The 72089-nt window shown below is 37.0% G+C and overlaps 2 protein-coding genes across 3 annotated transcripts; both read left to right on the top strand.

Annotated features, from left to right (window-relative positions):
• The first annotated feature begins 12970 nt into the window (after positions 1 to 12970).
• On the top strand, positions 12971 to 26662 carry NUDT12 (nudix hydrolase 12). 2 transcript variants are annotated; one of them, XM_048931525.1, is made up of 7 exons: positions 12971 to 13177; positions 13728 to 13963; positions 16835 to 17430; positions 18345 to 18512; positions 19999 to 20112; positions 22039 to 22238; positions 23557 to 26662. In XM_048931525.1, exons 2-7 carry the CDS (start codon positions 13758 to 13760, stop codon positions 23665 to 23667), a joined length of 1395 nt encoding a protein of 464 aa, XP_048787482.1. In that variant the 5' UTR covers positions 12971 to 13177; positions 13728 to 13757; the 3' UTR covers positions 23668 to 26662. The 2 variants fall into 2 exon arrangements, with proteins under 2 accessions (XP_048787482.1, XP_048787481.1); XM_048931524.1 differs by having other exon boundaries at positions 12971 to 13163; positions 23557 to 26632.
• A 710-nt stretch (positions 26663 to 27372) lies between these two features.
• On the top strand, positions 27373 to 71867 carry LOC125686925 (uncharacterized). Its single transcript, XM_048931523.1, has 13 exons — positions 27373 to 27458; positions 33137 to 33228; positions 34260 to 36743; positions 39328 to 39510; positions 43511 to 43678; positions 45797 to 45898; positions 48730 to 48840; positions 50290 to 50468; positions 64051 to 64208; positions 65493 to 65535; positions 68651 to 68837; positions 70885 to 71020; positions 71752 to 71867. The coding sequence occupies exons 2-13, from the start codon at positions 33171 to 33173 to the stop codon at positions 71849 to 71851; spliced, it is 3909 nt and encodes a 1302-aa protein (XP_048787480.1). The 5' UTR covers positions 27373 to 27458; positions 33137 to 33170; the 3' UTR covers positions 71852 to 71867.
• Positions 71868 to 72089: the final 222 nt, after the last annotated feature.

Here is a 72089-nt window from a genome sequence, read left to right as displayed (position 1 = left end):
TATTTAATTTGGTTTTGTCTTGATGTTTTTCCACCCTGCCTTTTGTGAATGTTGCCTCCATAACACTAAGAGCTTGGGAAATTCTGTTTTCTATCAGTTTTCAGTCAAACACCTGAACTGACATTCTAAAAGCACCTAATTTAGCTTTCACGGAACAAATTAATTTATATGCAAGCTAAAGCAGTATACAAATTCTGTACATGTTTAAGATACCAACTTTAAACTGCAAATGAAAAATTCAGAACTCGTATCCATATCCATATCCACTTTAGTAAATGCATACTCTATTTTACTTGCTTTGCTGGGACAGAAAAGCAGTATATGCTCTATATTGTGCATCATACCCGTGTTCTTCTTACTACCTTACATACTGTTAGGTAAAAACAGACCCTCTAGCTTTTATGTTATTTTAAAACTGAAATATCACACACATAATGTCAAAACTCTATTTGCTTACACATCAAATTCTTTTGTCCAGGATGTGACTTTTAAAACTTTGAAAAACTGGACTGGTTCCTCCATTGGTTCTATCATCTCTAGTATAAAGAATGACCTCTCCTGACCAGGGCTCTCAGACTTTGCTGGTAGTTTCCCATACGTAACAATTCTCCATGCTCGTAACACCTCCCCTAACTTTTCCACACTCAGACAAAACTGAGTGTTGTGGGTGCCCCATCCCTGGATGTGTTCAAGGCCAGATTGGATGGAGCCTTGGACAGCCTGGTCTAGTATTAAATGGAGAGGTTGGTGGCTCCGCTTGTGGCAGGGGGGTTGGAGATTCATGATCCTTGATATCCCTTCCAACCCAGGACATTCTATGATTCTGTGTAATTCTGTGAAACTGCCCTAATTTTTAATTAAACCATTAATTTTTCCACTGTTTTATGTAGACAACATGTTGCTCTGATTTCTTTACTGCAAATTGGCACTAATATCCAAATCTTTCATATTCCTGAAGGATCACTCCTTTGCATAATGCAACGTGCATACCATCAGACTAGCATCAGGTTACACTACTAGCTTCACATCAGCTCATTCAGGTAGTAACTGGAGACATACTTAGGGCTGGTTAAAGGCAGTTTAACTTTGCTTTTAGGTGGGTTTTGCTGTTGCAGTTAAGAATTTAATAGACACAGATACTTTGAAAGTGGAGGTATACCTAGAAGTTACCTAGAAGGCAGTACACAATTTGCCTTCTCTGAAATACCACTAACAAAATATGTAAAAACTAAGAGGTGCTGACTGAAATTAACTGGTTCTATGAAAACTTTAAAACTTTAAAGGCAGCATCAACTTTTTCAAGCTATTCAGTCAAAACAATTGAAATAGCTTAAATCAAAACACAGCATACCCTGCTTTCTCATTTTTTATATTTCATGTGAAGTGTATCTCAGTATCTTATTTCTTAAAAAGTAATAAATTTGCATTTTTTTTATTTTAGCTTACATTGCTGCCTTTTAAACTCAGTGAAGAAGCCAACAGATATAGATTTAATTATACAGAAAAGATGCCTTAACTGCATTGCAAATTCAATACGAAAAATCCAAAGAAAGCAGTCCTCCTTGAACTGCGTACAAATCAATTCATTATATTGATTTGAAAAGAGTTGTGCTTTAATTTAAAACATAGATTACCAAACACCAGAGTTGATAAAGTCCTGTTTTTCAAGGTACAGTAAGTTTTACTGAAAGACAAATCATCTGTAAGACACTGACCTACTTAATATTTTTGCTTCTCTAAAAGATGCAACCTCTACAAGCCTCTTAAATTCTACTTACTGCTAATGATGTTAATCTGCCGTCTACTAAAAACTGGTAATGATTTGAATTCAAAGTGGAGTATTAAAGATCTGCTGAAACTTTACAGAAACCTTGATAGATTGCAACCTAGATGCGAAATTTTTATATCATGTTTTCTCTGTTTCCTCCCATACAAAATAAAGCAGGATCAAGGCAGACCTGATGGTAGTTCACAGTGGGAAGTTAGATAATTAAACACAACAGAAACAAAATGGTAGCAGGACTTCATCCACTTCTAACCATGAGATTATACTTTAAAAATCCATTAACATGTATCTACTTTGCATCTGTGTTCCATGAGAAGCAAAGAAGTCCTTGGCTCTATCCAGACACTGCTCAGCAACCACTAAAGTGTTGATGTGTTATAAACACTGTTCTCATCCCAACTATAAAACACACCATCGTAGAGAGAAAACTAACTCTATCCCAGATAAAACTAGGACATCAAGAAGTCTGATGTTCCCTGTACTTAGGATCCTGCCATTCTTTACAGGAATGATTTTTAGGTGAGCCACGACAACAAGAAACTTAACACAGAACCTCAGCAGTATCATCTAAAACTCTGCAGCTCCTCCAGAGATACTAACAGTGGGTAGAAGTTAAAGTGGCCATAAATAGCTGTAAATTGCAGCAGAGGACAATTAAAGTTAAAAACAAATAAACGAGCTTAGCAATTAGTCCTTTAATTAAATGTATAAAGGCAATTTAGTACAACAAAATGAGGGGAAGTCAAAACATTTTCTTTAAGACAAACTGTTTCAGTTATATTTTTAAATACTTATTAAAATTTCAATTGCTTCTTGGGCTTTGACAATAACCATTGCATTAGCAGAGATATGACAAATCTGAAATAATGGCATCAAAATTACAATGAGCTGTTGTGGTATTTGAGTTTCTGACATTTTAAAGCCATATTTATTGCACACTTTTTTCTTTTAATTTCATTTACTTTCTCCTATCTGTTCTTCTATAAACCATGTATAATCATTCACAATTCCGTCTCAAAGCAAGCAGAAAATAAGCTTGCTATCCTATATAACAAAATAGAACTTTATGCAGGAAAATAAGCTCTTAAAGCCTATTCCACATTTTCAGTAGGAGAAACCACTTGAAACAATGCTGTGACCAAAATCTCTTTATTATTATAAAAAAAAAAAAAAAGTCACAAGACTGCTTATTCTGTGACATTTAACTTTTTGCAGAAGAGCTGACTGTACAAACATTGGATGATTGCACACTTCAAAAATCCTGATCTTGCTAGCACTGCCACCTGCTGATGAACCTAAATTTGTTTCCTGCTCAGTAGTTTTGAAACACAAGTTTGTTCAGCTTACTTCACTTAGTCTGTAAGAAAGACACATCATCAACACTGATTTTTTTTAGAACATTTTAAACACCACTCCTTGCTACTACTTCTGTTGGCAGCAGATGCATAATTTACCTTCTCACGATTTTTTAAGTGTACAGAATAATCACGGGGAAGATTGTCTACTTAGTACGTGGTGTCTTATGAACTGTCATGCATTTCTTAATAGATTTCAACAATAAAAATGAAAGTGCAAACCAAATTAAAGAAATAGAGTGTTGAGTAATTCTTTTTCTATTGTGCAGAAAGGAGAACTATAAAATGTGCTATGGTATTTGATTTTTTTTTTTAACCTAGGCCTTCAGCTTTATAGTATCAGTAGACTGCTGAGAATTTCATCTGGGAGGGCCATTATCCAGCAAAAAGAAGACTGTTACAAGTTTTCCTCTCAATAGTCTTTGGAACTATCCCAATTTCCTGTATCAACAAAAATGCAAGCAATGAAAGAACAATTTTATTTCTGAAATTTAAACTTGTCACACATACATTCCTCAGTTTTATATAAGTATTGTCTGCTCATAATAACTAATAACATAATAATGTCTATGAATTCTTCAGACTACACAGCTCTGATTGTGAAATAAAGCAGATGTTAAAAAAGAGTTCTTACTTCTTCCCTTAAAAATCTAAAAGGATAGTATCCTAAGTACAATTTAAAATACATAAATTACAACAGAGCCATCAGATCCATTTTAAAAAGAAATTTCCCTATGTACAGTCTAGGGGCTTTTCAAGTATTACTATACAAGATCCGCATTTTTTTACAGTTTTGTAATAAAATTGAACAGCAACACCCTCAACTCCATTTACTGTACTAATTCTAAAGCTTTTTACTGATTAGCCTAGAGGAAAATTTACAGAGCAGGATCTTCAATTCTTTCATCAGCCGTGTTACCCAGGGGTAGAAGCTGCTCTCTTACACAACTCACCTCTTAGAATCCTCATAGGAAATATCCTTGCAGTGGGGTTAGAGTCAAACCAGCTAAGATACTAGAATGCAATAACAGTCATGCTCTTCCCAAAGGTCAAGACATCCTAAGAACATTACTCATAGAGCAATTTCAGGAACTTGTGTAGAATGGGAGCATTTGAATACCAGTAGCAACGGAACACTTCAGACAATCATGCCACAGCATGAAATCAAATAAGCTAACGATCAGGAACAAAAGGCCAGCAAATAGCTTTCTTTTCAAAGTAAGTACAGAAAGGAAAGAAATCAATTTTTTTTTTTTTTTCCAGGAAAGGCGCACTAAAAAACACTAAAAGCAGTAATAAGACAACTTCGACTGTTTATGAGGAACAAGCAAGCACTCAGAACATTCATGAAAGAATACTATAATTATTTTCCACATATTATTATTCTGCAACCATGTGCTTCTAGCAGTTTTAAATCCACTTCTATAAACAGTACAATTTTTTAACCCTTAATTTGTACAAGTGAGTTTCACCTCACAATTCACTCACATACGCTGATGTTTTTTGTTTTCAAGTTTGCATTGTATGTTCTGGCAAACACAACAGAGGAGTTTATTTTTACAATTTTTTTTTTACACATTTAGCCTATCATATATGTAAAAACGTATTTAAACGCATATTGTGGTCCTAAAGTGCCACTTAATGCTTGTAAGTGGATGGGTGACCAGACTCTAAATTTCAGATTGCTAAATTTTAGGAGGTAGTAGCTGAGCTACTCCATCCCTCAGATCGCCTATATCGCCCTTCAGGATATTTGGCTGGGAAGAGAAATCTTCATTTTCCAGTGCCTGTTTTAAGGCTGCATAATTCTAGTGAGTTCATTACTAATATTACTAATATTACTAATATTAGTACTAATACTAGTACTAATTAGTACTAGTAATAATATATTACTAATATTGCTAAAATGATTCTTGGGTAGACATGAGGAATCATATTAAGAATGTGTTTCTACTCTCCCCTCCTCCCTGCGCTGCCCCCCCCCCCCCCCCCCCCCCCACATACACATACAAACTTCTTTCTTAAAATCATTATGGTTACCTTTACAGGTAACATGTACTTTAGGTACACTCTCTCCCAGTTCCCTACTACATTCCCTACACAGACCAAGAATTGTACAAAGACAGCAAAGGGGACCAGACTGACAGATTAAGGAAACTGACACAGTGAAGACACTACGGAAACATAAATGATGTTTAAGAGTAGCACAAATAGCATGGTGACAATGAAGTTCACATATTTCTTTTGTAAAAGAGACAGGGAAAATGATAGTTGTGCTGTGCACCACATAAAAAACATAAATGAGAAATGATTGTTCTTTTTCTTCCAATCTAAAGAAAAAATCTAAAGATAGTAGTAGGTGGTGCGCCCAAAGCAAAAACAGAACTGAATAAATCCTGCACAAACATGGAGGTAAGCTGCAAGTTTCCTTGCTGGAGAATAATGTGGGTGCTAGAATGAAAAATAAAAATTAAACAACCCTTTTTGAAAAATTAAATATTTTTGAATATCAAATACACAAAAAAGATATTCTGCAAAGGACTGGAAGCAGGTCTGGGTTCTCACATTCTTTGACATCATGAAATATGCTATTAATCACTGCCAGAGAAGTCACAGACACCTTACACTAGACAAAATGTGCATGTACCAGACTGAAACAAAACAGCCCAACTATCTGGGAAAGGTACTGAGAACAAGCAATTGTAACAAGATCAGCTAGCAGGGAGTAGCAATTTGCAAAACCACGCTTAACTCTTCAAAGCTGTTATCTGTCTGTAGGAGAGAACTGTGCAAAGAAGCTGGAGTAAGTTGAAAAATAGAGAGAAAGTGAAAAGGAGTATAACGAACATGAAACATGCAGCTGAAATCAAGACTGCAAATATAAGTAGATTCAAAAGACGGGGAAATGCATCAAGCTGGCAGATAGAAAATGAAGTTACCTCATGGCTACACCAGACTGCTTTCTGAAAACTGAGTTAAACTATTTCATTTTTTTACAGGGAGCACACAGTGACAAAACTGTGTTTCTTCAGATGTTGGTCCATATGATGATTATCTCCACCTGTGTCATTAGTTGCACCAGCAGAAATCTCTATAATAGATCTTAACATTCCAACTCTACCTGAAAATACAGATTTTAATTATATACTACCCTAAAGAAAGAATAAGCTGAACCTGTTGAGTTGCACATACAGATACGAGAACCTCAAACAAGAGACACAAGAAACCTCTAATAAGTTTATGAAGACTGTAGATTAAAACATTAAGATTAGAAAATGGCATACTTCACACCACTTTAATTCATTATATTCAATGACAATAGAACACCCACTACACAGTCATGTGTTGTTTTTGTGGTGGAATCCTTGTTACATATTTTGTTTGTTCTGAGAATTAAATAAGTGGCATTTTTGAAAAAAATATTACATGCTTCCTCTAATATTTTGGAAATAGAAAGTGTAGAAGATCAAGGCGGAAAATTAAAGCAGAGCAAGTGAAGATCAATGAAGGCTGCTTTAGGAAGTCAATATTTATCCTAGTTTTATTTCCACCATTTCCTGGAAAATCTATTGTCCCCACAAAAATTAGTTTTATCTCAAACTAGTTTTGTTGTTCAAACTCCCCATTAACTTAGGAGCAGACATGCTATAAATTCAAACAAACTCTATGGCAGTAACCATCATGAATAAATGAATAAATAAAAACCAGCAGGTATCAGTTAATTCATTTTTAAATAAAGAGAAAGATGTTTCTATCCCTGGGCCTTGGCTACCACTCTACAGAATGGAGAAAATAAAGAGTTCTTGCAACTCAAGATTGCTGCAAAAATGATTTCACTAACATTGAGAAAGCACCTTTAAGCCAGACACCAACAATTAGAACTACTCATTTTTAACATCATTATCTCATATCTCATCATTAAAAAAATAAAAATAATACAAAACATAAACAAACAAAAAGAAATACTAACTTAGCCACTACCTGGCTTAATTTCTGGAGTTTCTCCAGAAATTAAAATGCTCTAATAACTTCCACATACACAGTCTGTTAAATACCAGTTCCAAAACCAAATCAGAGTAGTGAAAAAACTACTGAGTAGTACTGAGTAGTGAAATAACTTGGTGAGAGCTAAATTATCTACAGTTTCAGCCACAAAGTACATGCAATAATTTTACCCATGCCCTCTCTCCCATCACAGCTCTCGAAACAGAAGCAGTTAGGGACGGTCACAAGTCATATATATGCTCATTGATGTTATTTTCCTTAAATGTACCCCATCCACCTCAGACAGAGGAATTTCAAAGAATTCTTCAAGATCCCCCATTTCAGGGTTTATTTTAGACACTGAGGATGGGGAATTACTGAACCATTACATGCTCTGGTACAATCTAAACTTATGCTAGTTTCTGCTTCAGAGGGGCCTCTTCTGCATTTTCTCCATAGTAACATTAAGATCTTGTTTCTCTAATAAAAGGTTATGAAGCAACTGAGAACCAGCAGTTCTCTTCAGAGTCTTTCACTCCCATTTGTACTATCACTTTGCCATCTTTCAGGCTAGCAGGAGCAGCATGGTCTGGCTTCTTGCAGACGCTTCAATTCTATTTTGCTCAAGCAGTGCTCCCAGTGCCAATTTGTTACATTCTTTACAGCATGGGCTTTTTTGTTTGTTTGTTTGTTTTTTCCGCCCCCACAGGCTGCAGTGCAAAAGGAATAGGGCATCACAACTTCCAGATGTTATTCCCTACACTCAGGGAATAGCTCAACTTAGCTCTAATTGGATGCTAAAACTATCAAAGGAATCAACTTTTTAAAGTGACAGTTACCTCTGCATATTTTTCCAAAGAATCATTAAATTGCTTTCCACATAATCACTGGAAGTCATAATATTTTATCCAGCATGATAACTGAATTTCCTAGCAGAACTAAAACGTATAGAAACTCCTGTGTTAGCATGTTTTTATCAATTTAAATTCTCATTCAGATCTTTATAATAGTCACTGATACTGAAAACAAATGGCATTACATTACTTTTATAATCATATCTTCAGAGATGCCCCAACTTTCTCTTGAGCTACTTACAGTCACAAGAGCTGGGTAATACTGACAGCATGTTAAGACACCTAGACTGTAACCTTCCATCAACAAGAAAAATGAAACTCTTTATTTCTAACCACATATTCCCAAGTTTCTGCAATAATCCTCATGATTCAAAAACACCACTGACTACAACAGATCGGTTAGTACTACAAACAGCACAGGAACAACACAACAAATCCCTGATACATTAAATACAAAGTGTAAAGAATACTAATTTGTAAAAGGCATATGGTGGGTGCTGGGGAGCAGAAAGTACACAAAACAAACAGAATTCTTTGCTACCAGGCCCTAAAGTATGTGTTCTGCATAACATACACTTTTGGAGGGCTTCCAGGAAGAGTCTGGCCATATTAGTACATCATACAGATGATGTTGCTCCGGTCAGAAACAACACTGTGGATATTCAGATGAGTAAACTATATAGAAATTATAAAAAAAAAAAATAAAAAAAATCAGTACACAGAGAACTGGGTAAGACATAGTTTGGCTCTGAGGATTTATGGCTCAGGAACATCAGAATCACAAATTGCTTCCATATGATTTCAATCACGGATGGAGAAAAGAGGGCCTTTCTACCCACAGTTCTAACTAGCATTAAAAGCAATATACATCTCTCATTAAAGTTATGTTTATAGAATGAAAACTTTATGAGTGGGCACATTAAATCTTCTATCTGAGATCCAGATGTGAAAGAAAAAAAAAAAAAAAAAAAAAAAAAAAAAAAAGAATTAAAACATTATTTAAAACAATTTAAATGAATCTAAAATATAGATCCATACAAACTCATATTATTGTTTAATACATGAAGTGAGGAATCTGGAAACGGAACACATGTGGAAGAACTGTATACAGTTTAATCTGCGTGCCTCAGCTGGAGCAACAAGAATCAGTTTAGCGGTTTTATGTAGCGTTATCATCAGCATTGTATTCTGACCCCTCAACAACTACTTATTCTATGTAGGAAAAACAGCACGAGGAAGAAGCAAAAAGCAACCCGTGCAACTCATTACATAAATTATTTTACGAAGAACATGACCCTTGCCCTATTTCAAGCTTTTTCTTCCAAAGTGGAAGAACTGCACTACACTGCACTTCAGGAACAGGAACAAGATTCTTGGAACAAAAACTTGTGTCTAAATAATTTATTGTTCAAGAATAAAGCCATGCTTCCCATTTTGCAAACTGAGGAAGTCTTCAACGGTATTAAAATTGATAGAAGACTTTCATGTCTGTAGAATTTTGGGGGAAGAAACTTAGAAGGAAATTCCCAGGAGAACTCCTTCAAAGTGATTCTTTATGGAGACAGAGCTAGTTTTTGTAGGATCTAACACATGCATGGCTGCTATGGTCATAATTTCTGAAGGAAAATTCTTGAATGGAGAAAAAAAAAAGTGGAAGCAGAAGCATTCGGATGTCACTAAAAAAAATCTGCCTCACAGATACAATACATGATCTATATATTTCTATCTAGGAGCTTAAAGGAAAGAATCTTTCATGTATCTTGCTGCTTCATGTTAAAAGAGACACCCAAGTATACATAAAAAGAATTCTAAGGTAGAAAAAAAAGTTCTGGCAACACAGAACTGTACCACTTTTTTTTTTCTTAATCTCTGAAAAACACAAGAATACTGAAAAAGGAGAAAGAGCCTAATAAATTCATTGAAAACTGAAATATGAAAACAATCTAGTCAAATGGTCCTCTAAAACTGTTTCATATTGTATCTGCCATAGATAAAAGGACTGCCAGAAGTAGCACTGAAGATAATGGAAGTCTCCTTGAAAGGTATCTGACATTTCTGTCTATAGCATTTGCTGCATACATAGCTTGTACCAGTGTTACAGTAAGATTTCCACGTGTAAGTATGTGAGTATACACAGATTATATATAATCAACTTAAATATATCACATTAACCTGAATGCGAACATTAAAGAGACTGCATATATTTAATCTCGTAGAACTTTGAGCAATACACTTCTTTCACAATCCCAACACACCCAGTCTCCGTCTCCTATCTCATCTTCTGTCTTGGATTTAGGATACTTTCTCATTTTTGAGTTGTTTCCTTGTAAAAACAAGCAAAGCAAATTTCTAAGTCTTCAACAGAGTAAGACAAGTCATTCAAATAAATAAATTTCTATGCTGTGCTCCAAGAAAAGCTTTGGTTGCCTGAACAAAGAATGCTTCAGCCCACCTAAGAGATCAGTAACTTTATTACACAGATCACGACACAAGTCTGCATTGTTATAATTTCATAAATGGCAGATTTAAAACACTACTAAGAAGTAATTTGTGCTTTTGAATGCCTATTACAATGTGAAAAGCTATTTCCTTCTTCAGTCATTAATCATCACAGGAAGAAAGAATGCCTGTGGGACTCAGCTATTGAGGGGCTGGTGGCAGCTCTTCACCAGGTGGAAACAATTATTTATGGGTACATGACCCACATCGTATTGGGTATGGCTAGACAGTTTCCAGCTGATTAAATAAAATTAAAATCACATTCCTTACCTTTTCATTTGTTCCTATCTGGAAGAAAGCTCTTATCAATTCCTTATGTGCATTCACTGCTTCGTGCCATCATTATTTCTACACATAATTTCACAGAGCTGACCCTCTGCTGAGTATAGCTTTTACAAGAGTACAAAACAACACACAGCACAGATTTTCAAGCTCACTTGTCGAGTATAAAAAACATATAATAGATACGTGAACTCCAAACAATTTAGTACTTTCAGCTGATCATTTAGCAGTGACTAATTACAGAACTGCACATACTGCAAAAATTAATAACCTAACATTATGAGCTTTAAAAATTGAGGCCAAGCTGTATTTTTTCTATGCAATACTATATAAGACACAACAAGCAGTTGTGCCACTACTGGAATTGACAGAACCCAGTCACAATTTCTCTCATTCTTTTCACTCAGTGCTACAAATTTGCACTGTTGAGAGTACGTCTCATGTTTCCTTAAAGCACCACAAGCAAAAGCAGTCTGGTCCTTATGGGTTTAAAGTTTTAATATATTCACGAAACCTGAAAATATGAATCCACCAGACTCAATAACTCCAAAGGCACGTAAAAAGAAACCAAAATGTCTTTGAACAGATTTAAGTAAATATTTTTTCCTTTATTCTCTGAAAGCTTAAGACTGGCATCAGGACTTCAAAATACCTGGTGCTGGACTAACATTTATCCACGATTTTTTTAAGCCAAGTACAAAGCTTGGTAACCACTCACTGCAGGCAGACAAACTGCAGCAGTCCCATCAGTATTACCAGTGTGTCAGCAACAAAACAGCTTGTGTAACAGCTGGTGAGTCTGGCCCAGCCCCTGATATATGGTTTGCAGTGCACAGTGTTATTTTTGCTTCATTCACGTGGGTTAAAACTGACTGAAAAGAACAAGCACATTCTTCTTGAGCTCCCAAACACAATTTACTTCAGAGTTTTTGTACATGTATTTAAGTATTTACCATAAGTCTCTGTTCCCCCAGATGTTTCCTTTTGCAGATGTTAGGCAACAAAGATGCTTACAGTCAGCTCATGTTCAGCAGTTCTGAGTGCCCTTTCTCTCACTAATCACAGGCTGCATGCACTCTTCGCTCTTGCTCAGTAATAATTTTCATGTTTTGATGCTGCTAGGAAGCAGTGCTTGTTAAATACATGCATTTTCCTAGGACTGGCATAGTCACAATTTCACCAAGCTTTTCATACATTAACAGCACACACTTTTGAAACTATCTTCTGGCTTTTATCATAAAACAGCTTAGGTTGGAAGGAACCTTAATGATCTGTGAGCAGCGCCGCCACCTTGCTAATAAAGCTGCCCAGGGCTCTACCCAACCTGGTCTTGAACATCTCCACAGATGGGGCATCCACAGCCATTCTGGGCAACCTGTGCCAGGGCCTTACCATCACAGAATCATAGAATAGCCTGGGTTGAAAAGGAGCATAATGATCACCTACTTTCAACCCACCCGCTATGTGCAGGATCACCAACCACTAGACCAGGCTGCCCAGAGCCACATCCAGCCTGGCCTTAAATGCCTTCAGGGATGGGGCATCCTTCTTGGCCAACCTGTTCCAGTGCCATACTCAGGAAAAAAAAAAAAAAAAAAAAAAAAAAAAAATCACAATACCCTATCACTATATGACTATAAAGTCAGTTATCTTCCTGTTCATAAGCTCCCCTCAAGTACTGGAAAGCCACAACTAGGTCTCCCTGGAGCTTTCTTCATGCTGAAGAAGCCCAGCTCCCTTAACCTTCCTTCTTAGGAGACGCACAGTCCAACTCCTGGGCTGCTCTGGACCCACTCCAACAGCTGCAGTCCTTCTCACGCTGGGGGCCCCAGGATGCTGTATTTCAGGCGGGGCCTCACGAGGGCAAGGCAGAGGGGGGACAGCCAGCATTCCAGCTCCCCTCTCAACTGCTGTCCCCTGCTGTACCTCATTTGTTCCACATCTCTTACAATTACTGCACATTCTACTGTTAATGTGGTTTATTACCTTGCAAAAGACAACCAAAAAAAAAAAAAAAAAAAAAAAAAAAAAAAAAAAAAGTCTGCTTTCTGTAGCTAAATAACTTATCTGGCAAAGAGTAACCAGACAAAACACGGGACCCGTCGCCTGCAGCACTCGGTACTGAGCAACCTTCCCCCTGCGCGCCCTTTCGACCCCGGGGGCGGGACGGCCTGAGACGCGCCCCTTCCGCAGCGGAAGTGCGTACGCAGCCCGACTGACGGTAACGGGGCGCCTGGCGGCTCGGCTCTGCAGCGGGTTCGGGCCCGGGAGATAATAAACAGCGGCTCAAGCACGACTCTCCCCCGCCTGCGGCTGGTCCGTAGCCACGACCTTTGGGGTCGCAACTGCTGCCACCCCGCCGGCTCTCGAAGCGCCCCGGTGACGCTGCAGCGAGCGGAGCGGGTGCGTCCGCAGCTGTAAGCGCGGGCTGCGCGTGCGCGGAGCTGGGCCGTGCAGGGAGCGGGCGGACTGACCGTGTGGGCCACCCAGCGGCCGTGGGGCCGTAGGTGCAGTTAAATGGACCAGGCTGCGCAGCAGAGCTTAGGAAAGATCGCCCCAGGGGAGGGTGGTCTGGTCTTCTGTAAAGGAACCCATCTTATGTGTGTCTTCCGTTGTTCCCCAGGCACCTGGGGTTTGTTTCTTGGGTTTGGTGCTTTTCAGAAGTCTGGATTTGCAGTTTGTTTGCTCGGAAACCGGAGTATTTGTATTCAAAGAAATTTCATTTTTGCAGCAAAGTTCTTCTTTCCTTAAGCCTCCTTGAAAGTAACTTTGATTTGTTTAGGTAAAATTTTACCGTGCTTGCAGATAGGAGAGGCGAAAAATTTGCTCAAGGGCAACAAGTATGTTCTAATTACACAAATTGGACCATTACCATAATTTAGTGACAGGAGTTAGGGTTGTCTGTGTGATGTTAACAATTTGCTTCATTTATTTAAAATATTTTGCTAACAGTAAGCATATTTTTAGGTGTTCTTGCTTTCCAACTCAGTTGAGACAATGACCAACTTTGAAAAGAACTTCCATCAGGAAATGGTTTCCCAGCTGCATAATTTTGCTGCAGTTGGAGACGCAGCCAGGCTGAAAGCATTGCTCAGCCGTTCTCCATCACTGCTCAATGCGACTGCAGGTAACGGCTGGACAGCCCTGATGTATGCTGCAAGAAATGGACACTTTGATGTTGTGCGGATTCTTCTGGAAGGAGGGTAAGCTGTTCAGTAGGTCCCGCTGAGGAGCTCAGTCCCTTTCTTTCCATTTAAATGCAGTATCAGATAAGTACATTTACTTGGTAGATAGCAGAAGAATTTTCAGGCTTAAAATTCAGAAATTTTTGTCAGTTTATAACTGGATTGTGCTACTGCATCATGATTTCCATACTTGCTAACAGCAGTTTCAACTATGTGAGGATTTCTAAATTCTTATTGCTTTGATCTTCAAAGGCAGGGTCACTCCTCCCAAAAACCAATACAGTACAATAAAGTATGGTGATACAATCCCATTACAAGTACTGTTCTGAGTACAAACTTGATACGTTTAATTGTTCCACTTGGACTTTTTGTCTCAGGTTTAATTGTAGTATACTTGAACCAGTGATATTGCAGAATATCTGCAAGCATATTGACCACTATCTTGGACATGATAGACATGCCTTTACCAAAGTCAGTGATTGCTAAATTTCATTTATTTATTATTTTTCAGACACTTCTTTATTTTTAAGGTGTCTTTTTTTTTCCTTTTTTTTTTTTTTTTTTTTTTCTAACCTCCTTTGGTCAATGTGAAACGAGATATGTTTTTGCTTGTTAAGGATTTACTTTAATTTTTGTTATCTGTCCTCAAGTCAAATCCTGTAGTTCTGGTGTTGAAAGACACTGAGTAAAGCAGAAAACGCTTCAGAGGTCTTGAAGCCTCAGGGTTCCTGTAAAGCCCATATAAAGCTAGGATGTTTCTAATGAGTAACATTCCAAAATGAGAGCAAGAGCTCAGCTGACCTCTGCAGTGTCCCTCAGTTTTAGTCCTAGTTTTAGTATTGATATCAGTGTTCTTTAACATCTTTATCAATGACAGATACAGTAGATTGAATGCACCATCAGCAAGTTCATGAGTGGCACAGTGCTTGGAGGCATTTAAGACCAAGCTGTATGGGACCCTGGGCAGCCTCATCTACTGGGAGTTATCTCTGCCCACGGCAGAAAGGCTTGGAATTATTTGATCTTTAAGGTCCTTTCCAGCCCAGATGTCTCAGTGATTCTATGAAGACCAGTCAGTTCCTTTCTGTATCCCTAATTACACTGCCAAACTAGACTAGTTCATTCTGTGGTTATAAATGATTGTCTACATCCTCCCAGATCTTCTCACCCTTATTTTTAAGACCTACTAATGTACTGTACATTCTTCTGCTGGGGCTCACCATGGAGTGCTCTTTTGTACCATAATTAGTGTATTCTAGCAAGTAGAGCAGTGTTGCTGTGCCATATATTGTAGATTGAAATCCTCCGTGTTTTTGAGGAGCCCTCTGAGATTTTGGAGAAATTGTCAGCTTGACAGAAGTTCTACTTAATATTAAAAAAAAATAATAATAAATAAAATAAAAAAAAAAGGAGTTTTCTGCTTGTAAATGCCCTTTTCATGGCCATTCTCTTAGGCCATATTTACTGATGTGTTACTGCAGCCTCAATGGTTTCATATCAGTAATGTTTAGCCATAGCAGTCATGTGGAAAAACGCAATTGCTGGATGTGTAAACATGAATGTCAAGTACAACTAGCAAGGTAACGTTAGTATAACATTCCACAAACTAAGCCTGAGTTATTTTTTTCAGTTCATCCAGGCTTGAGAAAAGCTATAAGAGACATTTATAGACTGGAAGAAAGATCTTGGTGATCTGAAAATTTTGGGCCACTGCAGAAGATATTGGATAGCAGTTTCATCACAGTCTGCATGGACGTGAGCAGGCAGAAAGTGGAAGACAAAATAGGAATGAAATTCAGTGATAAGAAAATAAGTAGAAAACACGGCAAGATTTTAACCTAAGAAGAAAAAAAAAAATTGAAGATAAATGAACAATATCAGTTCGCTTAGCACCAAGAGTCTTTATGTTAGTCTTTGAATACTTTCCCACAACATGTTCGAACTCTCTCAGACAGGATTTAGTTTAATTGAAATCTCAAGTAAAAGCACTCCTGCCTGTGATAAAGTTACCAGTGTATCAGCAGCATGAATGCACTGGTGTCTTCTGGTTTTAAAAACTGATAAGTCTGACACAGCATCTCTTGTATGATTTGAAGATTACAGTTTTGTTTTACTTAGCCACTTAGTTTAAAATTGACAAAAAATAAAAATAAAAATAAAAACAGTAGTTTATTCTTGTTTGAGTGACCCCCCAGTTCGCCTCAATGTATTTCAGATATGTTTTTTTAATTTATTGAAATATTTACAATGAGACACTGGTTTACCAGATGTTTCATTCTGCTTTGTTTTGGGAACAAATAGATCTGCACAGGCCAGCTTATGTCCCAGGCTTAACAGAGTGCTGCTTTACTCACTAAAAACAGGCCATATTCTTCATTCTTTCTTAATGGTAAACTTGTTTTTTAAGTGTTTTGGTTACTCTTTTGGTAGCTTCTGGAAAGTTGTGCTAGCTAAACTAGTCAATTTTGTGTTGCTGGTAAGCCAGAAGAGTGCTCTTTCCTTGCCTTTCAAAACTTCCCCTGTAAAGAGTCTTGAGCCAGTGGGGTTTTTTTGTTGTTTTTTTTTTTTTATTTCTTCTGGCAGGGCAGGACAGCATGTTGCAGTGTTTGGGATTTTAATTAATTGGTTACTCTTGTGGTACTACATGAACCGTGCTAAGTGATGTCAAAAATGCACCATAAATGAGGGATTTGGCCATAGCAAAATAAAAACTACAATCATTTTTTAATACCATCAACATATAGCCTGAAGAATGCCCTTGATTCTGAGTTTTGAAAAGTTTGTGCAGCTCAATGGTATTGGATCTATGTGCTGTAACAATAGTACAACATTGGAACTCCTCCTGAAAAAGTTCACTCCGTTAATTGTTGTTCTTTTCTGTTTCTGTAGGTGTGATAAGTCCATCGTTAATAAATCAAGGCAGACAGCTCTGGACATTGCTAAATTTTGGGGGTACAAGCACATTGCTAATTTGTTGGCTAATGCAAAAGGAGGACAGAAGCCTGATTTTCTGCCAACTGAAGTGAAAGAATATTCAAATTATTTTGGCACAACGCTTCTGGACCGAAGAAGTGATAAAAGAATAGATTCCAAGTGGCTAAGCAAAAAACAAATCCATCCAGCTACAGTATACATACTTTTTTCAGACCTAAGTCCGTTGGTTACTCTGAGTGGGGGAGCAGAGAAGTTGGAGCGGCCAGAAGTCAGGCTTTGCAGACTGCACCACAAGGATGTGGAACACTGCATGAGCCAGTCTGATGAAGTCACCTTGATTTTTCTTGGAGTTGATCTGCAGTTGCACACAAGTCTTTTGACTGCTCACAATGGGGAGGTCCTACAAGAAGGTGATGATGATGGGCTCATTGCTTGGTTTGCTCTCAGCATAAATCCTACTTCTGCTGAGAGATTTAAACAGAAGCATGAGGACTGTTACTTTCTTCATCCACCAATGCCAGCACTACTGCAGCTACCTGAAAACGAAGCTGGTAAGATGCATAAAATGCAACAGTAATCAAATGTGTAGCAGAAAGATATGCTTTATTTGCTGAGGTATGCTGCAAGGACAAATTACTGCAAAGTAATCAGGTATTTTCAATAACAGTAGAAAAAATAAAATTTCCACAGTCTTGTTAGTGGCTTTATGAAGAATTCTATGTGTAAAAATTTGCAGTTGCAAAGTGCTAACATCTGCAACTGTGAGTAGTAAACTGTTAAGTGTATTAATTATCATGATTTTACAGATAACACTTTTAATATTAATGCATGTGCATTAGTGCTGTAAAAGGAAGAAGAAGAAAAAAAAAATCCATTGTGAAGTTTCTCGTAATGAAGATGAGTAACAAGTCCTTTGTAACGGTGTGCTAAATATTTGCCAGAGGAGAAAACTGAGAGCAAGTGTAGCAAGGTTGGGATCCCAAGTTCAAATGAATGCCACAGACATGTTGCAACAGCTCTGTTGCAATAAGGTCACTTTTAGAGAAGGATAAAGGGCAAACTCAACTTGCACCTCAAATTTAAATGAGACAGTCAATACCTTGTTATGCCAAGATACCTGTAGTAAATGCCTTTTTCACCATAGATAAAGTGTGGTATGCAATTCTAGCACTTCATGCAGGCAAAGAAATGTCAGTGAAGAAAAGGTTATGTTGATCTGGACAAATATCTTAAATAAATTGATCTGTATCTACATCATACTGCATTGTACTCCATATGCTATACTGCAAATAAAAGCATGTAAAAAACTTACATTATGCAACTTCTGATGCAGTTGATGACAGTTTAAGCCGTAGCCTACTTCAATTTTTACGTTAGGCTTTAATACTTCTCTTTTTTTTCCCTCTAATTTGAAGAGCTTAAATGAATTAGTAATTTTATGTATTCTTAATCTATTTTTTGAAAGGAGTGGTAGCCCAGGCTAGATCTGTTCTAGCATGGCACAGCCGCTACCGTTTCTGCCCAACTTGTGGGAGCGCAACCAAGATTGAAGAAGGTGGCTACAAGAAAACTTGTGTAAAAGAAGATTGTCCCAGCCTCCAAGGTGTTCATAACACGTCATATCCAAGAGTTGGTGAGGATATTGTAAGATAAGCTTGTTCAAATGTTACGAAGTGCATGTTACTCAGGTGTTGTGTTTTTTTTAATTATTTCAGTTTCTGTTCAGTTCTTATGTATTTGTCTCTTCCCAGACTGTGCATGTTTCAGCTGTATTTAGGATTACAAAACTCAGATTTCAATCTTTAACTTTATTGCGTGACAAAAAATGACAGTGACAATAACAGCATTTACTGCATTTACTGTAGTTAGAAATTCCAACAATATAAATGATATAATTATATTAACAACCCAGAGGATTTAATTTTACATTTTTCTGTTGGTGACACCATTAACCATCTGCTCTGGTTCTACTTTTCGTTCTCAGTTGCAAACTGCCAGGTTTACTTTTATTCAGAAAATAAGCTTATTCTGCGGCTTGTTTTGTTTACATGTTGCAAAGGAGATTATTATACTTGCTATGGTATTGATGCAAAGATAATAAGGAATGAAAATAACCCTTTTTTTCCTGCATGATATGGTATCAACTTTCCTTCCACTACCTATGCTTCTCTTTTGCATTTGTAGTTCTGGTACAACAGACTTAAAGAAGGAATGAGAGAATATAGAAAAGACTGCCAAATCGGTGTAGTGTACTTACGCCTTTCTCTGAAAAAAGCAAATAAGCAAACAGCAGTACTGCATAGTCTTCTTTGTGCCAGTGGCATGTACCTCCAAGTAGGACAACAGATTTTGAGATCTCTGACTATGATAATTACTGAAGTAAACATTTTTATGCAGAGAAAATACAAGCAGTTTGGACACTAAAAAAGAGAAGTTCTAGAAAACAATAGCAAGAGGAAAATGTTAATCTGAGGCAGAAACATTTTAAAACAGAACATTGGAATAATTGAGAATAAAAAGGGAAGAAGGTAGATAAACAGTATGCAGAAACATATGACAAAAATAATGATATCGATAGAAAATATTTAGCAAAAAAGAAAAAGGTGCATAAAATTATCAGGACTGAAAAGATGCAACTTCAGATAAGGAATTGACAGTAAACAAGTGAAAGTGGAAAGGTTAGTCAGTATTGCATTCAGAGTACCTGGCTCTGTGTTGTGTATTTAAGTGGAAACTACACCCTACAGGCCTGTGCTTTTAGAGGAGGTGATAGTAAATTGTACTTGTTACTGAAATTGTTTCTATCTGCTGGACGCATAGCTAAGTTAGTACCTTTGGACTCTTAACAGATTGTATGCTGGGGTTGCAGGTAATTTATGCCATAACCTTGGCTAGTAAAGTGCTTACACAAAGTATTTGTGTTGCCAAACTAAAAACAACCAGTCAAAGCAAAATAAAATAACTGCTTGCTCTGGGCATTTACACCATTCTGATTTAAAGCACTTAAAATTTTCTGGTTTGTATACACATTTGTGTATATACTTCAATACAGGCTGAATTTTCTTGCTGCTTTTAAGTCCTCCAAAAGTTGAAATATGTTCCTTTAATGTCCATTACAGATCCTGTTGTGATAATGCAAGTCATTCACCCGGATGGGAATCACTGCCTTTTAGGTAGACAGAAGAGGTTTCCCCCTGGAATGTTTACCTGTCTTGCTGGATTTGTAGAACCTGGTGAGTAATTTTCCCTTATCAGATGGTTTCCCACATACCAGTTTTATACATTGTAAATAATTCAGAAATTTGTTCTGTGTTATGTCAAATAAATATTCTTGTTTCCTGCTAGATAAGTTGTAATAATAAACATACCAATAGTGTGTTCTGCAACAGCTGCTTTAAAAAAAAAAAAGCAACTGATTAAATAAAGGTTTCAAATCATTCTCTCATCATACACTTCTAAATCATGTATTAAGTGATAAAAAGCATTTTAAAATACATGTAAGAGTGATTCTTTGGTGATTTTTACAAAGGGGTTTTAATATAGGAGAAATAAGAGTTCCGCTTTATGCTTAAGTGATTGATTATATGGAAGATAAGCAGAGATCTCATAATCTTCAAGGAGAAGCAAAGAGATTTTGCTAGCTGTGTTCAGCAGTAATATTTAGAATTAGTTAAAATTATTGGTAGTTGAAGAATAATTTATAAAACATTCTTCTATTGTGAATACATCTTAATCACTAGCTATAATTTATAGTAAATAACTATATGCTGAACTGTATTCAGTAGCTGCGTGCAAATGAAATATGGGAAGAGCGCGAATAAGCTGATGTCATTTGAAAAAAAGCTAGGTGGTTTATTTATTTACTCCTTTCTTAATTCCCCCAGTTTTGGTACTTTCTGATACTGATTCAAATGTATATACTGAAATTTAAGATCACTGATCCTAGCAGTTTCTGATCAGTTTAACTTAATTCCTCTAGAACTTTTATCTCTTAGGAATTCACTTGCTAGTTGAAATAGTACTTGGTTGCTTAGTAAAGAAAATGAAGAATATAACCACAGATCTTGAAATTTATTCAGAAATTAATTCTTAATTGGATGAGAAGACTTAAAAGACTGAAAAGATTGCATTATTAGTGGTTAGTTATCTTAGGGGACAAAGCAGAACGTGTAGGAAGATCAGTGTATATTGTGATCTGTAGTAAAAAAGTTTGGTTCTTGCAGAACTAGTTTGAACTATCTAAAAAGTTTCTTATCTTCAAATAAAACACTTACTGATGCATGGATTGTCCGCTTCAGTGGACATATACTGCAAAGCATGTATATGCTTATATATGCGTGTATGTAAGCTTAACACCACTTCCACTCCACATACACATCCAGAAGTCATAGAATATCTCACATCAGTAACTGCAAGGATCACTCAGTTCAGCTGCTGCCCCTGCACAGCACCAATCAGAAATGAAGCCATGTTTCTGGGGGTGCTATCAGGCACTTGAACTCTGGCAGGCTTGGTGCTGTGACTGTTTTCTTGGGAGTCTGTTCCATTGCCTAACCATTGTCTCAGTAAAGAATCTTTGCCTTGTAAATCTTCCATGAATGTGGACATAAAGATTTTTTCATTGCAGTTTAAGTTTGAAGAGTTGTCTACATGTATCAAGATAAAGAAGAATGAGTCAGAGAAAATGAATAACACTGTACAGAATTTTGTACAAGTCTACTTAAGTCTCTATTTTTGTCATTTTAAGTAGTTAGACTACCTGCTGTTACATTCTTGCTGAAAACTTAAAAGTTAACGCAATGCTGTTTTTAAATGAACAGATCTGCATTTCAAAATTCATTTAAGGAACAGTGTATTTCCTACCGAATTTTTAAGGTGTCAGGTAATGGTAGGTTGCATGTATGATGAATTATCAATTCAGGAAATAGTTGGTGCAGTGGAAAAATTACAGTTTTTCATAGTTCCATTTTGCTGTGGTGGATAGCCTTATTAGTCTTCTGTGCCCTGAGCTGAAGATGTATACCCTGATCCGTGAACTAGATGTCTATGCGTAATTGTCTATTGCAGTTTAAAATCCTTGGAGTCAGTTCAAAGCACAGGATGTAATCCTTGCTTGGAGTATTTTCATCAGCTCTTTGTTCTTTGCCCTTTTTGATCAGGAGAAACAATAGAAGATGCTGTTCGAAGAGAAGTAGAAGAGGAAACTGGAGTCAAAGTTGGCCATGTTCAGTATGTCTCTTGTCAGCCATGGCCAATGCCCTCCTCCCTAATGATTGGCTGCTTAGCTGTTGCAGTGTCTACAGAAATTAGAGTTGACAAGAATGAAATAGAGGATGCCCGCTGGTTCACTAGAGAACAAGTAAAGTTCAATTTAATTTCCTTCTCGTATTGATTAGTCTGTGGTCGTATCACTTCTGGCAGAATAGATACTTGCTTTTTTCAGCAAGTTGAATGAGATAGTAATCTCTCTGTTTTATCATACTGTAGCTGCATTACATTGTATTTGTAGATTACATGAACAGTAAAAGGCAGGTACTCATAAGGAGCACAGTAATTACTGGGTCACAGGCAAGTCCGTTCTATGTCATTATTGTCTCTTAACTGTTCACCTTTTTCTTTTGGGACACATCCAAATTAAGAGTTATTGTAGCCTAGTTTTCTTCATAAAGAAAAAGTGTTGTGTTTTGGCAGAAGTAGTATTTTTCACCTGAATTACTGCAAACAAGTATGCTACCAAGTTTGGTGGGGCTGGAGGTGAGATTTAGATAAAAATTCTTTGAAGTCGTTATTTTAAATCTTTTTTTCATTAGGGAGCTTTTTAATAATCTGGTACTGAGTAATTTATTTTGCATTAATGTAAAATTCTATATGTAGATTTCCTGATTATTTAAGCTATGATCAAGTGAAACAGAGGAAAAAAAGAAAAAAAACAACAAAGATCTTTGGCAGAAAGTGTTCAAGAGTAGAAAATGTGAAGATTGCTTATACAGCATAGTCTTACTGGATTTTGCCACAAACTACTTATAAGCTAAATTTCTAATAACGTTATACAACTGCTTAGCAGTTGCAAGTGTTGTGACTCTGCAAATCAACTTGAAGGCAAAATTAGCCACCTACTATCTCAGTGTATTTCTAACAATGCTAAAAACAGTATTTTAAATGACTATCAGTTCTAATGCAGCAAGTCATATGCAGATTGGTCTAGAATTGGGCATAAGTGCACTTCAGAAATGTGCTAATCTAAAAGCATACACCCATGCTGTTCACTCTTGCTTCAGAAAATGAACAAAACATACTTCCTCCTATACCATATGTTAAAATGAAAAAGAAAATATTTCATAAACAGCATATAGCACCATCTGGTGGTTTCACCATGCAGAGACTTCACAAAAACCTTAAATATTATATTAACAGTCTATCTCCACAGTTGCATGAATAAGAAAGTATCCCTTGGGGGACATTTGTGCTCAAAAATGTCAGAATCCAACATTTTCTGCATTTTTTCTGCTTTTTTTTTTTTGCATTTTTCTCGGAGACTCTGGTAGTAACCCTTTAATGGCTACAGTAACAATAGACTGATAGATAATTGTTGCATCATTTTCCATATGTTAATTCAACATTAGATTCTGTACGGCTTATAATTTTTCTAAGGAAAAAAATATGTATTCTTATTGCAGGTTGTGGATGTTCTCATTAAAGGAAATCAGCGTTTGTTCTTTGTACCACCGAGTCAAGCTATTGCACACCAGTTGATAAAACATTGGATTGGAATGAATGCTAATCTTTGAATTAAATTCTTTCTTCTAATGAATTCTAAAATTAGGAGTGAATTTAAAAGAACTGCTTATCTATTGTTTCTGCAACCACGTGAATTTTTGAGTCTTTCCTTAGGTTTCTGAGATACACTACGCAAATCTTTACATATTTTTTCAGATCTGAGTGAAAACTGAGGGAAACTCAGTGAATATCCCAAGGAAGCAGACAACATATAGACAAAACGAATATTTTATTGTGCCCAGCTACTTTTTTTGCATGTGTGATTTTTTTTTGATCAAATTTCTGTGTCTGTCATTGTTATGCTCTTGATGTTGATTCTATCCCTCCCTGGAAGGAGTTACTGCATTACAGGAAGGCCTAACCTTTACTTTAGTCTGAACTCTGCATTTATATCCTCCAGTTTTCTCACACTAGTATTCTCATTTTTTCCTATCTCCTCTTTTTAAATTCTACATGGCACAGAAAACACAAATGTTCAGTGTTGAAACTCCTGTCAGTAACAGTTATTTTTGAGCTAATAGCACCATTAAGTGGAGTACTTTTTATCTCTTACATGAAGAACATTCTAAGCAGAACATTTATTCCTGCAGATCTCCCAGTCTGATTTGGCCAGCATTTAATCAGTTGTGTGAACTTGAATTTAAATTTCTAACACAGCACTCTGTTTATGAAAAATGCACTGGAAAATCTTTCCAAAAATCCTGTGTCTTTATATAAGGTAATGTACTTAGTGACTGACAGAAATGGAATTGCAGAGTAATGGAGGAGAAAAGTAGATTATTTAAAAGACGTGAAAATATATACAAAGCTGTTTAGAAATTGGGACAGTAGGTTGTTACTGCTATTAAGAATTTACAGTTGATAGAGTTATAATCAACCCCAGCTGTATGATTGAGAAGGCAATATACTAATTATTTACTTAAGTGTTTTCAATGCTGTAGTTCAGATTTGTGCCTTAATTTATTGTTATTGAAGGAATATAAGCTTATATGAAATGGAAATGGAAGGTTATAAAAGTATACAGTTATTAATGTCATTATTTTATGAATCAGTACTCTGTAACGGTGCAGCATATAAAAAGAAATACAAATGGCCAGGAGGCAGTGGGGGTCATAAGAATTAGCTTACTATTAAATAATGCTTTGTTTGTTCAGAATAATATGAATATTTTTTTAATCAATGTAAAATTTGTTTCAAAATTCTTTGTAAGTCTGGAATTATTAAAAATGTTCTACAGATCCTAATACTTCTTTCTATTCAACATTCCTATTATAGCAGCAATTTTTTTTTTTTTATGGCAGTACGCATCAAGCTTTTAAGGAAGAAACTCTTCTGACAGTTAGAACAGGTGATGAATCATACATTGCTTTATTCTCATCCTTGTTTCACCCATACCTACAAATTAAGAAAATAAGTGTATCACTTGAGCCATGTGAAATTGAGAAGAAAACAATGCACTGCTTTGCTTTAAGATCTCTTTTACAGAGGAGAGGTAATATGAGAAGTTTTCATGGACTATCAGTGTTAGCAGGACTGCAAGTGGTCAGCAGAATTAATCTTTTGAAAAATCAGTATCAAACACAAGGAAGTCTGGTTGCAGCTTCTTCGTACAGATAGAGTGGAGAGCATGGGACAGTAATGGAGAAAAATGTTAAGAAAGATGAACAAGAAGGGAATGAGGAGCAGGTAGAAGAAGCAGAATAATGCAAAGAGCAAATATAGATTATATAAAGATAAACCATTTATCACACTAAGATAACTAAAAATATATGTAAAGGTTCCATTCTAATATTAGCTTTTCATGTAGGAAATTATATGTATGGGTGGGTTGCTATAGCAATGAGTTTGTAACTGTGAAACTCAGAAGGTGCCCATAACCAATGTTGAGATTCAGTTTTTGTAATTAAGAATCTATAATAAAGTCTGTTATTAAAAATGCTCATAAATAAATTTAAAAATGATACTTTACAGAATGAAAAGAGCAGAAAAAAATTGGTTTAAAAAGAAAATGTTTTTATCTGAGATCGTGAATAAGATTTTAATCTCTTACTTGTAATGGCTGGAAATTATAATTTTAACATATTTAACACGCTTGAAAGCTAAATCATAGAATGGCCTGGGTTGAAAAGGACCACAATGATCATTGAGTTTCAACCCCCCCTGCTATGTGCAGGGTCGCCAACCACCAGACCAGGCTGCCCAGAGCCACATCCAGCCTGGACTTGAATGCCTCCAGGGATGGGGCATCCACAACCTCCTTGAGCAACCTGTTGCAGTGTGTCACCGCCTTCTGAGTGAAAAACTTCCTCCTAAACCAGAGGTCTTTTTTTTTCTTTTCTATCTTCATCATAAGGTAAGAACCATTCACAGAAAAGTTGATAAAAATCATTTATTTGAGGAAACTAATTTGATCATTTCAGTGTCTTAATTTTAAGTGAAAGCTTTCCTAGCTGTTCATGAGCATGATTTGACATGTTTGTAAATAATAAGCTTGAGGTTTATTTTGGAAACACCTATGCATAGAAATATTCTGAAGGCGTGGTGATTTGCAGAGTACATATGAAGTGTCTAATTGAAGAACCAAATGCTGTAGTTATTAGCAACTGGAACAATTTAGGGAAGGACCGAAGTGTAGTGTTCCTCACTGGATCAGGGTAGTATCTTCATAACATTTGAGCTGTTTGCCTTATCCAGACTGTAGCTGTGCTTGTCACTATGATAAAGCAGTATATTAAGAAAATATAATCCCTTAAGCCACTAAAAATGGACGTTATTTGTTTGTGATGTGTGATAATGATCCCTCAGTTTCTTCTCTCTTGCTTCTACTGTGATCCCAAAGCAAAAAGAGTGTTTATAATACATGCAGTTTCATTAGGAAGAAAATCTGAAAATGTTCTCTCTTCCAACTTGCTAGAGCACTACTGAGAATTAACTTAATTCAGTATATAGTTTGTAATATTTGTCTTTTTAAAGTTACGATAAGCAAAGTAACAAATAATAAACGTAAATAATAAATATAACAATAAATAATAACAAATTAAAAATAGAGAAGTCTAAACAGAAAATTTATGCTAATAGCAATGCTGTAAGCTCAAATTGCAATGAGAGTTTTAATAAACCTGCTTTAGTCCCCCTAAGCATGCTCATCTTTTTTTCTTTTTTTCAATAATGGACATGTAAACATGAAAAATCTTTCCAGTGTTGTGAATGAACAGCGTGCGTTGTATTTTGTATCATAACGTTACCAAACAGGTAAATGATAATATCTTGAGCTCTACAACATGTGAAGGGCAAGGGCTGGATGTCAGCAGGCTGATTAAAGGTAGACGGGTCATGATGCTTCACGGAATTAAATATACTAATCAGATTCTGAGCTTAAGGGACAGAAATAGAAAAAGAAGTGGAGCAAGAACAGCATTGTTCCCTCCTTTATCTTTAATTTTAGTATAGGTAATTTTATTGACTAAAACTTTTCAGACAAAGCTGAGAAATGTAAAGCCCTAATGAGCTCAGTTACTATTTGTTTTTATTTGCTTTAGTTGTTAAATGTTAAATAACCAGCAGTCCTTTTTTTGCCTCCGTGATCGGAAAAGTAGGTATATATAGCATATCATTGCCAACTAAGGTTGACAGTACAGAAGTGGATAAGTCCAAAGAAAAAAAGCATTGAACTTGTTATCCTATTAAGCCTTAGTAAGACAACCCGCACATCCTTCATGAGCTTAGAAAAGCAAACTGTTCACAGAGAGTCCATATTAGCAAGCAAACATCTGAGGAAAATGAATCCTGGCTCATAGTGACAGTAAGTATAAATACCTTTTTTATTTTAAATAACACCCCTCTCAGATAGTGTTCTGTAGATTTTTATTTGCTGAAACTCATCATAAAATGTGAGATTTCTGAAATTGTTTTTACACAGTGGATGCAGTTTAAAGAATTTGTATTATACTTGAGCAGATAGTTTTGTGAATAAATAAGAATGATAACTAATAAAAGGGTCATTTTAACATACAGTAGCTTAAAGTTCAGTAAAATATAATTTCAAAAACTGAAAGCCTACCTTCACTTTTTGTTCCGTGTGTGTGTGTGTGTCTCGTTTTAAGCAAGTAGTATTTCAGTTGTGGAGGGTGATGAATGCTACAGTAATACTAGGGGGATATTTATCAAGGAATGCTATATACCACTGAGTAGAAACACAAAGTCAGTTTGCAGCACTTAAGTATGATTTGGTAGCAGTTTTTTTCTACCATTTCCTCATCCTGCATACTAAATTACCTTTGGTACTTTCTTCTACCTCATTTACGGGAACCATAGGAGGGAACAATAGAGTACTGACTCACAGTTTGGTGAAATATGTAGATATTTTCTCAAAAAACCTACAAAAATTAAAGCCTATGAAATACTAAACTTTCAGTGGGTTTTTTGGTTTTGTTTTGTTTGTTTGTTGCATTCTGCAGCTAAATTACTCCTAATTATGCAATTTAAATTCACCTGGACAAGGTGACCTTGCAAACAGCATAGTCAGAAAATAGAGTATCTAAATTTTTTCTGTTGTAGACAATGGAGTTTGAATCCTAGAAGCCAGGATATATATATATTTTTCCCCTGAATGGATTTTACAATTAATTATTTTTCTCATATAATGATGAGCTGAATTTTTCTAATTGCAGTCTATCTAAAAACAACAAGGTAGTTGTGATAATGTATAACATATAACATGTCTTCATCTGGTGAGCTGAGTTTCAAGTGGAATTGAAGATTTTGAATTTCTGTATTGTGATAGATGAGCAATTCTCAATTTTGAAAAATATGATAATATGGCAAAGGATTCTAGTACTTTGTTTATAATATTGTCTTTAACTATGGAAATTATATTTCCTTGTAGTAGAAATGGCAGTGTCATAGTGAAATTTCTATGAATTTCATGACCATTTGCCACATCACATCTAAAAGGTATTTCACTTACCTGCTCTCATTACTCTTGCTGAGAAAGCATGAATTTTGTGCCAGAGCAAGAAAAAATCCAAAGTTGCCACATGCAAGGCAGCATATCAAACAAGGGTGTAAGAGAGGCACTGACAGGAAAAGGGCTGATCCAGTTGGTGTTCAAACTGGCAGATTTTCCTTTGGACTCAGGACAGGAATAGCAAGGAGAACAGAAATGGAAAATTTTGGTATTTTAATATATTTTCAGAATTTTTGCTGAAGACTAAATAACTTCACCCATTATAATAGAGAAAAAAGAATATTATGCACTCAATGCATAACAAATATGTGAGCATCCATTGTACTAAACCAACAGTTACTGCTAGAAAACTTGATTAGTAAGCTGAAACGTTCAAGGTAGCGTACTTAAAGTCTCAGGTGAACTCTGCATGGACCATTTGCAGTATAGAGGACACCTACTGGTCTTCTGTTTTATTGCAGTGGAAAACTAATAGATGCAAGCAATGTTAATTGAGAAAAGGAATGCCTTCAAAAACATTAAATAAATGCCTATCCTTATGAATACATTATTCTTGTAATGGCAAATCAGGCAGGAAGCAAGATTAGTCAATTAAATAGAAGATTTTATTTAGCTTTATAAGAAAATGAATTTTACGCATGATGTTGCTGAATTTGGGAGTGGAAAACTGGACCTATGGAGGCAGAAACATCTGTGTGCATATAAGGTCATGAACGCTAAGTTATAAGTTCTGAATATGGATTCACTGGCTTTCATGAATCCATGTTGAATTGTGTTCCCAGTTCTATGTTAAAATAATCTTGAAAAGACTGACTGCTACTTTACCAGTCTTCTTGAAAGCTAAGGTAAAGAGTTCCCTGCCCGCTGGGACATCACTTCCAACATAAAAGCCAGAATAGTATACTCATTATGCTTTTAAAAAATGTGGTTAAAAAAAAAAAAACACTCTTGTGATGTCATTTATTGCTTATGTGAGTCCAAAATAATGCTAGATCTTCATTATATGATGTGAGTTCATAAGGGATGTTCTTACAAGTATACGTTTTGGTAGTAATTTTTCTTGAGAATCAGAACTACAATCATCATTATTGACTGATGTTTGCTATTTTTTGATTGTCTGAAAATGCAAGGTTTTGATTAGTTGTGCTTGTTAAAAGTCTCACAGCACATTTCATGAAGAAAATATTTTATCGGTGGGTCCTTGTCCCATAATAGTTGCAGAATAATTCTGATTACTCAGGCTTTTCTAAGCATTTGAATGTACTAGTCTCGTAGCTAATTGGATACTGTCGGATAACCACTGGGTTTTATTTGAATGGAAACTAATTCTTTGCAGCTATGGAATTCATTTGTTAAAAAATTAATTTTCTGAAATGCTTTAGGGTCCTACTACAGCGCCATATATACAAACATTTCCTTTGCTCTAAACATTTTGCAAAGAGACTCTTAAAGACCAATCTGTTTTTGGAAAGTAAATACAGCAAATGATTAAGAAATGAAACTAAGATATATAGCAGCTGAAAAAGAAGCAACACCAAGGTATTTCTTGTAATGTTTCTTATGCATATGTCTGGCATAAAATACATTGTTTGGCAAAAGTACTCCAGAAATGGGTGTTGAGAAATCATTGAAATAATGCAATAATGGTAACTTGATAAAGGGATTCAGAACATCTTTGTAGAGGTAAAGATGAGGTAAAGATTGAAAGTACTTGAATAAAAGGTACTTGAATTACGTAAATAAGTGGTAAATGGATGAGCACTTTTTGCCTTCTCTATGCCTATGGAACTACTAGGTATCACACAGAATTTGTAATAGCATCGTTGTGAGGCATCTGTGCAAAAGATATCATGATAATATGCCATACAAACCACAGGCAGCTGGGAGAGTAAAAGGAAGAATTTACACACAGACACACGCACACACACCCAAAAAAAAAAAAGCTTTGAGAACAGTTTTATAGCTCTGAAAGTCTAGGACAAATATAGCTGCTAACATAACAGACAAGAAAAAGCAGAAGAATGAAAGCAAAGATTAGCGTGGAGTAAAAGAATATTGAGAAATACAAGAAGTGAGAGACAAATGGAAGTAAGTACAAGATTCTGTATTAGGTAAGGATATCAAGGATAATGAAAATGAAAAAATGGAATTCTGTATCCAAAGGGAAGAGAGTAGTCAGAGTTTTAATGTGTTTGAAATACAGAATGAAAAGGCAGTGCAAGTTCTTGTTTCAGAAGTGCTTGTTTGAGTATTTTGTGGCATCATTCTTGTACAGTCTGCAAAAGGTGAAATATTTGAGGTATAGGGTTTATTCTGGAGATAATTCAGTGAGCTGCTGCTAAATACATTTATAATCACATCACCTACAACAAGAGACACTGAAATTACAGGACAAATATTTATCACCCCAAAAGGGCAATTAATACTGTCCTGGAAGTACACAAAACATTTTGCAATGTATTGTGTCACCACACCACTCTTATTCAACATAATTATTTCCTTCTTTTTTTTTCCTTTTTCAGTTTGTCTTGTCTGCAAGTGCATCACCTTTATCATAGAGGTTCACTGAATGTGATTCTTTAGAAAACTTAAGAAAACAGATGTTTTCACATAAAATCACCATAATAAAAACATAAAAAGAAAATAATCCTTATATTTTCCAATTTGAAGCAACATTCTAAAGATAGATTTTCCTACGTGTCATGATCTCACAGGGACATGTTAAAAATATTTGGTTGCTTTTATTACCACAGAACACGTAATCACTTTCATTATCCTGAAAAGAACTACGATTAATAACACTGTTCACAGTGAAGTTCTAGACAGGGTTCTATCTGTTGTGATAGCAGCTAGTGATCTTTCATTCAACAGTAAGTGCAGAGGTTTAACATTCTAGTCTAACCCAAGCTGCACTGGTGTGTAGTAAGAATAACCTGTCACATAGAATGCTGTGTCAGGGAACACTGGCTTCCATCCAGTGAACTTCTGAACACCTCTTATCATTTAGTCCCTTGTGCAGAGTCTTGCCCTGCGGTCCTGCTGAATTTAACTTACCCTTTCTCAGGTCAATGGGGCTACTAGGATTGAGAGTGCTTTCCTAATTCTGTTAACATATCTCAGCTGTAGAATGAAAAAAGCAAGAGTAGACAAAGACAGTGCAATGGAAACATTGATAAAAGACATGAGTGGGAAAGAATGCTGGTGTCTCACCCTTTTCTGAAGCAGTAGATCTTAACAAGAAACCATACTTTTGGAAATGTGTTAGAGCTAATAATACTATCTGCATCTTAAAGGTTTTTTCCACTGTTTACTTGAAAAATGTATTAAGATGCCAACAATTCAACACATTGCACATGCCATCTAGTGATATATAAATAAGGAAGTTAATACCCGAGAACATAATAGTTTTCATTACGAACAATGCCAAAAATCACCTTAAATTATAATTCTCACCTATTTAATACAAAGCATAAAAATAAAAACACAACATAGTCATCTTGTTTACCTTGATCTTATATCTTTGGCCTCTCAGTATAATCTGATGTCCTATCAGTAGGAGAAACCTTGGCCTACAGCTGACCATTTCTGCTGCATGATTTCCCTGATGCATGGGCAGGTTGTTAAGTTTCAGAAGTTACCAAACAATTTCCCACAGTTCTGACATGCAGAGAACCAGCACTATCTATCTTGAAAACCTTCAAATTATTCCATGCCACTAAAAGCTTTTTGAAAAGTAACAGAACCGGTGACTATCTCAGATCAGGATATACTCTGCAAAGTTGTGTGATTTTCTGTCATTACAACAACATACAAAATATACAATTGCAACTATGACAGGAAAGGCAGTTTCACTTGAAGTGGTCCACAACACTGTATAACTTCTTAATATTGCAGCATCTTTCAGGCAGTGTTTCCTCACTTCTTTTCAGTGTTATTCAGTGTTTTGGCTTCTCCATAAATTTTCAGACATACTAATCTTATCCTCAAAGCCATTATAATTGAAATCTTCTCCCAGCTGGGTATTGTCATGCATTTTATTCTTCTCAAAAATAAATTCCTTCAATACTTGTAGGACATTAATACACATTACCCTGCCCTGTAAGATGCATTCAGCATTTTTTAAATTCATATGTTCATTTTTTTTTTAAAGAAAAAGAATAGTAATCTATGTAGTGCATACAGTTGTACAATTAACTACTGTAGAAAGACACTAGTGTAAGACAGGCAGCAGTGCTCTTCATCTGAAAATAATTTTAAACAGTATTTTAATTAAGGGATGTAGTGTCTTAGGTATCATTTCATCAAAGATGCCTAACAGCCATTTTAAGATATTACTTAGGAATCTTTGAAAATTTGGTCCAAAGGAAGAGTAAAAAATAGCTGCATTAGTATCTGTTTTAGCATTTCTTTATTTTTTATGCAGGAGAAAAGCCAAGTCAGAGAGCCTGAAAGTTAGAGAGCAAAATTATTTTGGAGAAACTTTCTCACAGTACATTATTTTCCCTCCCACACAGAAGAGTGGAACCCAGATGCCCTCAGGTCTTAGAAATGAGTAGAAAAAGAAGAAAAAGCTACAAGGGCAGAAAGAGCTCTGATTCCAGAGAATGTAAGTTTACAGAAATGTTTGATTTGAAGTAAAAACTTCAGAATTGTGGGTGGTTATTCTCCAGCCACTCATCAAGGCAGAAATCCATTTTTTGTGCCCAAGGATGGTTCTCAGATTTGGAATACTTACATTCAAGCGTGGGTATATGTAGGTAATGTCTTGATGAGGCTACGTGCTTTATTTTGGTAGAACTGCAATCCTATGTATTTCTGATAGTCTTTCCAAAGATGCTGAAGTTAAAATGCCTAAAATTTTTATTATTCTTGCTGTACATTTCTCAATGTGTCCAAGTTTAATTACTTGATTTAATCCCTCTCGAACAGATGTTACTATGAAGTATTATCCTCTAATACACATGATAATGAACATGACCTATTCTTTTAAAAAAAAAAAAAAAGGCAGAATTTCATGTAATTGTATGAATGCTATGAAATCTTGCCTGGTACACCTCCTGCCGGGAAACAGTATTTTCTGCTTCAGACAGGGCTCTGTGGCTCAGACCTCCTGGGAGTGTACTACTAATGTGCTATGTGACTGTGACAGGATTCATTAATCCCTTTGTTTGCTCATCTGTAAAAGGATTATAAAAGTCAAGTTCCATGTAATTTGCCCCAAACTGCAAGCGTGCAATGGGATATTGATTGTCCCACCATGTCCATGGAAATTAAGTAAATACTCAAAGGAATAAGGGATACAAAAGGGGTAGATTTTTCTAAATGCAAATAGAATGCCTGTATAATATAATACCGTGTGAAACTTTCTGAGAAAGATGAAAAAAAAGAGCATTCATACATTAATTTATTTAAATCAGAGTCAGATAAAATGGCCTATAATGTTTATTTTACTTCATATTAATGATCAGATAGCTAAGATAAAAGAAACAAATAGTGGATTTAAAAAATGCTGTTGAGGAAAATACACTACACTTTAAGAACAAAGGAAGCTTTTTCTATGAAAACTATCTCATACATTTGTAATACTGTTTATCAAATCATAGGAAAATGTTTTTTCTTATTTTCATCTTAAATTAGATGAACAGTTGTCAGTCACTTGTAAATGCCAACAAAATGTAGAAAATCTTGAAAATAAAGCAGATGAGTCTTTGGCTTACTTTCCTGAGCCACTGGAAGTAAAGGGTTCTGAAGAAAATGGGAAAGATCATGAAATCAAGAATCAGAGTAGCCCAGATGCATCTGAAGACAGAGAACTTGACAACGCCTCAGACACCGAAAAAGAAGGAAAGAAGGAAAAGAACTGCACTCCTCAAGTGTTCTCTCCTCAGCAAAATGAAATCCTAGCTACAGTAACTTTTGGCGAATCAGAGGATTCATCCATGGGAAAAATTACAGTGTGGGGCAAACCAGACTCTGCAGAGTCTGCTAGCGTGGTTACTGGAAGAATTAATGCAGAAGTAAGTTATGGCTCCTTTAAGGTGAAAGTCGAAATTAAGAATGTTTCTTTGTTTGATTCTGGAACAAACCTTGTGACTGAGAAAAAGAAATGTTCGAAGAACAGTAAACATTGTCATGAAAGACAGTACCAGGAAAGCCAGTGTTCAAGTTGTCCGAAGTACCAGAGTCCACCAGCTGACCACCTAGTAGTAGACATTGGGGAATATAAGGAATCCTTTGCACACAAAATTCAAACTATTGTCAACAAAAATTCCTTCCTGAAAATGGACATTGAAGGAAAGAATATTAAAATGGAGTATACTAACAGAAAGAAAAACCTAAAAGTTAACATCAAACCTGGAGAACAGGTGCAAAGGAAAACTTGCAACAGGGAACATGAAGATACATACTGTAGTGAAACAGATTATTCTGTGAAAAAGGCACCTCTTAATACAGATTGTGAGACATGTTTTTGCTTTCATGAAAAAGAAGACACTGCATTCCAGGATGGATACATACTTCTCCCTCCACCTAAAGAATTTGCTGACTGTGACAAAATGCATCTAGATACTATCACAGAGGGTGTGTCTTCATACCCTGTTAATGACAGAAAGGAATCTGACAGCTTCTCCACAGCCTTGAGAATTTGGGAGGGAGAAAATTATTTCAGTAAACATAACAAAAACAAGTATGAAGGCCACAACAATGAAAAGGAAGATTTCTCAAAGGATAAAATACTTTTCTCAAAAATGAATAATGCAAACTGTCTTGTAGCTAGCAATACCTTGAATAATTCAAATGTTGGGAAGGAATACACCAACAGGAATAGTGCAGCAGGTCAAGAAAGAAATAACATTAACAAGTGCAATGACACAGGTCAAAAACCAGCAAGAAGAAAGTCTTTCCCAGATACTACCCTTGATGTGACGTCACCAGTTCATCCTAGGAGGGATTCTGGCTTTTATTCATTGCCATCCTTATCCTTAAAAGTACTGCCTAAGGAGACGAAAGCAGATATCTGTTTCAAGAATTCACTTGTTCATACCAGCTGTACAGAACTTTCTAAATGCCCTGACTTGACCTCATCACTAAGAAGTTTGAATGCTCTTAAGTCTTCATATCAGTATGCTTTCACTTCATTTGATCATAATGTTACCATTTATCCATCTGAACCTGATGAAAGTCTAGGTGACACTTGTTTACTGAATGACTATGCAGACTATGTGGAGCAAGGTGAGGAAATAGAAGAAACAGTAATGGAGAGTCTTCACTCCCTTGAAACCATTAGCGAGAAGAAAGAAACTGAGTATGCCGAGCCTCTGAGAAATCTAGCCATATGGGAGGAAGATAGTGAGTCTACTGAAGATGCTTTAGATGAAGAAACACCAGAGCACCATCCAGAAAAGAATCTAGATTTGCAGAATAAAGCTCAGCTCATACAGGTCTTTCCACCTTGCAGAACTCCTTCAGGAGAATTTTTTAGTGACAAGGAAAGGTCTGATTATGCTTCTACAGAGTGCATTCCAAACCAACTTTCAGCCATACAGCAGAATGTTCAGCCACTCCCTGCAGAGATTGAGGGGATAAGGAAAAGAAGAGGATCAGTAATGACTGTAATAACTGGAGAACTAGAACGACGAATCATTGTCCAAGGTGATAATAAATTGGTACCTGATCCCTTTGGCTCTGTGGTAAGAAAAGAGCCTAATCTTTCCTGTAGTGTACAAGAAAAATCTATGCTTTCACACTTGATATTGGATCTCAAGGAGCACAACATAGATAACGAATTAGAAAGCTTTTCTGAAATACAAGACATATCTGGGGATACCCCTGTTGAAGCCAGTTGCCATAATGATTCAGCCCAGACTGCCATGTTATCTACCTCTTCAGCATATTCAGAAAATAAAGAAAATTTCACAGAACACTCATACATCAAGGAAAGAACAGAGGATGTTTGCAGCAAACAGTCAACTGATGATAGCATAAAAACAGACACTGAAGCGCATCATCTACCTCAGTTAGTCAAATCCAGCTCTGATGAAGTTGAGAAAAAGATTGAAATGAAAGAAGTTCACCAGAATACAGATTCTCCCCCATCATCAGTAAAACAGATTAGTCAGAAAGGTAGGTGCTTTAAGACTTTTATAGCTAATGTCCCTTACATTCCTTCTGTGTAGTTATCTTAGTGCTTTGCTGATGTCCGTTTTGGGAAAATGAAAGTATATTATTACTTTACAAAAAAGATAATACTGGTATTCCCATTTGGTTATACTACATAGTTATCACACTGAAGCAAATATTGAATTTTAAGTAGATCTTGGTCCTAATTCTGACTGAGCCTTTATGTGACATAGAAAAACTATAGCAGGTCATTTCATCTTCCTTTCTATCTTTATATAGCAAGGAAAACTGCATATAAAATAAGATTTTTTTCAAAAATATCCAACTTTTACAAAATTACTCATCTTTCCTTCTGTAATCCACCCATCTATAACTGGTCATTTAGAAGGAATGTTATGAATAATAAAAATATAAAGCTATGTAGGTACTCTGCACACTGCATTAAGTCCTTGAATATATATACACACAGTTTTGTCTGTGTGTATTTGAACTATCATTTTAACCCATTAATCTTTCTTTCTCTTTTTAATTTGAATCAAGTTATATGCAAATACAGTGTGCATAATCCTCTATAGAAGGGATTGTTTCCATCAGATTAGGAGTTTTTAACTGTACTTCCTTATCACTGGAAAAATCTTGTTTCAAGAGTTTAAAAAAAAAAAAAAAGGAAAATAAGTAAAATAAATAGAATTTAGTAAAAGGAAATATCTTTAATACAAGGTATAGAAAGATGTTGAAAAAGCTTGCATGCTCAAAAGACCTCAGTGGTAAAACATTTTGCTTCAAGGTGTAGTTATTTGCTGCATTTTTATTTTGTTCTTGCCTCTTTTCTTTTGCTCCTTGCTAAGAGCTATCTAAGTGTTTCCTCTCTGTAAGCTATCACCTTATCTGTTTTGTGCCACCTAGAACCTGTAATTTCATCCCCTTTTTAGTCTGGTCAATTTTTGACTTTCCATCAGTGTTATTCTTAGCACTGATGTGGAATTGCTAACTTAAGTGAATAAATATATTATTAGAATCATAGAATCATAGTCACAAGATTGGAAAGGACCTAGAAAATCATCTAGTCTAGCTGTCCACCCACTACCATTGCTACCACAAGCTACTAAACTATATCTCACAGCTCCTCATCCAGACACCTCTTGAACACTGCCAGGGACGGCGACTCCATCACCTCCCTGGGCAGCCATTCCAGTGCCTGACCACCCTCTGAGAGAAAACATTTTTCCTTATGTCTAATATAAACCTCTTCTGGTACAACTTGTGGCCATTTCCTTGAGTTCTCTTTGTTGCCTGGGAGAAGAGGCCATACCCCTCTTTGTCACAGCCTCCCTTCAGGAAGATGTAGTGTGCAGTGACGTCTCCCCTGAGCCTCCTCTTTTCCAGACTAAACAATCCCAGCTCCCTCAGCCATTCCTCACAGGACCTGTGCTCCAGATCCCTCACCAGTTTTGGTACCCTTCTCTGAACACTTTCCAGAGCCTCAACGTCTTTCTTGTAGTCAGGGGCCCAATAGTGAACACAGTAAATATATATCCAACAAGAAATATAATCCTGTAAAGTTTTAAAACTGATTAATGTGAATCAGAGGCCACTTGTAATTCAGGAATACAAATCTGCTCAGCCAAGACACTGGGTACACAGGGCAATGTGGGACTTCCTATGACAAGTAATTCAATAACACTGGAAAGGAAATGCAGATTTCATGTGTGACATTTAGAATAGAGATATGAAACAGATGAAAATGTTGTTAACCAGATGGAAGAGTGGAGTTCAGCAATCTAGATCTCTGGTGGTGTTGTAGGAACTTAATATCAAAGGAACAAAGATTCATGCTAAGTGCATTACAAGAAATCTGTTTCTTGACTCTCACCAGTGGTCAACTGTCTAGGAAAAGCAGATCTGTGATGGATCTTACTGTGGCCAGAGAGACAAAAAAGACAAGAATAATGCAAAGCCAAGGGGAGAACTCACAAATTCATTTCCAAGGAAGCCTTTTTAAGTGTAATACCTAATTTCCTCTTTTTCCAGTGCAACCCTATCTACCTTTATCAGTGGACACAAGCGCATTTTCAGAAGGAAATCCCATACAAAGATGCTTTTCAATTGTTATTTTAGTTGAAATAATAATTTTAGTTCAAATAATAATTATTATTATAGTTGAAATAATAATAGGTTAAGACTTTAGTGCCCTACTTAGAAAGATACCTGAAATAAAAATACGAGTTCTCCTTTAATATGCATTTGTCTTGCAAGTATCTTCAAAGATATCATGAACCTGTAATTAAAATCCATGAACAATTGACCTGCTTTTCCATAAAAATGCCACACAAGTTGTGCAGGCACTTAACTGCAAGTACAATGACCACCTGGTAATCACATACACTTTTTCTGTGCATGAATACCTCAGTAAGTTTGAAAAACACAGTTTAGTAGTATTTTGAGCATTATTTGTTATTTTAATTTCTGTGTTAGCAAAGAAGTTATTCTTATATCTATAATACAAAAATTTACAATATAGTTGCTTAAGTATATTCTGAAAGTTGTCAAATACATTCCAAATGAACAATGTCTGCTTATAATTCAGATTTGAAATCAGAAATGAATAAAAACAGAAAGCTACCTGTGCTGAAAGACACCAGAGCTAGCGATAGCTCCCAGGAAGAAGCAATAGATCAGTGGGCCAGGAGACGGAAACAGTTCAAAGACAGCAAAAAATGCAGTTCAACTGGAGGAAGCTCCATAAACAGCACTATCACTGAAGGATCAAGTAAGTATTTTAGTCTTACAGTTGTATTCCTCTTCCTTCATGTGATTGATGCTGTGTCAGGGCTTTCAGCCAAGGAAATCTATCTTCCATTCATTCAGCTTGAGTTTCTATCTTAGTTATTTTCATAAGCAAGTATGTTTTACCCAGCTGAAGTTTTGTCATCATGGGAGTTAGTACCTTCCTTTTCATTTCATAGGCAACCTGGCTGGGGGCGGAGAGGGGAAGGGAAAAAAAAGAAAAAAAAAGTAGATCCCTTGTCCATATGCAAAAGCCACTGGATGAGCTCTAAACTTGAAAAAGTAATTTCTTATGGAATGCAACTAAAGTCAAAATCCTGTTGCCTGATTTGCATGTGTTAAAGCCATGGTGAGCTGGGAGTCCTTCTTCCTATGATACCCACGCACTCCATCTTTTATCTTCAGATTTGCTTCCTAGATTGTCCCTTCATATCCAACCTGGGTACTAACAGTACTAGCCAATTGGGACACTAACAGTGCCACAACTGTTTCACTAAGAAAAATCTGAATACACTTTATGCTTGAACTTATAACAAATTCAGCATTTTAAATGATATGGTAAGGAATTTTGAAGATAAACAGCTTAATGAATTTATTTGCATGTGGAAGGAGTCCCCAGGAAAGCACTGCACATTCTAAGAAAACTTATCCTGATTCATAACATTGTGTTTGCCTCCTTTTGTGCTTTTTTAGCTAACTTAAGAAGTACTTTTTGCAGATGGAAAAAAATACACTTTCCACTAGAAATTCTTAATGATAGAAAGTTTACTTTTAATAAGGAAATCACAGAACAATTGAGGTTGGCAGGGACTCCTGGAGACATTTGGTCAAGATCCCCATTCAAACAGGTTCACCAAGAGCAGGTTGTCCAGGATCAGGTCCACATAGGTTTTGAAGATCTCCAAAGACCTCCACAACCTCTATGGGCAACCCATGACAGTGCTGTTCCTGTCACATTAAAAAAGCGTTTCCTAATGTTGAGAGGGAACTTTCTGTGGTTTAGTTTGTGCCCATTGCTTTTTTTCCTGCCAGTGGGTACCACTGAAGAAAGCCTCACTCTGTTCCCTTTACACTGTAACTTCTCTTCAGATATTCATAGACATTGATGAGATCCCCCTAAGCCTTCACTTCACTAAGCTAAAGCAGTTCTGATTGTCTCGGCCTCCCTACACAGAAGAGATGCTCCAATCCCTTAACCACTTTCGTGGTCCTTTTCTGGACTTACTACAATATGTCTAGGTCTCTATTGTTCTGAAGAGTCCAGAACTAGACACAGTACTCCAAATGTGATCTCATGTGCTGAACAGAGAGGACGGACCTGCAGACAAGACTTGGCCCATGGCAGGCCAGGATAACAACAGCCTTCTTTGCTGCAAAAGCTTCTTTGAAATTCTTCTTGTGGAACTTCATTGAATTCCTATCAGCCCATTTCTCTAGCCTGTCCAAGCCCCTCTGAATGGCATCATGAGTCTCTGATATATCAGCAACTTCTCCCAGTTTAGTGTCATCTGATCAAACATCCAGAGCATTTAGTGAAGATGTTGAACAGGAGAGGACCCAGTATTGACCCCTAAGGCCCACTGCTAGTTACCTTCAACTAGACAGTGCTCTACTGATCACTAACCACTGAATATAGCCATTCAGACAGTTTTCACAGGACACTACTATGAAGAAATCCCCCAAAGTTTGTCTGGGAATTCAGTTTGCTGAAGTGCCTCTCCTAAATGCCTGTACACTTATGTATAATAAGATGAGATAGGACCTGTATGCATCTGTAAGACTGTGATATTTTGAGGGTCATAGAAATGCAGTGTGTTCGCTCCCATGAGTGAAGTGCTGCAATGGAAGGATTCAGGCTTTTTAAGGACAACAGGCTCAGAAGATGAGGGTGATAAGTTGTCATTTGTTTAAGACAGCAGATAGTGTTCATGGAGCTGTGCCCTGAGACTGATGAGGATCAAGCTGAGCATTTGAGGGTTAGGATTAAAGAGGTTGCGAGTAAAGCTGGCAAAATGCTGGGTGTCTGCTACAAGCTACGTGAACAAGTGAATGAGGCCATTGATGGACAGATAGAAGCAATCCAACATTTGCAGACCCTGGTTCTCATGGGGAACTTCAACCATTCCAATATCTGTTGGAGGAGCAATACAGCAGGACAAAAGCAATCCAGGAGGTTCTTGGAGTGCAGATATCTTACTCCTCAAAGTGACAGAAAAGACAATGAGAAGAGGTGCTCTGCTGAACCTCATACTCCCACACAATGAAGGGATTGCTGGGAATGTGAAGGTCAAAGGGAGCCTTCTTTGCAGTGACATTGAGGTTGGTGGTGGTTCAGGATCCTGAGGGCAGGAAGTAGGTTGAAAAGATCACAACCCTGGACTTCAGGAGAGCAGACTTTGGCTTCTTCAGAGAACTTCTTGGAAGAATTCTCAGGGATAAATTCCCAGGCGCAAAAAGGAGCCCAACAAAACTTTTTTGGTTTTCAAGAACAACCTCCAAGCTCAGGAAATAAGCATTGCAATGGAAGTCAGACAAAACTGGCAGGAATCCTGCGTGGATGAACAAGGATCTTCTCTGCCAAACTCAAACACAAAATCATACAGAGGATGCAAGTAACAACAAATGACCTGAGATGAATACAGAGCATCCAGGGATGAAGTTAGGAAAGTGAAAGGCCAAACAGAATTTACGATGGCCAGAGACACTAAAGACAACAAGAAGGGCTTCAGTAACTACATAGGTGACATACAAAGACCAGGGAAAAATAAGGGTCCACTGCTGAAGAAAAATGAGTGACATGGTTACATGGAACATGGAAAATGCTGAGGTGGGGACTGACTCAGTATTTACTAGCAAGACTGGCCTTCAGAATCTGCAGATCCCAGTGGCCAGGGAAAAGGTTGGAGCAATGAAGATGCAACTTTGGTGGAAGAGGATCATGTCAAAGAACATTAGAGCAAACTGGACACACATAAGTTGTTCATAGAATCTTAAAGTTATAGAATATCTTGGTTTGGAAGGTACCTTAAAGATCATAATACAACTCCCTAAAGCCTAGCTATCTACTAGATTAGGTTGCCCAGAGCAACATCCAGCCTGGCCACGAAGATCTCATGGGGTGGGGAATCCACAGCTTCTCTGTTCCCACGCCTTACCACAAGTAAAGAATTTCTCCCTAAAATCTAATCTAAATTTCCCCTTTTAGTTTAAAACCATTCCCCCTTGTCCTCTCACTTAATTGTCATATAAAATACAGAATAAACAAAACCAACAGAGACCACATTTAAATCTAGATGCATTATACCAGGTATTTGTACTGAAACGACTGACTGGTTTTAGTCTTCCAGTTCAAATTCCCAGGTTGCTTGGGAAGTTCTTATATAAATGTGCAGCCCCTTTCTCCAAATTATTAAACTGAAAATACTCATGACAGTGTGCATAACTTCAGATAAATGTTTAACAGCCTAGGACTAGATAGAAGATTGATGTTCAAAAAAAGACTCATCTTTCCCCACTTCCTTTTTAATAAAGCTAAATACATCTGGAAGAGTTAAGGTTAAGAAAACAACAAATGAAGTAATTGTTACCCAAATCAACTACTTTTTAGCTTCTTGTCTTCCCATATGCACTGAACTTACATTAAATTACAGAAAAAAAATCTTGTTTAGTTTCACAATCAAATGGAACAAATAAGAAAGCCTAGGAAGTGGGCTAAATGCAGATTCCCTTTATGCAGCTGCAGCTCCTGTTTATTATCATTTGCCCTTGGTAATCAAGTTCAATATACAATAATATCCAATACTTTTATATTCTGATATCTTTGCTTGCTGCTCCTTTAACAGCAGAGAAATTGTATAACTAACCAAAGACATTAGAAATACAGAATCCCACCATATTTCTTGATTGCTTTTTGACTGAAATATTTTATTCTTTATGCATTTTGACTACTAACATTACTTCTATTTGTTTTATACTCATGACAGTAAATTCAGAGGATGCTCGGTCAGTAGATCTGGGACTACATTCTGAAAATGATGACAGAGGTTTCTATACAGAAAACTTTCATTCTGCTGCATGGGTTTTCAGAGGAGATGATGTGTCTCCAGACAATAGCCCTAGATGTCTCAGCAAAAGACCTAGACCAGTGGCAAGTAAGTTGTCTAAAGCAACAGGCAATAAATGTAAAAATTGATGTGATTTGTGCACTTTGAGGTTAATGTAAGGACAACAGCTGGATGCTGGATTCTTGTAAGGAAGATGGAAACTAGAGGAACACAAGAAGCTAGAAGGGGACACAAAACTAAATAACAGCTCTTATTTAGATACTGTCTTGCAACATTTCAGGATTACTTGACAAAATTGATACTGGTAATAAGCAAAACTAAACATCATCTCTTGCTACAAGGTAAGTATAAAAGTATGTAATGGTCATAAAATCTGTTTGTCATTAAATTTTCAAACAGCCTAGAAAGAAATGTATTGAGTTTTTTACAGATGTGAAGGACCATACCTGTTCTATTTGCAATTTAAACCCAGTCATGCAAATAGATATTGTGAATAATTCTGTGGGGCATTAGGGCATTTTCCTTCACTTTTCAAATATTGAATTACTGAAAGGTAGTGTAATCCAGAGATCAACACTCGTCTTTTCATGAGATAGTCCTTTGTTGGAAATAATAAATCATCCTCAACATGAGAGAAAACAAATGCCTCCTATGAATCTCAAGATATGAAAAAAATTTCCATAGATTGTTTAGGAATATACTGGAGAATATTTTGATTGCCTTTAGTCCCAATGGAGAGCCCAGAAGTTCGAAACAATACTTACAGTATATGTTGAAGTATCTGTGTTCTTTCAGATACGTAAGATCAACTGGCCAGCTAGTAAATTAACCTTCAAAGTAGTTACATCTTACAAGCATTACACAAGTTGAAGATGAAACAAACACCTGTCACAGAGTTAACTAGATCAATCTATGCCCATGACAGGGGGTAGTAGGCCCCCGGGCCCTCCCAGCCCCACAAAATGGGAAGGGAAAGGGGAAAGGCATAGGGAGATGGGAGCTGGGTTCAACAAAGGAAAAGAAACAGCGGCAACAATCTATGGAGGAAAATTTATTTTACTAACTATGATGTCAGAATGCAAGATAGCACAATATAATATAATATAATTGAAATTGAGACTAATAAATCAAATAAGATAGGAGAGAGAGTTCCTGAGACCAAGTCAAACCTGAAAAGCTTGGAACGGCTATGAAAGCACCCTCCAGCATCCACTGCAAGGCAGTAAGAGTCCGCCCCACCTGGAAGGGCCAGATCCCACGATTTCCATAATGTATAGGTACCTGGAATTGGAGCACTAACACTTTAACTCCCAGTGCACTACATGATGTTATGCTGTGAAATACTGAAAAAGACACAAAACAATGACAACCATCATAACCATCATAACTTATTATTAAATTGTCCTCCATTAAATAAACCCGCTAAAGCATTCAAATGATCTAAAGAGAATTGAAATTTATATAGTAGCGTTTCATCACTATGACATTTACTAACAAGTCAAACAATTTAAGATGTACTACTAATAGTAGACAACAGGAAAAAGTTGAACCATTAAGCAGAAAATTAAACCCTGATCTCCCTTTTCATTGAAGATGATTCTGTCTTCGTTTTTGCTCATTTCATATGTGTACAGCCATTGATGGTAGAGTGAAAAAATTAAGATTAGTACTAAGGGGCAGTGAGAGTAGAGTACAAACAGAGAAGAGTAGGTGAAAGAAAAGTGAACAACTGATAACCAAAAGATACTGACCTTCTTAAATGGAAAAAGAGTGATCCTACAATAAATAGATTTGAAAATTTATATTGTATTTTTTGTTTGCGGATTAGAAGTCTGAAACATTCATTTAACAAAGAGCAAGAGTATTTTTCTCTCCCAAGTTGTGGTCAGTGGAGTGGAACATGTGACGGCTTCTCTTCATCTTAAGTACTAAGCCCAGCCACATGACTTCAACTTTCAGATGAAAGCAGATTTTATCTGTGCTGTTTGTCTTTGCCTAAAGTTGTATTGTATTCTATTTGTCATGGTGTGAAGAAGTATAGACTGGCAGAGAAGCAGTACCAAACAGCTAGGAGTGATGCCAAGTCATCCAGGTCACCTGCAGAATCAGTAACTTTTAGTGCCCAAGGTTTTAAAATGGGCTGCTGGTATTTAAATTGGACTTGATTTGCAGAGAAAAAGGGATCTCTTTTTCCAATTTCTGCAGTTCGTGAAAGAACAGTGAAGATTGCTAAAGGAACTGGAAATTACCCTTGGGGATTCCGGATCCAGTTCTCAAAGCCTATTCTTGTGACTGAAGTTGACACAAGTAAGTTGTGCTTATACCAGTTAAATTCTGCTACAAAAATACATCTATATTTAAAGATATAATATTTGTAGTATTACAGTATACATAAATGAAAGCATTTGTTGTATAACAGTGCACTGTACATATGTATGTAAATTATTTCCATAATAGGTGAATGTAAGGTGTTTAATACAACATAGTCGAACAAGACATGACACACTATCTTAAGAGACCCAGTTTGTCTACAGGTAAATAGGACTATACTATTTCTTGACATTCAGTGCCAGTTTATACCTCATACAAGTGTCTGCACCTAACCTCTCTCAAGACCAATCTACAACATTTTGGGGCTGACATCTTTTAATGACAACTGACCCTTTAGAATAAATCACAGTAACCCTCCTAACACTTTCAAAAGTATCATTAGCTGGGGACAGTTATGCATGGATGGATTTCTAATAAGTCATCTACAAACCTTGACAAGGTGGCATGTAAAGCTCTGTACTGTTGTCAGGTCGTAGTAAGGAACTCCAGAAAGAGCTCAGAAAACTGTGAATGAACAAAAAAGTGGCAAATGAGTTTTAACAAAGATAAATATCCCTAGATAGGAATGATGCAGAACATAACATTGGCAGTTACACTCAAGATTGAGATCGTGGAACTCACCACTGCAAGATCTCTGAAATCTTCAGCTCTGTGTGTAAATGCAGTTCAGAAAGAAAACTGAATGTTGCTCCCATCTGTAACAGTGAGAATAAAAGACAAGGCCTCGTATCGCTGCTATACCCTTGATTCACTCTGGAGTACTGTTTGCTCTGCTGCTCTCTGCACCTCAGGATGGATAAAGTAGAGTTGAAGAAGGAGCAGAAAGCATAGGAGATTCTGAGAATTTCTACAACCAAAAATGCCCTCTAGCAAGTCAGATACCTACTAACAGCTCTGCTACTTCGCATGCTGTCCAGCTTCCTGGCCATGATGGAAGAACATCAGAGGCCTATGAATACACTAGCTTAACATGCAAAAACTTAATACTGAGCTATTGAATTTCAGTAGAGAAAATCAGAGAAGTCAAAAGTCTAAGCAAGGGAACTACATGTAGAGAGAAAAAAAAAAAGACATTTGAAAAGGCCAGTATGTTACTAACACTTAACAATTTTTAAGATATGTGTTAGAAACCTATGCACTCCCTTAAGATCTGAACATTTTTATATTTATACCCTAACCATGTATTGTGCAGGATATTCCTGCTCAGTTCTAAAAGTCATTCCAACTTCTTCACTGTTCCGCTTATTAAATACTAAAAATTCAGTCTTCAGTCCAGAGGAGAACTCATTAAGGACAAATCAATTAAAATTTAAAAGTAAAAAAAAAGGAACAGGAAAAGAAAAAGAAAAGAAAGAAAAAAGAAAAAGGAAATTCAGGACGTGGTTCTCTTACTTTCTATATGGTTGTTTTTTGTATAAGTCTATTTTTTGCATAGGAATCTCTTAATCTTTTACTGCAACCTACATGAAAATAAATAGGATTTTGCCAACATATCTTCTTAGAGACCATTCTCTTTTTATTTCTATGAATGCAATCATTAGTTTCCATTATCAGTTGAAGTCCTGCAAAAAACATAAATCTGAAAAAAAAAATCTCTGCCTACAGAATAATATGCAAAAGACATATTGAGATTAAATAGTGACTATGTTTCATCCTGAAACAAGTACTTAATTATATTCCGGTATAATTTTTTGAATTATTTTAATTTATAGCTTTTAAAACTACGTGATCTTGAAAAATGAAAGGTGATTAACCATGGAGTTGAAAAAGTAATTCTTCAGCTCTAATACCTACCAACTTAACCCTATAAACTACTAATTAAAATTAGACATAGCAAAACAGGTAATCATGTTTCATATCATTCCTATTAAGTTTATTTTCGTGTTTTGTCTTCACATGAGGTTGCATTTAAATAAAATGAAGTCATTTTTACAGACAAATTTCAGTACGTTTGTGTATTCTCAATATATTATACATTTCATTAAAACAGTCATAAAACTTTCATCTATATTCCTTTTTGTTTTTATATTAAAGTAAGAATATTTTTATAATATTTTAAAGATAATTCATGACCATAAAGTCTTGCATGCGATCCTCAAGGCCAGCAGAAACCAGAATGTCTGATCTGCAAATTATTTGTATCACATGAGAGTGAACCACAGCTTCTTTGTGCCTACTGTTCCTTATTGAGCTTTTGCTAATTGTTCCCCACAACTTCTAAGCATCCTCAGAAAGACACTGAACAATCACATCTACTGCACAACAGGGTACATAAACTTTTTTAAAAAGTAATAATTAACTAACATAGATAAACAATATTTTCCAAAGAAGTTTTGCTTTTTTTTTTTTTTTTCTTCATAAAACATTAGGAATCTTTAGGAATCTTTAGGAATTTCAGCACAGAAAGAAATCTTGGGTTATTTCTTGGTCTTAAATCCAAAGCTGACTTGAATAAGGGATGTTTTTTCCACTGATTTCACAGAGCAATGCTTTGTTTGCAGTTTAGAGCAAATCCTTCAGATATTAAAATGCCTTTTTGCCTCTAAAAGCATCTGTATCCGAATGGATTTTTTAAAGGAAATCTCCCTCTGTCAGTCATTTTTTAGTTCTGGATCCATACCTAACTCCTGAAGTTTCATTTACAGACAACCAGTATGTTGCTCAGGAAAACGTACTTACCTCCAAATTAAGTCATGAAGGCCACTAGGCGTAATTCTTGACTGGTTTCACAGATACTGTTTTGCTATAAAAGACTAATTGCATGCTTCATATATTAAGTCTAAATAAAATACTTTTTTTGACTCCAGACAGTGCAGCTGAAGAAGCAGGGCTCCAAGTTGGGGATATTCTGATAGCAGTCAACGGAACCGATGTCACTAGCATGCCACATTCAGAAGCTGCCAATCTGGCAAGGAAAGGTGAGTTTGGGATCATTGTAAATAACATTATCTAAGACTCTTATTTATCTAGACCTTGCTAAGAATACAACAGAAGATGGGCATACTGACAAAATATTCCCCAAAGAGTGCATTTGGCAGTAACGTTTTCAGTTCTCCTGCCTAAGAGAAGGTGACTGAGAAAGTCCTGACTGCAGAGATACTGATACTCTATTTATGCCTTATGCTCCCTCAGGGAGAGAACTCACAGCTTGGTTCAATGGTATTTCAGTAACTTACACCTGTAGACAATCAGGAGTTATTTCATTGAGGCATTTTTTTGTTTTGGAACATCAAAGAAACAAAGTTTCAGTGATATTGAACTTGTATATTCTTCTTCAAGCTCAGTTGACAAAGCCCAGAGATCGTCACATTTGAATGCTGAAAGTCAGTACACTGTACTTCTTTTACTTATCCCAGATATGGTGTTGACAAGGCTCTTGGAAAATTCAATACATTAAAATGCTTTTACAAGACAGGAACAAATTTATCTTGACACATACCAAGTTCTTTAATTCTAGAAGTGCCATTCATGCTGTTGCATTTAAGAAGAACCTGTTAAGTCTTTCTATAGATAAATCTCTAATTACATGGCATTTTTAACTCCTTCAAGAGAAACCCCCTGGCCTGAATCTTGGCACACATGCAGCATTTCCTAAGTCAAATGTCCCCAAAAGATAAGTCCAGCAAATATTTGGCAAATGAAAATATGTCATAGTCACAGTTCTCAAAGCTTTTTAATGCATTGCAGCATGCTGTAAAGTAGTATCTGATACAGTCAGAATTTCAGGCCTCTAGGGTAAAAGCCATAGCTGTGTTGATAGTATCAGCTAATATGATAAAATGGTACCACACTGCTGATAACAGTACCACATTTTCAGACAACTTTGTTGGACCTATCATCTCTCTTGAGCACTTACCTTCTCCAGCTGATAAGTGGACAGATTAGCACAAGTTAATCTCCAACAGCTAGCCTCCTTACAGTGGTGCACAGATAGCAGAAATGGACTCTAGGGCATTGAAGAGTAAGAATACTCAAGAATTCTCAGATCATCAGTAATTTTTTAATAAACTTCAAATTATGCCCACACACTTGGGTAATGAAATCCAGCCACTCCTCTAAACTAATTAAATACGCAAGTGCCTAAACTGGACTTGTAAAAAATCATTTCTGGAAGTGTCTTTGAATAGCTGGTTCTGTTACTAGTCCTCTAGACAAAATGAGTTAAATTCCTGGATTTCTACAAAAGGAAAATGAAATGTTGGAATGATTTAATTTCCTTCATAGGTTGCTTTACTCTTTGCTTCTTCTAAAAGCTACACCAGGAGAAGAAGGGCAAGAGGTAGAATACTCCTGTCTGCTCTATATCCCGTAGGGGAATTCAAACATACTGTTACCTTTGTTTTCACATTTTTCATGTAATATTTTAGGCCCTGATATCCTAACTATGGTGGTGGGATCAGATATCAGCCGTTACCCTAACACTCCCAGGCCTACCTGCCGAGGATATTTGCACAAACGAACACAATCAGCAATATTGAAGGGATGGAGGAAGAGGTGGTTTGTGCTGAAGCATAATGGTTATCTCCACTATTACAAACACAAGAAGGTAAGGGGATGGGCTGGTGACAGAGGAAGCTGTGCTCTGAACTATAAAGCACATCAGCACTGTACTCAGATTTACAGCCAGTTATCTTGACTTGTAATATTTACCAATATTTAATATCAGCAGTAGCAATGTTTTTGTATATGGCTTATAGAGCAGGTTGTTTGACTAGTTCTGTCTTCTCTTACCCTACTTAGAGAGATACACACAAACTCTTAGAATTTTGTGGATTCATATTTAGTCTCACAGCTGCGATTTTCAAAATCTACTACTGAGTTTTGGCATAATTTGCTATCTTCCAGATATACAGTGAGTCTTAATGCCCTAAATCACTTTCTCCTGTTATGTCATCTACAAACACTTGAACATTCTACCTAGTTTTTCATCAGTGAGGGAAAAAGGAAAGGAGAAGGAAGGGGAGGGGCGAGGAGGGGAGGGGAGGAGAGAAAAACGAAATAATCAAAAGAACACAGAACAAAACAAAACAACAAAAAAAGAAGCTGTTTCCCTTAGTAGTGTTTACCACTAGGGGCTTCGCCAGGCTTTCAAGCAGCGGCTGGACAGCTCCAGGGCTGCAGCTATCGCTTGCAGCCGGCGTCCAGCAGGTGGGGGGCTCGGATCGCACACAGGTGCTGCTCGGCAGTGCGTACTGCCGTTCGTGAGGGGCTTAGCAGGCCCACTTGCAGGTACAGTTCCAGTTCCTAATCCGTTCCCTTGTGCTGCTTTGTGGTGAAGTTACTCATCGAAAAAGTTACATCGATACAACTAACTAAATTGGTTTCAAAGCCGGTGTTCTATTTAGGATTTCATGTGTAAGGCCCTTTAGAGCTTGTAAAAATGGTTCAATGGTTATATTATTGGGAATTAATTCTAAATTAGTTTTGAGAAAATTTGGTGAAGCTGAGAAAATCTGCTCTAGTAAGGAATTTATTATCAGATGAAGCCCAAGTAACATCCAGAAAATCTCCTACTGAAATGGAAGGACATCTCCTGATTAGAAACTGCTAGAAAGATAATTGTCTCCAACAATTTGAAAAGATCTGTAAAGCACACTGACAGAATCACAGAAACACAGAATCACAGAATCACACAATCATAGGGGTTGGAAGGGTCCTCCAGAGATCGAGTCCAACCCCCCTGCCAAAGCAGGTTCCCTACAGCAGGTCGCACAGGCAGGCATCCAGGCAGGTCTTGAACATCTCCAGAGAAGGAGACTCCACCACCTCCCTGGGCAGCCTGTTCCAGTGCTCCGTCACCTCACTGTAAAGAAGTTCTTGCGCACATTTGTGCGGAACTTCCTATGCTGCAGTTTCCGGCTGTTTCCCCTTGTCCTGTCTCCACACACTGCTGAAAAGAGTCTGGCCTCACCACCCTGCCCTCCACACCTTAGATATTTATAGACCTGGATCAGGTCCCCTCTCAGTCTTCTTTTCTCAAGGCTGAAAAGACCCAGTTCACTCAGCCTTTCCTCATAGGAGAGATGCTCCAGGCCCTTCACCATCTTCGTGGCCCTCCGCTGGACTCTTTCCAAGAGATCCCTGTCTTTTTTGTACTGGGGAGCCCAGAACTGGACGCAGTACTCCAGATGAGGTCTTACCAGGGCAGAGTAGAGGGGGAGGATCACCTCCCTTGACCTGCTGGCCACGCTCTTTTTAATGCACCCCAGAATGCCATTGGCCTTTTTGGCCACAAGGGCACACTGCTGGCTCATGGCCAACCTGTCATCCACCAGGACACCAGGTCCCTCTCCGCAGAGCTCCCCTCCAGCAGGTCATCCCCCAACCTGTACTGGTGCATGGAATTATTCCTCCCCAGATGCAAGACTCTACACTTGCTTTTGTTAAACCTCATCTTCTTACTGCCCAGCTCTCCAGCCTATCCAGGTCTCACTGAATGGCAGCACGGCCTTCAGGCGTGTCAGCCAATCCTCCCAACTTCGTATCATCAGCAAACTTGCTGAGGGTGGCCACTATCCCCTCATCAAGGTCATTGATGAAGATGTTGAACAAGACTGGACCCAGCACTGACCCCTGAGGAACACCGCTGGTTACAGGTCTCCAACCAGACTCTACACTTGCCATCGACGACCCTCTTCGCTCTGCCAGTCAGCCAGTTCTCAACCCACCTCACTGTCCACTCATCTATCCCACACTTCCTCAGCTTTTTCATAAGGATGTTGTGGGAGATAGTATCAAATGCCTTGCTGACATCTGCACTGTGCTGAAATGTCCACTCTTAATCAAAAACCATATGAGAACCTCAGAAGGGCCCCAAGATTCTTGCCCTGAAAATAGCTTGGAGCTCTTCCATGTGACCACAGAACCTCTTGGCCAATTCACTGTATGAAGGACTTACACATACAGGTATACATGTGTAGAAATACCAATGAGAATTTACAATAAAAATGAATGTATTCTAGACAGTAAGACAGTTTTGGGGTACTTCAACAAGTAGATAATAATGGGGAAGATAATACAACATGCTTCACTCCTGATCATAAATCTACCTTTACATTATTTTTTTTTCTCATATATCATCCTTCTCTAAGTCACCTGTGTATTTCATTTTGCTGCTTATATATCTGTGTATATATGGGTCTTTTTAGTCCATTTTATATGCTTACTAGAGCCAATCCTATAAAATACTAACTGGAAACATTTTCCCTCTTAGTAAAAACCTAGGCACAAAATTATTTTTTACCTGAAAGATGCTGATGCAACGCTTCCGAAGGCCTGTGCTTTGAAGACTTAATGAGAAAAATCCTTCTCTTGTTCAGGATCTCTGCTCACCCCCTTCTTTCCCCTAATGAATTCTGGTCTCTTAGTGATTCTAAGCATAGATTTTCATGGGCAGTACCACTAAGATGAAGAAAAGGATTCACGTGACGCTGTGCAGCTTCATAACCAAACTGAAATTATACAGGCTTTCAGACGTTTAAGCTTCTTGATCAAAACCAGTCGCTTCTGTGGATAAAAATCATTTTGTGGAAAGTAATTAAAAATTACAGAAAGAGATTTTTCTTCTGCAGTTCTTTATCCACTTGACATTTTCAGCACAGAGTCTGGGTAGGTTTTGGGTTTTTTTTCTGCATATGCCACAATATGAGTAGTAGCTATCTAACCCAGGTTGTGCTGCAGAACCCCTCTATATTACAACATAGTCTGGCTTTCAGACATTGTTATTTCAACATTAACTATTCTGGTATTAAACAAACAAACAAACAAACAAAAAATTGTACACTGAAAAGGATACAAACATTTAGGAACACTTGTTTGAGGAAATTCCTGAGATGTAAAAAAGAATCTAGTTATGCCTTTTAAATACTTGCCACTTCTCAATCAATTAATTACTTCCGAAGACAGTGAACATAATATAAATTGGATTAAGGATTATAAGGTACCTCATAATCTTATACTCATTTGTATTTAATTACATTTTCATTTTATTTCTTTCAACTAACACATTTCTTTCTAAGCCTACTTTTCTTTCTTTTTTTTTTTTATAACCCAGCAATCCTTGTCTTGAACTTTGAAATAATAGCATTGAAAAAATAGCTAGATAATCCCAATGTCATGTTTTGATAGTGGGCTTTTTAACATTGAAAGCACGCTAAAAAGCTTTTTGCTTAAAAAGGATAAATAAATTTAAAGCACCACATAAATATATCATCATAATTACCATGTATTTTCTTGCATTATGAAAGACTAGTGCCATTCAAACACCTTTTGAATTCTTTCATGCTATTGCTTTAGTCAGCTGCTCTCGCTCTCTCTTCAGATGCCACAGAATACACTGAAATAAGCTCCTGAAAGCATGAGGACTTTCTTTCCTCACAAAGGACTCCAAAAAGGCCTTTAGTGAGAGAGAAAGAAAGGTGCTTATGTATAAATGCATTTCTTCGCTACTGAGAGATTCAATGCTCCATGAGTCAAGGAAGCTCAAATGGATTCTTTAGCATCTTTCCTTTCTTTTGGTGTGATTTCTGTCTGGATATAAGAAGAGCAACATGTGCAGATGCTGCTCATTCCATGGCTTTTCTAAGAAAATTACAAATAATGTTCTTGGTGTAACATATTTATGTAACATGTCAGCTATGCAATTATATTAGAAACAATATGTTCTAGGCCTTACCTCAGGAGATCAAATGTTTCTACTTAGTGGATATACGGTGTTCTTTAAAATAGTGCACTGAGGGCAAGAATAACTCAGAGTGGCAATAGTAGTTCAGTATAATCTGATCAGTAGATCAGTATCAAGCAAGCTAACCAGTTTCCTCTGTTTTGAGGTATAACTAGGGCTTCATACTGATGACAAGAACAGCAGCTTATAGTGGTGTAATTCCAGGGATTCCAAGAAGATCACGCCTGATTTACATCTATGTAAGACCATAACCAGTCTTTTTATTTATGCCTGAACTATCTATTTGTATATATTTCTACATTATTGAGAAGGCACAGGTTGGTCCATCTTCTGTTTTAGTTCATACCAGCAAACACAAAGAGATATATTTCCTCATCATTGCTATTTACAGGTAGAAATTATCCAGCCTGAACTTTCCTTTTCCCACATACATTTAAAAAAGTGATTGATGTTTCTGGAGCGCTTTACATATTGATTCACCTATGTAATTTTTGCTGTTTCAGCCTCATCTCTATTCAATCACACACTGGTGAAGTGATAGCTATTGCAATAGATTCAATCACTTTTCCTACAAGGTCATTTTGTTTTCCCTCAAGTAGATGCTGTCACTGGCCTTGATTCTTGAAGTACTTATTTAAACAAGTAAAACACAGCTATGTCACCACACTAGATGCAGCTTTGTTTACCACCTTACAGCATGACCACATTAAGATTAGATACTTATTTTTCTAAATTACTGTGATCAGTGAAGCTGTGACAATTTATAGCAGTTTTGCCTACACTGACCAGCAGTGGAGATCCACTATACACTTCATAGTGTATTTCTTCTCAAGCATGAAATTTCCCTTATTGTGCCAAAGTTTTCACCTACAGGAAAGACATCTGAACATGGTGAGGAGAGAGAAAATAATGTACACTCTGGTCCTACTCTGAGGCAAAGATAAGCCATTATTTTCAGTTTAAACTTATATGTTTCTTCAAGGACAGGAAGCACACCAGTATAGCCACATTAATGCTTTCTTTAAAGATAGTGATGTCTCCTGCTCTAACCCTAGCATTTCATGCACAGTACAATAAGGTAACTGCAAAGTCACCAGAAAATGTCTGTGCTGAACACTATTGGGCGCTAGTGCAGGTTGCCCAGAAATTTTGCAGTTTCCAGAAGATACTCAGAAGCCATTTGGACACAATCCTGAAAGACATGCTTAAGTAAAGGTTGGACTAGCTGATCTCCAGAAGTTCCTTTCCAACCTGGACCATCACTTGATTCTATGATTCTGCACTTCTGTGATTCAGTGAATACTGCTGTGTAGGACAAAAAAACATTAATTAGCTTTACATTAGACCAGAAAGATAACAAAAGCAATCTAGCCACAGCAGTATAGCATCAGCTCAACAAGTTAAATAGGTTCCACATGGAGCCCTGAGCTGCCTCATCAAGAATCCTTTAGAACCTGACAGCTAACTTGAAAAATTAGCAACACGCTACAGACTTCAGGATAAAAAGTTTCAGACATCAAACTCATTAAAAATAGAGAAGAGAATTCTTGGGACCTAGGAGCAAATGGGTCAGTAAGGAATTCAAAGGTTATGGAACACACATTCCTCTGTCATGAAGATGCTCCTGCTGAAGAGATAACAGTGTTCTACCTTTAATAGGGAAGCACAAGGACAAGGAAAGTATCATAGCCAATAACAAATTTCCCAAATTTTTCAGTGTAAATATCATTCATGGAAGAAGTTAATTAAGTGCTGGGATTTACAAAACCATTAAAACTGTCATCCAAAGACAGAATTTCCTAGTTTCAATACTTCTGTAACAGCTTGATTAAAAAAAAAAAAATAATAATTATTGTGGCACATTCCACAGTGGCACTGTGGAAAAGTTTTTTTTTTAAAAAAAGAAAAAGAGTTGACAAAATTAGAAGAATCAGCAAAAGATCATGTCTGTAACAATGTCCCAACTCCTCTCTGTTTTATGACTTACTATGTTCCAAGGAAATATTTCCTCTCTCTATGCCATAAATAAACCCTGGGAAACAGGAGAATGAGATTGAGGACCAATCTAGTACCTGAAAAGGAAAATATGAATTAAATATTACTGATGTTATGGTCTAAGAAAAGTTGTAAAGATGAATGGTTCCAAACAGGAGAATATGGTTTTAAAGTATCTCCCTTGTAGACATGATATTTTCCAGAAATCCTGCACTAATGTATTCTAGTCATACCAGTTGTCTATTGGGTGCTTATGTTACATTTGTCAACTAGTCCATTTCACTCTTTAATTTCCTCAGCTAAGAATAATATAGAATAAAAGTGATTAAAAACAAATAGTTTTGCTGCCAGCATTTTGAACAAACTAAAAGTAGGGAAGTAAAAAGAAGAAATATCATAAGGAGCAGTTAATTTGAAAGTAGTTAAGCTGAAAATTGCTGTCCTGAAAGTAAGAAAGTGCTTGTTTTAGAGCTTCAGATGTAGCAACAAACTGAACTGTGAGACAAAAAAAAGAAGCAAATTCATCTTTAAGTTCGTTCAACCCTCAGATAAATGGCCGTCGTTACAGTTCATCATGGTTTTTCTTTCTGCAAGAAAAATGTAATATATACTCTTGTGAGAACACATAATCAGTGAGAAGGACTCTCCTTGATCACAGTGGAAGCAATGAAGTGGAAGGATGTGCTGTCTGTTGGACTTTGTGGTGATAATATCTAATAATGTCTATCAGTTTAAAAACAAACTTTAATTTGCATTTCTTAGTCTTTAAAATTTAATGCCTCTAGGAAGCCTTCAGTCCTCAGTCATACTGTGAGTAACTAAGCAAAAGTTGAGGAAAGGATGGAGAGAATGCAATCCTAGTTCCATTAGTGTCTCAGCAGAACATAGCCTCCTCTGTTTATCACAGTTCAGCACAGACAGCAGAGTGGCAATTAAATATTGCTCAGATAATTATACAGTGCTGTTCTCATTCAAAGGAGTGCAAACTTTTTTCACTGGAAGAATGCTTTTCTCATTGAGTAATCTTTAACTAGTAGAGACTCAATAAAAGAAATTGTGCTCCTTAGTTGTTACCAGTAGAATATGTTTGTGTCTGTAAATTGTTACCTTCTCATCCTCTTTCTTATTCAGAGCGCCCGGAAGGTGTATTACAGTTTGCTATTCCTTTAATAACATTCAACTTTTACACAACAAGTTTAATCAACTGGATTCCAGTCCTCTGTTTTGACTTATTTCACATAAAAACACATCACTTTAGACCCATGCCTTACAGAACAAGTGAAAGCCCTTCCTACATACAAAGTCAAAATTTAAATGCAGACTTAAATGTTCCCTTTTCTTTCCACAATTGTGTTTCTATATCTCAGACTGGGGTAACTTTAAAGAAAGTGTATTTACGAACAAAAACGAAACACAGAATCTACAGTACATGCTGCTGGTTTCTTGTAGGTGCTCTATTCTACTTTCCCCAGCAGAAATGAATAGAAAGAAGAAAAGATTCTTTTAAATTGTCTTTCTTTCTGAGACAGATACAGGGTCTGATCAGTATAACAAGAAAGAAATCTATGCCTGCCATGTGTGGACCCTTCACGGTTTCAATCTATGATAAACATTCAGTCCTTAGTTCTGCTGTACAGGCTCATCGCTAAGCCTAAGCTCTTTATATAAAAGGCTTAGCTATAAATAGATTTAGGCCTGAGCCATTGCTCACAAAGATACCACTTCTGTTTGTTCTTTAGCCTTGCTTGGAGCTTTATCATCACAGTCTGGGAGCTGTCACGTAATTTAGAGCTGGTATACAAACTGATTTCTTCTCTGTCATTTCCATGACTCCCATGGCTCCAGGATATATTTTTCAATTTAGATGCTGACTCCAATGTTTCCACTACTTCTGCAATATTCTTTCTATTGATAACTTTTAAATATTTCTGGCTGATATGATGATATAAGTTAATTTTGGAGTACTAACAGATTGCATACTGTACCCCAGACAAAGAGTCATAATCAGATATATTATTTGACTTGATTCAAATTATTCAAAACTATAACCCAGTCTTCCTATGTTCTTCCTATGACTTGGTCCTGAAAACTCTTAATTACCTATTGTGCAATGAATTGCAGTAAATGACTAGAACTCAGCAAAAGAAATTTGAAGATTAATCACATAACAAGCCCACCACATTGACTGCCATCTGACAGTCAGTGTAGTTAGGTGTACAATAATTAAGTCCTTCAAATCAGAGGAACATTTGCATATTTTTTCCTCTATTGTCTTGCTTCTCAGTATGCTGCTACTCTCTCTAATGTGGATATGAAAGGCTTAAAGCAAAACAAAATGAGAAACAAGATAATTAAGCTCTATTTAAGAAAAAGAAAAACCACACATGCAGATCTGGAGTCCAGAGATCTCTGTTCCTTGGTGTGTGCTGGCCTATTCCTCTACTTTAGTTTATCCCATGTGCTCAGCTCAAAGAAGAAACGCAGACAGACTCTAGCAGTAATTTAACAAATATCTGGAAAAATAAGCCTACCTTAAAGAATACTGATTAGGAAAAAGAGATAGGGAGGCCAAGATTTTAGAGACACTGCTAAGTAAGCAATACTGTGAGTAAAGAAGAGGCTGGGCAGGGAAAAACAGAAAATAATAGTCACCTCAGACTGTAAGCCTGAGTGCCAGGGAGGGTTGTAACCATGTCAGCTTTGATGAAGAAAGTTGGGCAAATGGAAAATAAGCAAAAGGAGAATAGGTCATTTTCCCATCTCATTGGCAGATACGTCATCTTTAAGAAAAGATGTTCAGACACTAAAAGAATTCTCAAGTCATTACTGTCCAGTTTGAGCCAGTGAGCTGAGAGTGACTGCCTTGCATATTCCACTGACAATCTCCTGGGCTATCCAATCTTCCATTTCTGCTTTCTGACAGCGTTCATTTTAAGTTTATATTTTAAATTTGTTATATTTTTTTTTAGGACTTGCTCTTGTTTTCTGTACAATTATTTCTATTCTATTTTACTAGCACTTGCAGTACCATTAAGCTTAATTTTAATCTTTTTCCTAGTTATTCCTGTTGATTTTTATTTATTTCACTGCAAATAGCATGAAGTCTCCATATCTTTTCAGTTTTCCCTTTCTATTAGACAAAGCAGCTTAACTAGAATAGTAAATATGACTCTGCTCTAACAAAATCCTTCAATTGCAGTGAATTATCTGGCAAATGCTATGAATGTCATTTACTTTCTGGAAGTATTTACACTAAATCTGTGACCACCCTCCCACACATCTCAATCTACATACTCCTTTATGACCTTTTCATACTTTAAAGTAAGGAGATGTCTATTTTCATATTATGTCTCCTTTAGTTCAGCCTCATGTATATTAATTTTTTTTTTTTTTTCAGGAAAAAAAAACCCTTAAACTCAGACCTCCTGAAGAAATACTAGCTGCAAGGGAAGAGTTAGTTCAGGTGTTTCTGTTACTCTTAGACTAGTATTTATCAACATAGCATTTGCTTTCTGCCCTATACCCAAATGACTCCATCCATGTCAGGTCTTGTGAACTGCCAAGTATCTATGAAATAGCTCATAGCAACCTTGAGAGAACAAAAAATCTGTTTTCTTAAGTGCAAAACAGTGTTGTAGTAGCTACAATTTGAGCTAGTTTATTTCAAATCTTTACAGCAAATACCAGCAATTCTGAAAGCTTCTTGTACTTATATTAAGTTCCTAAGAGGTAGCATCATTAGTAGGTTACATTACAGTCACAGTAATACCAAATAACTTTTATGATGTTTTTTCAGCTGTATAGCTCTGGCACTTCTTGTAACAATGGGAGTGTTGCCATAGGAATGCACAACATATAGTTCATGAAAGACACAGTAGTGAAAAGAAATGCCCTTTACTTCTGGCATTTCCGAATTAGAGGTGAGAGTTTGCCTTTCAGTCAACTAAGGACATTTTGTCCTCTTTGCAATGAATGTTTCAGATCCTTCTTAATTTTTTTCCAGATGGTTACTTTGGAAAATAGTGGGCATTAATCATTCTTGATATGACAGGATCTAGTTGTATTAATTCTAGACAGCGTAGAAAGTATTTAGAAAAGTAGTTTCTAGGGATGTGTAATTACAGCATTTACACAGCCTTTTCAGCATCTACAATACCTTTGCCTTCTGGCCACAAGCTAGGACAGTCAGCAGAAAAAGAAGATGGAAAGGATACTGATGAGTAATGCTTCATTGCCCTAGCATGTATTATTCTCTGCACTAGAAGTGAGATTTGGAGCCTGAGTATGTATTTTGCTTATGCTGTCTTTGCAGTGTGATTTTGTGTGTGAAGATATTGTAAGAGAAGTAGGTCACACAGCACTGATGACTTTCTGGATCATCTTCATCTATTGTATTAACTTTAGCTTTTCATTTTAAAAAAGAAAAAAAGGAAGAAAGCAGAAGAATCTAAGAAATATGTCCATGAGAGTTTATTTACAGTTTTTCAGTACTAGGGGTTATTTTGTTCCTACAGAATATTTTAAGAACAAAGGAATAATTACATTTACCAATGAAAATACAAATAAGCATGTAAAAATCTAATAGGTGGCTGACTTGTGTGTTTTTTTGGAAATATATGCATGTTTATTTTGAAGCTAATAAAAAAGATTAGATGGTGCATTTGTTATTCAGCTCCTATGGACAGCATTAAATTTATTCCAAATGAACAGTTGATTTGCATAGGTTTAGAATCCATCTGTGTTTTCTAGGAAGAGCTCTACTAGTCTTCGTATGTCCTAACACTAGTAACTAAATGTGACTGTAAGAGCAGTAGTCATGGCTGTGGAAATCAAGCAGGTTAAGAATATTGTTTAAAACACAGCCAGAATTCACTGTCCAAATGTGTGCACCTCTGCCTTTAGTTACGATGTACTTGATGAGAGTTATGTTGGGAGAGTGGGAGAACAAACTGTTTTACCTACCCACTTGCATTAAGGAGCTAAAGGGCTTCTTGTAATTAACCACAGAAAGGACTAGGAATAATCTTCGGTCTCTAAGAGCTCTGAATCAATCCACAACAATACTGTACAAAATATTCTGACAAGTTTTCCAATGAAAGTTGTCTGAAATGGTTATGAATGGTTATGAATATACTGATATAAACTCACTTTGGTGCCAGGTAACGTTACGGAGCAGATGATCTTGAGGGAGATCACATGGCATGGGCAGGAGAACCAGGGGATCAGGCCCAGCTAGTTCATGAAAGGCAGGTACTGCTTGACCAAACTGATCTCCTTCTATGATCAAGTGACCACCTGGTGGATGAGGGAAAATCTGTTGACATAGTCTGCCTAGACTTCAGCAAAGTTTTCGACACTGTTTCCAGCAGTTTCCTGGAGAAGAAACTGGCTGTATGGCCAGGTCCAGAGAGTGGTGGTGAGTGGAGTAAAATCCAGCTATCAATTGGTCACGAGTGGTACTCCCCAGGGTACGGTATTGAGGCCTGTCCTGTGCAATACCCTTATTGATCACCTGGATAAGGATATTGAGTGCACCCTCAGTGAGTTTGCAGACAGCAACCAGGGAGAAAGTGTGGATCTGGCTGCAGTAGGAAGGCCCTTCAGAGCAATCTGGACAGGCTGGATTGATAGGCTGAGGCCAGTGGGATGAAGTTCAGCAAGGCCAAATACTTGGTCCTGCACCTTTGCCATGGCAACTCTAAGCAATGCTGCAGACTTGGGGTAGAGTGACTGGAAGACTGTGTAGAGGAAACAGACCACCACAGCCCAGGAGGCCAAGAAGGCAAATGGCATTCTGGATTGTATCAGAAATAGTGTTGCCACCAGGAGCAGGGAAGTGGCCATCTCTATGTAATCAGCACTGTTGAGGCCTCATCTCAAGTACTGTGCTCAGTTTTGGCCCCTCACTACAAGAAAGACATTGAGGCCTTAGAGTGTGTCTAGAGAAGGGCAGTAAAGCTGGTGAGGGGTCTGAAGCACAGGTCTTATGAGGAGAGGCTGGGATTGTTCAGTCTGGAGAAGAGGAAGCTCAGGGGAGATCTTATAGCTCTCTACAACTACCTAAAGTGAGGTTTTGTTGATGTGGGGTTCACCCTCTTCTTTGATGTAGCTGTCAGTAGGACTAGAAGGAATGGCCTCAAGTTGTGCCAGGTGAGATTCAGATTGGACATTAGGAAATACGTCTTCTCCAAGAGAGAGTTCAAATGCTGGAACTGGCTGCCCAGGGAGGCAGTAGAGTCACTGTCCCTGGAAGCGTTAAAGAAACTTTTAGATGTTGTACTTAGGGACATGGTTTAGTGGGAAATAATGGTGATAGGTGGAAAACTGGACTGGATGATCTTGGAGGTCTTTTCCAAGCTTGGTGGTTCTATGATTCTGTAGTTCTATATTTAGGGCAAATTTACAAAGGAACTGAAATCCAGACTTTTAAAATAACATTTTCTGAATGTAAGTCTTTGTTCCTTCTGTTTGTATATATAAGTGAGGTTTTCAGTATAAACCCAAACTGCAAGTAGCACTTTTTTGTGAATAGCCTCATGTTTTCCAGGTTTTCAATAGTCCAGACTAATGGCATCCTGGGACCCAACAGGGTGAGAGGGGTGATTGACTATCCCCCTCTATTCTGGCCTCATGAGGCCTATCTGGAGTACTGCATCCAAGTGTGGGGCCCCCAGCACAAGATAAAGGTGGAGCTTTTAGAGAAGGTCTGGAGGAGGGCCATGAAGATGATCCAAGAACTGGAACACCTCTCCTGTGAAGGAGGTTGAAGGAACTGGACTTTGTCAGCCAGAAAAAGAGAAAGCTGTGGGGAGACATCATTGTGTCTTCCAATTTTTAAAGGGAGCATATGAACATGAGAGAAATCAACTTTTCACACAAGTAGATAGTGATAATACAAGAGGGAATGGTCCTAAACTAAAGGAGAGGAGATTTAGACTGGATGTTGGGGAAAGTTTTTTACTGAGTGATGAGGTGCTGAAACAGATTGCCCAGAGAGGTCATGGTTCACCATCCTTTGAGGTGTTTAAGGCCAGCTTGCATAGCGCCCTGATCAATGTGATCTAATACTTGAGCTAGGGGCTGTCAATCCTGCCTGTGGAGGGTGGTTGGAAACTGATGATCTGTGAGGTCACTTCCAATCCAAGGCATTCTAGGATTCTATGATGATGACTCTATGATGTTCCTAAACAGTTCAGTACATTTGAAATATCCATGCTCAAAAGTTGGAATATTTACAGCTAATGAGGTTTCTGTACAGATATGAGAACTGATAAAGCATAAATAAATAAATAAACAAACAGAGGCTACTGATTATTAAAGCAAATGATGATTGGGATAGCTTGAAAGGCAAAAAAGCCTGTCACAAACTTCTACACCTTTGAATGTTCCCTGAGTTGATTCCGTCTCTACTTTGAACTTTGGCACAGCATTTTCTTCTCTTGGATTACAGGATGAAGGGAAGTGCAGACCCTTGGAAGTAACAAAGTTGGAAGGAGCAGAAATTGGTGTTGACACGAGTCTGGGTAAACCCTTTGTTTTTAAGTGCATACCTCAAAGTGGAAACAGGATTTTCTACTTCTGTGCGACTTCTAACCAAGAAATGAAGAGGTAAGCGATCTTTCATTTTACAGAGTCAGTTTTGTTATTCTGATTTGAAGAGAGAACAACTGGACTTTTGGAGAATGTTTACAAGACTTTCCTTGATCAATAGGGAAAAAAAAGGAAAAAAAAGAAGATATTTATAGGAAGATCGGTGTTTCTGCTTTTCTGGTTTTTATTTGCATAATTTTCAAGGATACTTTTCATTTTCAGAATTTACCTTTTTGTTATTATGAGAAGGTAGTTTTTTCTACAAGTTTTCAACATTCATGTTCTCCTCAAGATCTCCCTGAATTCCCATGATTTGAGCTATCTCCAGAAAAAAAAAGTTACACATATTCTCATACCTTCTCCACCATTGCAAATGGAAACTTAAATCTTCCTGTGGATGTAAACTTTCTTATTGTTCATTTCTCACCACTGATCTCTCCTCTGTCCAACAAGGACAGTGCAAGTCACAAACACAATCCCCTCTTCCATTTCCCTTTCTGTCATTCTGTCACATCATTATGTTTTCATTTTAAATTCTAAATATGCCATGAAAACATGTTGGATGAGACAAGATGTAATGAGTTAATGAGTTTGGGCTTTTTTCAGAATCCAAAAATGTTGTTTCTGCATTTCCCAAATACTATAGCAGACAAAGAGACTAAATCACTCAGAAGACTAAAAAGTAATTACTTTTAGGCCTTAGTTTGAAAATATAGTGAAACCTAATCCTTTTTCCCCTTTTTGTTTTAGTGTGCAATATTTGAAAACTAAAGCTATGAAGTAGGATGGCATTTTCTAATGTTGACTTCTCCAACCATGTTTTTATAGTATCTTAGTATTTTAGATATCCACTGCTGTCATATTGCAGTATTTTTCACTTTCTATTTTATACCATTCATGGCACAAAAATAATAACATTGCCAAAAAACTTCATGCTTTATTTGGTAATCTCCAGTTTCAGGATGTTTCACATTTTCTACAAGTTCATTATCTACCTTATAAGTCAACAGAAGAGTGAGCATTTAGCTTGACACGGTGAATTATGTACAAAATGTTTAGCTTCATCCTATAGTAAGTATTACTCTAATTTATTATGGTGTTGTACAGCAAGCTGAAAATAATCTTTCTGCAAGTTAGAAGTATTTATTTAGACTTGTGTTCTATACTGAAGCCCTGAATGCATCCTGAAAATTGCACATCCCTTCGAAAGCTGCCTATAGCAGCAAGAATTAAAAGAGGTGGTGTTGCACACTTATTCTGCTCTACAAAACTAAGATATTCTCATTATTGGTCATTTTATAGGTGGCTGGAGGCTATGGAAAAAGCAGTACATCCTGTCCATCAGGTAATGCTTTATTTATGTGAGAAGTACATTATAGTATATTGTGCAGAAGACTGAGAGACCATAGATACTTTGTGCATGGCCCAGTGCAGGTGACAACATGGAAGCTGCAAACATTTGTTCAAGGCAGCTGAGTTGTGAATCAGCTCCAGTCTGAAAGCCATATACACACATTATTTTGTTTCAGCAAATATGTTTTGCTGCCATATGGTGCTATGAATCAAAATGTTCCTTCTCCAGATATCAGCAGTTTTAAGCTCATACAGAAATATAACGTAAAATGAGACTAGTGGGAAGATAGGAAGAAGAATGAGCACAGTTGAGAAGACTCTCACTATGGCATGTTCTGCCCAATGTAATACTATTTAGAATAAAAGGAGAGAAGGGCTTTATCTTCTTAGATATTCTCTGTAAGCCTGCCTTGATTGCTAGTTTTTTGAGACTATCTACTGTCACTTCCAACAGACTATTAGAAAGAGAGTTGCTGTATTTTTGACTTTTCTGTATTTTAAGAGATGAAGAGAGATGAGATAGCTGATGGATTTGAATTTATCTCTCCATCTCTTTAGCTCTGCTCAATGCTGGCTTCTGCGGCTGGGAGAAACAGCTATAAGTGATCTTGAGCTGCAAAAGGGAAATCTTGTGCTGTCCGATATAATTTAGTACAAATAATCCCTGACTGGCCCCAGATCGGGAGCTGCAAAGCCAGTTCTGGTAATTCCAGTGTTAAAAGCATAGGAGTTAAAGCTTCTCCTTTCCTGGCTCCTTGATTCCACCCTTTTTATAAAAATGTGCTGTTGATTTGTAAAATCACTTTTAAGTGAGTGTAGCTACTGAACCAATTTGGATTTTTAGCAAAAAGAAACTGAGGCTGAAACCTAGGATAAATACCAAAGCCTCTTTTTTTTTTTTTTTTTTTTTTTTTTTCAAATGAAATAAAGTCTTCAACACAATAAGTGATGTTACAAATGCTAAACTGCCTTAACACAGTGAAGAAATAAAAGTATTTTAAAATATTTATTTCATTTTTCCTCTTAACCTAAGGCATAGGCGTGACCTTTCAGCAGTATGTTATAGTGGTTGGTTTCCAGACAGTGAAAGGAAGCCTTTATCTTTAATCCTTGTGTCTCTAAAATAAAATCAATCAAAGATGCATTTCTTTTGACTTCATTTTCTAGTTGAGATACAAATTTGTGTCTAAGTATATTCTACCCAGTAGTGCTTCTTAAAAGAATACAAAGGATCTAAAGAATTTAAACAGCAGAAATAAATCATGCCATTAAAATGTTCACAACACAATGTACCCAACCCAACAGAAACAATACATGGCTTCACCCAAAAGTGAGGAGAAGAGTACGCATATACTAAAGAAAATGCAACAAATGTCATTCTTCAGTGTAACAAGTAAAAATAATTTGTGAGAAAAAGAGAATCAAACTTGATATTCATAAAAATATTCATGCATTCCCCCATGAATAACACAGTCAGTTGGCTCCTTTCTGTGCTACTGTGTTTTTCATCAGTATATCTTTTCAGTTTTGTGTTTCAGGAAACAACATCGCTTTCTGAAAGAAATATTTGATTTACTATGTTGCTTTCATGGCCTAATTTCTACTTCAGTGAATGCTATATATCCAACTAGTTCCTTCTCTCAAAATAGACTTTTCATTCAGTTGAATAGAGGTTTTTTTAAGGTTTTTTTGTTTTGTTTTTTTTTTTGCTACTATTTATTACTTTTTAGAACATCCACTGAATTGTAATAAGAATCATAACATCAATGATATAAAGTCCTCCTAATGAATCTACAGGTGTAACTATTTTATGCATACACTTAGTACTTCTGAAGCCATATTATACACTGTGCTGCAATAGGTACCAGCAGATTTCCTGCTCATAACAAAACACAGTTATCTATTTTTTGTTAGGTCTTTTTTTCCTTCATTGACTTGCCAAGGAGGACAAGAGAGAGAAAGAAGGAAGGGAGGGGAGGGGAGGGGAGGGGAGGGGAGGGGAGGGGAGGGGAGGGGAGGGGAGGGGAGAGGAGGGGAGAGGAGAGGAGAGGAGAGGAGAGGAGAGGAGAGGAGAGGAGAGGAGAGGAGAGGAGAGGAGAGGAGAGGAGAGGAGAGGAGAGGAGAGGAGAGGAGAGGAGAGGAGAGGAGAGGAGAGGAGAGGAGAGGAGAGGACATCACCACACTTCCTCTGTAACACACAGGTTAGAAAGTGAATTTTGTCTTGCCTTACTAAGTGAAATAAAGACTGATGAAGTCCAGAAATTACACCAGTAGAAAAAAATGTTTTCCTTTTGGTTTTGAAGTATTCATCTGTCTTGGTTTCAGCTGGGACAGAGTTGATTTTTCCTTCATAGTGTCTAGTATGATGCTATGTTTTGGCTTTTGGGAAAGAACAATGTTGACAACACAGTGATTGTCAACACAGTTGTTGAGCAGTTCTGTACAGACCCAAGGACATTTCAGTTTCTCAGCTTCTCATACTGTTCTGCCAGTGAGGGGAACTGTATAGGCACAAGGAGTTGGGAAGGGACAGAACTAGGACAGCTGACCCACACTGGTTAAAGGGAGAGCTTGAAAAACAGAGGAGTTGGCCAGGTGGACAGTTGCTGCTCGGGAACAGGCTGGGCATTTTTGGTAAGTGGTAAGTAATTGCTTATGCATCACTTGTTTTGTATGTACTTATAAATAAAAATGGTTTTCTATGTCTACTAACTACTAATACTACTTTTTTTCCACTTCCTTTTCTCTTAGTAAATAGTTTTTTCTCAACCCACTAATTCTGCCCCCCATCCCACTGTGAGGGGAAGGAGTGAATGAACAATGGTATGGTGCTGAATTGTCAGTTTAAACCACACAATCTGTTTCTACTGACAAAAATCTATTTTGAAAACAAAAGAGTTGCAGAAAATGCAAGTTATGATTGTACAAGTTGACCTTTTTTTTTTTTTTTTACATCAAATACAAGTTTTTCAATTGCGTTTCCAAATTGACCTCACAAACTGTTTTCACAACCAAAGTCTGCACATGACTAGAGTCAGTGTCATTTCGTACCAGCAGGCCATCTTTAATTTCTTAACATAACTGCTCATTTCATGCTTACCTTGCAGAACCACGTGTGGGTAGATGTCACGCTGCATAATACTGCATTGCCACCCTTAGCCATCAAAAACCCAGAGTGCCTGGGGCTCCTCCACCAGCTGGACAGAAGCAAAGATGCCTGGATTCAACACTATTGCATTCTGAAGGATGGCTGCTTGTACTTCTATGCCACTCTCCGCTCCACACCTGCCCAAGGTAGAGCTGGCTGAGGGATTGCAAACAGTTATTAATTAAACAATTAATTGCAGTTTCCAAATAGAACTTTGACCACTAATGAAATTCTTTTACTGGCAAATTCTCAGTGTTCTGTGAAGGTGAACATACAAAGAATAAACTCAATTTCTTTTCATAAAATATACTCCTCATTCTCCCCATATTATTATTACTATTTTTTAAATGTCCAGTGGTCTGCAGTTTTGTTTCTGGAACACAGCTGATAAAGATGTTCAGAAGAACATATCAGCAAGAGACATCACCTTCCTAAAGCACTTCCTAGAGGCTTGATTCCTTGCCATTGGTGGCTGAAAGTCTGTTGAAAGCTGTCAGACTACTCTGTGATAAACAGCCTAAAAGGGAGGGACATCATAAACTCTAGTTGGTTTCTCCACCATTACTGGGCTTTCATACAGCCTTGGCAAAGGCAGAACAGCAGCAGGCCAAACTCCCTTAGTGCAGCAGAGGTGAGTTCTGCAGGGTCTGGCCAGGTGCTTTCATCTAAGCTAAAAAATCCATGATGCTGTGTAGCAGTTCTCCTTGTAACAAAACAGGAAAGTGGCCACTTCATGAAGGCTGCAAGGTGGCGTTTCCAGGCACCCATCACAAATGACTTCAAGGTAGGGAAGCTGAATTTCAGGCACTCAGGACAACTTCCTGGGACTTTGTATTAAAAAAAAAAAAAAAGAAAAAAAAGAAAAAAAAAAAAAAGAGGAGCTTAAGGAAGAAGGGTTGATTCCTTATCCTAAGGAAACTGGCAGCCAGAAGAATCAGAAAGGAAATGTTATACTTTTGCTTACTAGCCAGCTTTCAGATTGAGAGAGAAAGCTTTTTTCACCTTGTAAAAGGCCTGTGTGAAATGGCCACTGAGTTCCACAGTAAACTGAACCTAAGACTTGCCCAAAGTTAAGCAATGAATTAGCGGAAAGGAAAAAAAAATGCAGTATTTTGTATTTATGGCATTATAGTGACCCTGTAAAAACAAAAGAGCAAATGAAACTAAAATATTATGAAGAGCAAATGCTGTGTAATTCCTTTCTTTAGAGCTAATTGGTGTGGCCTGCAATGGAGTTCCAATTACTGATGGCAGCATGTCAAGTAAGAAGAGCGAATGCTGGTTCCAGCATTTTTTTTTTTTTTTTAATTTTCAAATTCATATCCCATTAGTTTTTAAGGAAAAACAAAAACAAAAGAACACACCAGATAGATAAAACAAAATTTGCAAGTTTAACTTGAAGCAGCCACCAGGATTAATTGACTGAAAATGAACCCCTGAATCTTGGTTGTTCATAAAGTTTTCAAGACAAGAGTTTAGTACAAGAAAGTAACCACAGCACAAATCTATTCTCAAATATCAAATCCATACTTCTTTTCAGATCTACCTTTTGATATGGTTTAATTTTAGTATAGTTTCGAGTATGTCTATTCATCATATTAGGTTTTTTTTATCACTGAACTAATCCTACACTTTGTGTAATCATATTCACACTTACTATTCACAGCTTATTATGCCTTTGTATTCCCTTTATCTGTCAAGTCAGAGTGACCTTTCATAATGCAATAGAGTAGAAAGTTCCAGTAACTGGACAGACACATTTGTGCCAAAACACCTGGGAGCCTGAAGGAAAATTCAATCTGTAACAGTAAAAATGTTTACCTCCTGTACACTGCTTTTCATCCAAAGAAGTGTAGTTCTTTCCTGATGCACTAGAAGAGGCAGCAATGAAAGCTGAGCTGGTAGAACTCCCACTGAGTTCTGCACTAATTAGCTGAAAGGAAAAGGAAAAAGAAATCTGAAATCCTGTAGAAAGAGCAAGTAAGGAGCTCTGTTCATATTAATTTTCAGAAGAAAACTGATATTTTGTATTTTTCATATTCTGTATGAAAATTCTGCATAACTGTGGAAAAGCTCAACACAAGTCACATGGAAATTGTTTTTTCAAAAAATTTCACTATGCAGCTAGCAAGAAATCATTTTCTAAATAGTATATTCAATATACATGATGCATACTAATTTTTTTCCATCAAGGTGGCCTCTACCTTCAGGGATATATTGTGAGTGAACAGTCTCTGGGATCCAAGAGATCAGTAATTGAACTCAAACCTCCATCTGAAGAATTTAAAACTTTCTACTTATGTGCCGAAAATGTAAATGAAAACAAAAGGTAAACCAAGATTCTTGTTTCTATTTTATTTGCCAGAGTTAAGAAAATTGGAAACACTATAGCTTGGGGAAGATCTGGTGACAGCTTTTCGTTCTGTTTTCACTTGTTTCTCTAGACTTCCTTTCAATTCTAGCTTTAGTCACACTGTAGCACAACATGTTGGACCATGTGAGTCATCAATTCTGTTACTGTCAGTGCTGGAACTGCAGCAATTATGGATTGCAGAGTTTCAGAAGGGAATCAGGATATGGTACCTTTCACAGAGCGTTATTACACTGAACAGAAAACCTATGGTACTTTCTCATTAGAGGAGCCTAAGCTAGCAGAATGTATATCTTCCTCATTGCCAACATTCCCAAGGGTGGTTTACTTCCAACAATGATCATTAGTAGTAAAAATGAAAATTAACCTACGAAATCATGTTCCGAAGGTGAATCCTTTCATAGCAATTCAGTCAAATTCCATGACTGTCTGTGGGAGTTCTGATTGTGTAAACCTTCTAATTGCAGGATTTGGATTCTAATTTAATGAACAGAGGACAAAGCTATTGGGTATGATGGAAACTGGACTTAAGATAGATAGCTGTACAGTCAACTCCTCCCCGTTCTACCCTTCTCCATGCAGTATACGCAGTAACACATTTGAACAAACACCATTCACAGAATATTCTAAAGGGTGTTGAAATGCATTCATTACACCCAAGTATATATAGTTGTTGGTCTTTCTTTTAGATGGATTACAGCTCTGAAGGCTTCAATTAATAAATGGTTACCCCTACACCAGGCAATCCAAGATTTCATGAACAGGCCACTGGAGGAGACGAGGATGTGAGAAGAAAGAATTTTTTTTCATGCTGTGTCTTTTGGTTCATCTAGAAAGATGTTCTAGCAGTAGGTAAATTTTAGTATTAGTATTCAATCATTAACAAATAAAAATTAAAGCAATTTTGTCTTCTTTGTGGCTATCATTATTTTATGCTTCTACTCAATTTCTGGGTCACTAAGCCATGTGTGAAGTTACTTTGACAATGAAGTGCTGAACAGATAACAGTATTTATCTAATGCTACCA

The sequence above is a fragment of the Lagopus muta genome, chromosome Z (assembly GCF_023343835.1).
Source record: "Lagopus muta isolate bLagMut1 chromosome Z, bLagMut1 primary, whole genome shotgun sequence".
NCBI lineage: Eukaryota > Metazoa > Chordata > Aves > Galliformes > Phasianidae > Lagopus > Lagopus muta.
Note: the sequence above shows the minus strand (reverse complement) of the source record. Positions and strands in the feature narration are given on the sequence as shown.

Coding starts and splice junctions, on each gene's coding strand:
- NUDT12 (XM_048931525.1), top strand. CDS start 13,758: ATGACCAACTTTGAAAAGAACTTCCATCAGGAAATGGTTTCCCAGCTG. Junction 13,964..16,834: donor CGGATTCTTCTGGAAGGAGG/GTAAGCTGTTCA, acceptor CTGTTTCTGTAG/GTGTGATAAGTCCATCGTTA. Junction 20,113..22,038: donor TGCTGGATTTGTAGAACCTG/GTGAGTAATTTT, acceptor CTTTTTGATCAG/GAGAAACAATAGAAGATGCT.
- LOC125686925 (XM_048931523.1), top strand. CDS start 33,171: ATGAGTAGAAAAAGAAGAAAAAGCTACAAGGGCAGAAAGAGCTCTGAT. Junction 64,209..65,492: donor TCTAACCAAGAAATGAAGAG/GTAAGCGATCTT, acceptor GTCATTTTATAG/GTGGCTGGAGGCTATGGAAA. Junction 65,536..68,650: donor CAGTACATCCTGTCCATCAG/GTAATGCTTTAT, acceptor CTTACCTTGCAG/AACCACGTGTGGGTAGATGT.